Source organism: Leopardus geoffroyi, chromosome X (assembly GCF_018350155.1).
Source record: "Leopardus geoffroyi isolate Oge1 chromosome X, O.geoffroyi_Oge1_pat1.0, whole genome shotgun sequence".
Taxonomy (NCBI): Eukaryota; Metazoa; Chordata; class Mammalia; order Carnivora; family Felidae; genus Leopardus; species Leopardus geoffroyi.
This window is the reverse complement of record NC_059343.1, coordinates 19,866,692-19,938,531: the sequence shown is the minus strand read 5'-3', so window position 1 is coordinate 19,938,531 and position 71,840 is coordinate 19,866,692. Positions and strand designations below refer to the sequence as shown.

Here is a 71,840-nt window from a genome sequence, read left to right as displayed (position 1 = left end):
AGATAATTCAGAGTATGTCCCACGTTTCATTGTGAAAATTTATTTAAGAATGACTCATTCTGGGTGCACCTGGGTGGCTCGGGTAAGCTGCCAGCTTTGGTTCAGATCATGATCTTGTGGTTGAGTTTGAGCTCTGCCTTGGGCTCCGTGCTGACAGTGCAGAGCCTGCGTGGAATTCTCTCTTTCTCTCTCTGTCTCTCTCTCTCAAAAAAAAAAAAAAAAAAAGAATGACTCATTCTGGTGAGCACAGCATAACGTATAAACTTGTTGAATCACTGTGTTGTACACCTGAAACTAATGTGACATTGTCAACTATGCTCAAATAAAAAAAATAAGGAAAAAAAAAGAATGACTTCTTCAGTTACGCCAGAGTATTTAGTAGGCTCATTATTCAGATAGACTTTTTCTCTTCTGGAATTATGAAGTACTTCACCTTTTGGAAAAAGTGTAAAGCTTGTTCTGCAGTAACTAAAGTTTTTGTCAAAATAGTTAAGTAGTTTTTTATTTGGGGCTCTCTGTAAGCAGTTGGATTCTTTAAGTTCCATGTTGTCATAGCTGACAGTAATACTGTTGTTAGAACAAAACACAGTAAGCATGATGGGGATGCTGCTATGATTAGTCCACACTGTTTTTTTTTTTAAGTTTATTTGTTTTGAGGGACGGAGAGGGGCAGAGAGGAGGAGGAGGAAGAGGAGGAGGAAGAGGAGGAGGAAGAGGAGGCGGAGGGAGATGGAGGGAGGGAGAGAGAGAATGAGAATGAATATCTCAAGCAGGCTCCATGCCCAGTAAGGAGCACAACTCGGGGCTTGATGCAACCACCCTGGGATCATGACCTGAGCCGAAGTCAAGAGTCGGACATTTAACCGACTGGGTTGCCCAGGCGGCCCTTGTCTGCATTTTTTAATCTTCATGGTTGATTCCTAGACTGCTCAGATTCCTGCCATAGGAATCAAGGTAATTTGAATCTGGGCCAAATAGGTTGAAAAGAGTTACAGGAGTTATTGTGGGGAGACGGCCAATGAAAATCACTGTCAGACAAGTACAAACTTCTGTTTTAAGTTTGTATTTCTCATTGACCATTTTGACTAGTAACTCAAGACTTGAGTGATCCTTTCTATTCCAGATAGGAAGCTTGACGGTAGGTGCTTTGCCTCTGGTTTAGGTACATGTAGGTTCAAATTCCAACTCTGCTGCTTATTAGCCATGTGAATGTGGGTAAATTACTTACCTTCTCTGAGTTTGCATTTTCTCAAGTGTAACGTGGAAACAGTAATAGTACTATGTTTTATTGTGTGGTAAGCATGAAATGAAAAAACAACCTAACCATAGGAATTAGTTGGTACATTGCCTGTCACACAGTAACCACTAATCAAATGTTGACAATAATGTTCATTTATTATCATTACTATGGAGGTGGTCCCAAATATTTTCTGGGCTTGACCTTCAGACTCATCTTTCTGCACGCCTGTTTTATCTCTCCTCCTACACGTGCTCTTGCTACCTTAAATCAGGTGTGTGACAAACTGAGTACCTCAGCTTCCTTCCCAATCCTGATCCTCCTCCATTTCCCCCTTTGCTGCCCTGGGTCCAAACCTTTGTCATATCTTTAATTTCGTCCTTTCCTATACAGCCTTTTGCCAAGTCTTGCAAATTCATCACCCATAGCAACCCACCAGAGAGTTCTTTCTTCCCTTTCCTCTCGGCCTCTGTGTTTCATTCAAGGCCTCACTGCCTCCTTTGTGAGTACCTTAACTGTCTTTTAATAGTCTACCTGCCTCTAGTCTTTGCTCTCTCTGTTAATTGTACAGATTTTTATGAGTTAGATCTTATAAAGGCAATCTTAAATCACATTGCTTTCCTTCTCCAAACCCTTCAGTGACCATTATCTGTGGATTAAAGTCTGAACTCTTTTGACTAGTTAGGATCTAAGGTGCTCCACAAACTAGCTCCCACCTGCCTTTACAACTGTAGTCCCTCTGACTTATTCCTATACCTTCTTAGAGCTTGCTGCTGGACATTTTGAGCATTCAAAGAATAGGGAGTTACTCATTTTTGCATTCTTTTTTTAATGTTTGTTTATTTTTGAGAGACAGAGAGAGAGAGAGTGAGCGAGGGGGAGGGACAGAAAGAGAGGGAGGCCAGAATCTGAAGCAGGCTCCAGGCTCTGAGCTGTCAGCACAGAGCCCGATGTGGGGCTCAAAAGCACAAACTGAGAGTTCATGACCTGCCCTGAAGTTGGATGCTTAACCGACTGAGCCACCCAGGGGCCCCTCAATTTTGCATTCTTGATGCTTGACACTAGTAGGTGTTCATTATAATAAACCATAATGTAAACAGTGAGTGAGTAGGATGAGTATCATTGCTTATTCTTTTTTCTTGCCTGAAATCCTCATGTTCTGGCTCCACACATTCGTATTCTACCTCTGCTTCCAGGCCACCTTATGCTCAATCCTTCCCTGATCCTTCCAGCTCATAGCGCCTGTTCCTTCCCCATGACTTCTGATTCTTTCTCCTGGTACCTGCTCTTCTCCTCCGCAGAGCAGCATATGAACACATCTTTTCTCTTCGACTACACCGTAGGCTCCTTGACATAAGCAGCATCTGGGTGTGAGTCACCTAGCCCACTTCCTCGTGTCCATTCATTTAACATTCACTTAGCAGTTTATCGAATGCGTGTTCTGTGCTCAGTGTATAGCAGTGAGCTAAACAACGTTTCATTCTCTTACAGTTTACATTCTAGTAGTGCTTGATAATTTTCTGCCTCAACTCATATACATCATCAATCATTGATTATCTTCTATTTGCCAGTCTTTGTGCTAAGTGCTAGGCATACAAATGTGAGTAAAAATGGTCTTTGTCCTCAAGGAAAGTGTGCTGCAATTGGTGATTATGATATACAGATGGTCCCTGACTTAGGGTGGTTTGACTTCTTATTTTTTGGCTTTATGATGGTGTGAAAGAGTGTTCAGTAGAAAGTGTACTTTAAAGTTTGAATTTTGATCTTTTTCTGGGCTGGTGATATGTGGTGCTGGGCAGTGGCAGTGAGTTGCAGTTCCTGGTCAGCCACGCCATCAGGAGGGTAGAGGACTGACGCACTTGCAACCCGCCTGTCCCCATATGGCTTTTCTGTTTTATACTCTCTGAACGGTATTAAATAAGTTCCCTGACATATTCAACACATTGTTATTAACGAGGCTTTATGTTAGATGCTTTTGCCCAATTGCAGGCTAATATAAGTGTTCTGAGCGTGTTTAAGGTAGGCTAGGTAAGCTGTGATGTTCTGTAGTTTATGTATATTAAATGCATTCTTGACTTAAGATATTTTCAATTTATGATGGATTTGTGGGGATGTGACCTCGCTGTAAGTCGAGGAGGATCTGTAGTATATTAAGTATCATGCAGCTTTTCTCAACAGAGGCACTACTGGCATTGGATGTAGGAAAAATTCTTAGTTATGCAGGACAGTCCCCCGCACTGTGAGGTGTTTAGCTCCTTGGTTACCCCTGCCCGGCTAGTGATGTCCCTCAAGCTGTGTGACAACCAAAACCAGTTCTGCACATTTCCAAGTGTTCCCCGTGGGAGTAGTATCCATCTCTGTTACATTGAGTACCACTTTCAGGGAGGACTTTGTTTCCACTCTGGTGGCAAACCAAGGAAGGGATGATGACCTTTGCCTGGGGAGGGGGCAGGGGTGGGGAGAAGTGTCTTGAGGAAGGTGGCTGTGAGGAAGGCCCAGGCTCAGGCATGGATGGGAGGAGTTCAACAGCACGGTACATTCCAGACCTCCAAGTTGTCAGGTGTGCTTAGGGAAAGGTTGCAGGTGTGAGGGGCGTGTTTGGTGAGCAGAGAGGAATCTGGACTCTGTCGTGGAGAGCTTTATATATATTGCCAGCAAGCTTAGAGCAGATGTGGGAAGAAGGTTGAGGGGGAAGGTGATGTGGGCCTGAACAGACAGCAGCGAGGAGGACTAGTGAGGAGGTTTGTTGAAGAGTGAGCCTAGTATGCCCTCAGCTTATGATAGGACTTTATGATATAACTTCCCTGGAAGTACGGATTCCTAGAGGATGAAGAAATACCTCAAAGCCTCAAAGGCTTGTACATTGTAACTATTTCACTCATTACGTGGAATGACCAGTGATCCTTACCCCTTCTTGGGAGCCCCCTACGCTCAGCTAAGGGGGCACAAACGTGTGCTGGTAGCTGGCATACTGAAGTTACCTGAATATTCTAATGTCCATGAGAGCGGTGGGCACTTCACCTGGCTTTGTGTGCCATTGTGAGGACAGGTAGGCCTCAAGAAAGCCAGAACTTTGCATAATGCAGGACAGTTAAGTGACGGTGATGCAGAGGGTCCCTCTGTGACCCTTGCCCTTGAGTCTCAGTCACGCACACTTCCAAAGCCCGTAGGTCATGTCCATCCCAGCCCTTCTTGCATGGTGTACTGTTTGAATTTTGGGATGTCTTTCTCCTTTTCCAAGACCACAGCCTTCTTGGTCTTGCTCCATTCCCACCCAGAGCTTAGTTCTGTGTCTGGCAACTCAGCAGATGGTGGTTAATGATGCACTTTTCTTTTTCTTTTCTTTTCTTTTTTTTTAATTTTTAAATGTTTATTTATTTTTGAGACAGAGGGAGACAGAACATGAGTTGGGGAGGGGCATAGAGAGAGGGAGACACAGAATCTGAAACAGGCTCCGGGCTCTGAGCTGTCAGCACAGAGCCCGATGCGGGGCTCGAACCCACGAACCGTGAGATCATGACCCGAGCTGAAGTCGGACGCTTAACCTGCTGAGCCACCCAGGTGCCCCAGCACTTTTCTTTTTCTAATTGCAGCCCTTTCCAAAGCATGCGTGACATCTATTAGAATTGTCATAGGTCCTCTTGTTAAATGTATTTCTTATGTCTGTATTTTCTTTCCACTGTTCTTTAGTTACACGGCAATGAATTTTGTCCTGTTTTGGATGCAACCTTTGTAATGGTGGCTCGTGATTCTGAAAATCAAGGGTAATTGCTGTTTTTTCCTAATTCTTTATTTTGGAAGACTTCAAAGAAACACAAAACTGGAGAGAAGACTATAATGAAATTTCCATATACTCATCACCTAGACTTAGAAGTTTTAACACTTTTGCCGTATTTGCTTCATCTCTTTATTAAAAGTGTATTATTTTCTTTATTATGTTTTATTTTTTTAAATGTTTATTTTTTTTTGAGAGAGAGAGAGAGAGAGCGAGAGACAGAGTGAGCAGGGGAGGGGCAGAGAGAGAGGGAGACACAGAATGTGAAGCAGGCTCCAGGCTCCGAACTGTCAGCACAGAGCCTGATGCGGGGCTTAAACTCACAGACCGTGAGATCATGACCTGAGCCAAAGTCGGACACTTAACTGACTGAGCCCCCCCCCCCCCACCAGGCGCCCCAATGAATTCATGGATTTTAATAGTAAATGTATTTCAGTAAATTGCAGCCATTGTTCTTGATGCTCAGAGCGTACTGTGTTTGGGCAGTGGGAGCTCCTTTAAGCCGGCTCCTGGAGTAAACTTGTTTCACATTTCCGCACCAGTCTTCCTGTTCTCTGGTACGGTGGGATAGCTTGGGCTCACTTTACACATTTTCTTCCTCAGGCCCAGAATCAGCCATTTCTCTGAGGAGTCTTGGGGTTCCTCTTAGTGAGTACTGGTATTTAGAGACCAGAATCTGGGCATTAGAACTATATTTTCTACTCATTTGTCATTATTTCTAAGCCTTTTCAGTGGACAGAGTTAGGATGTATATTAAAAAGCAACAAATATCGGACCTTGTGAGTTAATGTACCATCAATTCCAAGTCAGATTGAACTTTACAGATTTTAACTTATTTGGCTTCATACTTTTTTCCCCTTAAGTTGAATTCTTGGTTCCTAACAGCAGTCACCCGGAAGGCATTCGAACGGGGGGAAAAAACTGTTGAACTGTGGGGGGTGGGTGCTGGGCTGGGAGGAAATAGTACAGGATTGCTATTGGTATAGGACAGAGTCTGGGGGCCTGTGGGAATCTAATTTGTATTAGAAACTTGAGGTAGGGGTCCTCATTGAGAAATCTTTGCTGCCTCATGAAAAACTGCCTTGGAAGAGTGAGTTAAGGTCAAACAGATGTGAATGTAGAATGCTACTCTTCACTTTCCCACTGGGCTGGGCAGGCCTGCGGGTCCTAGGGGCTGGCCCTGGGTGGGGGACTCCTTTCCGGCCCTGTGGAATTATTTAAAATTTCTCTCCCATTGTTTCCATTGTTGTTTCATCAAATCTTTGGATTCTACCACAGTGAAAGCACCCCCCCCCTTTATCTGTTTTCTCTTTTGAGAAATTTGCCACCTTCAGAAAAGTAGAATGATGCAGTGAGCACCCAGAGAGCCCTCACCTTCAATTCACCATTTGATATTTTGTCTTACCCTCTCTCTATAAATACACACATGTACACACTCTTTCCCTGAATCATTTGAAAGTAAGTTTGAGACTACTTCACCCCTGGATAGTCCAGCATCTGTCTCCTAATGATAAGGTTATTCTGTTACACAGCCTCGATGCCTTTATTATATCCAAGAAATTTAAGTGAGACAGTTATATTATCTAATATACAATCCATATTCAAACTTTGCCATTTTTCCCTAAAATATCTTTTATAGCTCTTTCCCCTGGGTCAGGATCTGATTGAAGATCATGTATGGCATGTAGTTATTATGTTGTTTTTTTTTTAAAGCGTCCCCCTGCCATTTTCTATCTCTGAAGACGTTGACATTTTTGGAAGGGTCCAGGCCAGTTGTCCTGTAGAATATTCTACAGCGTATTTTTGACTGTTTCCTCATTATGACAATCAGGGGAAACTTTTTGGTGAGAGGCAGTGTTCTTTTTATAATGGGAACTTTCTAGTATACAGCTTACTCTGTAACTAGAGGGCTCCTTACTTGTTCCTGGGTTATTATATGAAACAGTGAGTAAGCATTACCTAAAACAAACAGCAGAGACTTGGAAACCAGTGGGTAAGTTTTTCACCTTCTACCTTTCCTGGGGAAAACTGTATTTATAAGCCTCTTAAACTGTATTCTTTTCTTTTCTTCTCTTTAGGCCGGCATTTGTAAATCCACTCATCCTTGAAAGCCCAGAGGAAGAAGAACTCTTTAGACAAGGAGAATGTATATTAATTTGTTTATAATAAGATACAGTTCTGCAAAGCACACTAGCTGTACTGCAGAAGAGGTTATTTAAGAGCATGTATATGGACTGTTCATACCAGTCAAGTAGTCTTACTCATGCTGAGAATTTATTGAAATTAAAAATACCTTATTTTTGGTTCCAGAATCCATAGTTTAACAGTTTTCCTGATTAGACAATATTTGTTAAGTGCAAAAATTTGTTTTCTCATTTTTAGTAAAATGGGAAATGTATCTTAGTGAAATAACTGCTGGTCAGGGCTCTGGCTCAGGATGGTCTTTTTAAAAACTTTTTTAAATGTTTATTTTATTTTAGAGAGAGAGAGGCAGAGAGAGAGGGAGACAGAGGATCTGAAGTGGGCTCCACACTGACAGCGCAGAGCCCAATGGGGGACTCAAACTCATGGACCCTGAGATCACGACCTGAGCTGAAGTTGGACGTTTAACCAGCCGAGCCACTCAGGCGCCCTGGATGGTCTAAGTGTGGTCTTTAAGTGGTCTCACACTGAACCAGTGTAATTTCTGTGTGAAAGCAGGGAGTCGCTGGACACTTTATGTAGCCTCAGCAGCCTTCTTTGGGATATATGTACAATTTCCAGTGGGCTTTTTGAAGTCAGGAGATACTGCCTTTGTAGGATCCGAGGCAGCCAAGGTCAGGAACCGCAGTGCTGCAGTGGGACCTTCCTGATCGTAGCTCCTTGTCGTCCTGTGTTCTAGTGAACAAGGGGAGAAGGGTTGCCTTCAGCTCCACGTCATTACTGAAAATGGCTCCCAGTGCCGAGGAGAGGACAACCATACATGAGATGTTTCTTAGCACGCTCGATCCAAAGTAAGTTAGGATAGTGAGATTCCAGGTTGGGAAAGCATTTAAACCTTGGCCTTCTCCAGAGCCATGTGGGCCTCAACATTTTGGGAGTTGTTTGCATATATTTTACCTTTCATCAGTAAAAGCATGGCATTAAGAGGGTTTCCTGAATCTCCTTTTGTACAGGACTATAAGTTTTCAAAGTCGAGTTTTACCCCCTCATGCTGTGTGGATGGAGGATTCAAAACTGAAGAGCTTGGAAATTTGCCACCCTCAGGTATTGTAAGCCATGAAAAATCTTCTAAAGAGGATAACTTGCTTTGGTGATTCTCATCTAAAATTTGATCCGCCTTCAAACTGACCTCTGTTCTGTGGCATTGTTAATTCCTTTGTTCTGTATATGAGGGTGGTCATGAGCTTGTATTTGTTAATAATTATTTTATGCCCTATAGGAGCGGAACATTTTCAATCGGATCTTTGGTGGTTTCCTTATGAGGAAAGCGTATGAACTTGGATGGGCTACTGCTTGTAACTTTGGGTGAGTTTGGCAGTGTGGCGCCAGTAAAAGTATTCAACTTCTGAGAGACAGTTTGCAGTACCCCGTTGAAATTTTAGGCCAGTCTGGATGTGTTGGGGTATGTGCTTTGTTTTTCAATCAATTTCACACTGATACCACCTCCACTTGGTCTTTATTTTCAAAGGCTGTTGCTCTGACTTTGTCAGTTAGTGCATTAAAGACCTACTGAGAAAAGGTGATGACAATGCAGAAAGGAAAAGATAGAGTGGTGATCTTGTCACATTGGCATCCCTTACCATTTCTCACCGGTATGATTATTTGCCCCTTCCCTAGGTTTATTCTCTTATCATTCACATTTTGCTTCAGCTGATTGTTAGGGGAGAAATAGACATCATCTGAATTTTGTGGTTGACCCAAATTCTGCCTTTGTCTGTTAGTGGTTCCCGACCGTTTGTAGTAGCAGTGGATGATATCATGTTTCAGAAACCCGTTGAGGTTGGATCACTGCTGTTTCTTTCTTCGCAGGTAGGTGTGCGATGAGGGATGAAATAAATTTTTTATCACTTGGGCCCAGAAGAGGTTTTTTTTTTTTTTTTTAATTCTAAAGCCACGGTTTCTCTTATGACTGGCTTTTCTCCCCTTCCTAATGCACTTGACTAACTATCAGGTCTAAATCTCTTAGGTTTGCTTTACTCGGGACAATTACATTCAAGTCAGAGTGCACAGTGAGGTGGCCTCTCTTGCGAATAAAGAGCATATGACCACCAATGTCTTCCATTTCACGTTCATGTCAGAAAAAGAAGTGCCCTTGGTTTTCCCCAGAACCTACGGAGGTAAGCAGCAATGTCTGTCCTTAGTGAATGGAAGAACGTATAAAGAAATTTTTCTTCTTTTAAATTGTTGTAGGAAGCATAGAGATGCCTCTTAGCTCCAAGAACGTATCTCTAGGAGATAGCGCTTTCGAGGGTCTGCAGCCCTGACGGCCAGGATGCCTCATGGCCTGCAGGCTGCCGTTGCTGCTCTGCCTGACCTGGCTACCGTCTGAAGGGTCAGTCCAGCTGTAAGTGGCCACTGGTGGTCAGAGACTGGTGCAGCCACAGGAAAGGGGCACGAGTCGAGGCTCACCCCTCAGGATCCTTGCACACCCCCAGCCCGACAGGGCCTGCCTAGAGCTATTTTTGCACGCTCCTTGTTGCCCTCGTGTTCCCAAGTAGCCTAGCTGTCCGTACAATGATTTTGTAAGGTGCCATGGGCTTCTCCATGGTTCTCTCTTTTGTGTTTTTCAGAGTCCATGTTGTATTTAGATGGGCAGCGGCATTTCAACTCCATGAGTGTACCGGCGAACTTGAGAAAGGACTACCTTGTGGAGCCCTAGGAAAACCATGCTTGTTTAAGAGCAGCCCTCCACGGTGGCATAGTGCCCGGTGAAAGCCCGATCAAGTGTTTTGGTTTCAGTCTTTATTCTCATCCTCTGTTGAGAAGAAGAATGTATTCAACCTTTAGGATGATCAGCAAAGCAGAACAAGAGAGTGGCTGGGTGGGGCGGAGGAAGAGGGAGTTATTAAACAATAAACACTCTCAAGACAATTTAAATTAGAAACCTACCATGTCACCTCCTGTGTGGTAAAGAAATGAGGGCAGAATGCCTTTATATGCAGTTGGAAACGTTTCTTTTCTTAAGCTTATCACAAGCTATCCGTATGTGCAGTTTCCTGCCAAGGTTATTTGGAGGGCATTCCTTAAGCCTGACGCTGCAGTTCCCCTGTATTGTCTAAATCCCATCAACCCTACATGAGTCTTCTGTGTTTTGCCTGCCTCTCCTTCCCAGCTTTGGTTGTTGGCAGGAGGCAGATGAAAAGTCGGGGTGAAGGGAGCGAACAAAAGGTAAGGCATTTGGAAGGATTTGTGGGAAGCTGTAAGCCTAAAGCCATACCAAAAGGAGGTGTTCAGAGATGATCTGTATGAGGACACACAGGACCATGTGTTCATTCTTTCGTTCACCAGATAGCTTTTCACACTCTACTCGGAGCTGGACAGGATATATCTGATTCAAAAACAGGAACAGTGACAATAATGGCTGCTTATGCTTGCTGAACACTTGCCATGTGCTAAGGCACTGTCCTGAGCACTTGACGTGTATTAGCTCATGTATTTCTTCCACCACCACTAGAGGTAGGTTCTCTAACCCTCTCAGGTTAGGTCACTCAAGCACAGACAGGTTAAGTGACCTGCTCATGGTCTCACAGCTAGTAAGTGGTGGTGCTGGCATTCAGAGGCAGGCAGTGTGGCACCAGGGCACGCTTGACCAGTACATGGGACTGCTTTCTGTGTCCAGGATCACAGTGTCACCTAGGAACCCAAAGGGAGGTATTCTCATGAGTCTAGCCAAGACAAAGTTCCTTTCTTGATGGGATGGGAGGTCGATTGAGTCCGGGAGAGACCAAAACCAGGCTTTAGGGAAGAAGAGAGTCCTCTCTGGCAAGGTGTTTCCCCACACTGTACTTGCACCATTCTGAGCTTCTCTGGGCCCTTCAGTACAGCATTTTGCAGATTTACCTGTGACTCGGTGGGGACTCTGGGAGTTGTGTGAATGTATTAAGGGCAGTTCAATGAAGAGACCTACTGTCTGCTGTCGTACAGATTATATGTTATACATTTAAACATTTTTTGCTTATTCACTGAGATTCTTTCTAGAACTTTTCTTGCTATTCTAAGCATGGTTCCAGTAAATATCCTAAATAGCTAAAGTATTTAACCTTTAAATGATTTCCTTAGGAAAATTGCAGAGAAGTGATACCTAGGTCAGAATAGTGTGCACACATTGAAGGCTTTGAATATGCATTTCACATAACCTTCTAGAACAGTTGGAGACCTTCATTTACTCATCGATTTCCCTGAAGTTTGCCAAGTTTTATTCTTTTTAAACATCTTTGCCCTTTTTGATAGGTGAAAAAGGATATTTGTTAATGGGCTGTCTTTGAATTTTGCCGAGATTGAACTTTAAAAAATTGCTTATTGTGTTTTTAGTTAAATTACTAGTTCAGGTATGGATATCAGAATCTTAACTCAGAACCTGTTCCCTCCCATTAAAGGTTTTCATATGATAAGAACAACAGGTTTTGATTTTTATTAAAACAATTTTTTTAGGGTTTCATTTTTAATACAGGACTTGGAGAAGATGAGATGAAGCGAAGTATGAAGGACATACAGTAGGCTCTAGATATTTAGTGTTCTGTCCCTCTTTAAAGATAGTGTTTGGTCCTAGCACCATTACGTGTTGAGCATGGAATTTCCTAATGTGGGTTGGACATGGTTTTGTACTGAGTTGTCCATCCCGAGACATCCTAATTTTACTTCAGGCATTTATTACCAAGTTCTTTGTTTTTTGCTTAGACATTTCTTCAGTTGGTCTTTGAGGATGGTGTCTTTAACACTGGTTTTTTAGAAGAATTGACACTGATATGCTGTGCACTATGTTGTGCGTGCCCTTGTGATGCCGTGGATCCATTTCTTGTGGAACCTGAATACTCTGCACATTCCCTTTGCTACTCGCGTTCTCTGTGACGATCTGCTTTCTCTCATCTCTTAGAGCCCAGAGCTTGATGGCTGAAGAATGGAAGTCTCCCCTCCCACCCCACACCCGTCACCCCAGGGAATTCAACATTTTAGTTTTCTTTTTGATAAGCTTGTGCAGAAAGAAAGACCCTTTATCTTCCTAAAGGCATATTTGAGTCTGTGGGATGGCCAGGCCCACCCGGGGAGTTCTTGTCCCTGGGGCCTTGGCTGCAGTCACCTAGGCAGCTGTAGGCAGCTGTGTGCAGCCGGGGGCGTGTCTGGGGCCGGAACATCTGGCACCTCAGCTGGGGTGGCTGGAATCGGGTGGGGGTTGGCCAGACCTCTTAACAGGCTGGTTGGATTTTTTAAATGGCGTCTTGAGGGCTCCAAGAGCAGCCAGCCAGAGTTTTAGATCCTAACTACACCATCCTCCTGCCTCTCAAAGCCATTTTCGTGCCGGGAACAATCAGTGATGTCCTGGAAGTTGACAAAGAAGGTACCTTGGATACTAGTGCTAATGAAATAGTCTTGTATAAACATTTATTAACAAGTAACACTGGGAAACACTACATAGGATACCCCTCCTCTGGTAGTTTTTAAAGCATATTAGGTTACAAAAGACTCTGAAAAGTAGGTCCGTAAGAACACCTGTTTAACTTTGTTTAATCAGCTTTTGTGAAACTTACTTGGCCATGGTCCTTTTTTCTTATTAATACCTATTAATAAATTGCACACATGAGAAGAGGGAGGCAAAAGGAAGTGCATTAGAGGATGGTGAAGGGTAGTTTATATTTGCTTCCATTTTGATACGGAGAAGACAAGTTTGTTACCAATTTCTGTTTCTCGCCAGAGCCTCAAGCTCAAATTCAGTGTTTTATGCTTTACAACAAAAACATTTGAGAGGAGTTAGGGATTCTTTATTTGGTTCCAGAACCCCATGACAACTTGTATGTTGGTGAAGTGCTGCAATAATCAGTGAGAAGGTGTAATCATCATAAAAAAGGAACTTTTATGTATGACTAACATATTGGAGTCTCAGTATGTGTCAGGCAATATGCTAATGACATTCAGATGTATTTGCTCATTTAATCCTTACAGCCACCTTTGGAGGTCAATAGCATTGTTACATTTTGCAGAGAGAGAGGTGAGGCTGCAAAAGGGACAGGGACTATATATGTGTTCTCAGGATACAGTTAGGTCTCTAACCGTGGGAGATGATGGTGAAATAGTTTTGGGATTTTAGTTCCCTTATAGAATAGATTTTCACTGCATTTGTGATTGACTCTCTGAATCGACTTGTGAATGGTCCCCCCTCCTTTCCTGGGCTACAAATAATGCATTACTGTAAAATAGGTAACCAGAAAGAGGAATTAAAAAGGATTGAGCAAGTTCAAAGATGGATTTAACGGTCTTGACTCATCATGTTGCTTTTAGATGAGACTCCCGTGTCATAAAACTTTTAACCTAAGGGGATCAATCTGAGGTGGATTTGGGGGTCCTTTCACCCAGAGGGCGGGTTTCTGGAAGGCAGTGTGCAGTGATGTGAAGTAGTGTTGGCATGAATGTCCATACCTGGGAGGTCTTGCCTAGGGCTCTCTGCCAATGGCTAGGTCTGGGAGTGGGCTAAGGGCTTCATCTCTTCAAGTTGTTTTCCATCCCATAAAAGGAGGGGCATCTTCTTCATTCCATAGTCCCCTGATTTAGGCCTATATTGTTTCGCTTGATTCGGCCGTTTGGTTAGTGAAATATTTTAATGAATATACTACATATCATCTTAAAAATTAAGTCCTATTTAAGATATAAAAAAAAAGCCCTTCTGAAGACCATTCAGTAATCTAGAGGCATTGAGAAATTAGTATCTCAGAGAAAGGATTAAAATAACCAAAAAAAGGGTAAGATATTTTGGTTTGTGTCACAGAAATTGTGCATCTTTAGTAGAGGGAATAGGATGGCTAAAACAAATGAACAAAACCCTAATGGAAGTAAAATGAAAATTACACATGACAAGGTATTGATACAGCAGGTGTTTATTTCATCCTGATTACATATATACATACCTACATCTTATATACATTTATAAGAAGACTGTATAACACATCATGCCTAGTAGTGGTAAGTATTATGTGAAACTTGTTAGACATGTGCATGGTGCATACATTTACGTGTACTAGGTCACAGTGTAAAATGTACTAATTGGGTCACGGTCATTGATGGAAGGAGTACACTCAATACAAATAAAGATGTGTACTTTAGCTGTACTTAGGTTGATCAGAATTTTGAAGTTTTACCTTTAGGTTGTAAAAAACCCCCAAACAACAATAACAAAGCCATTTGAGAGTTGTTGCTCTTTTAGTTCAGCCTGATAGGGTCTTAGGACACAGCAAGTCGCTGTGCCATTTCCGTGTGGCTGGCGCCACCTGGTGGCCTTTGGGTTACAGTGCAGCATACTACCTTTAATAGAAAACTCGTAGATCCAGTTTCTGATGTCCTGACTGAGCTGTACAAATGGCCATAGCTTGAAATTAATGAGTTTCACTTCTTACCTTCATCTGACCTTGGCCACACGCCTTTAACCCTAACCAATCACCTGTAAAGTGCATGCCATCTCCCGAAGGATTATCATAGAGGAAAACCAGTTAGTGCTTCATCTCTTGAGACAGAGTCCCAAGTACTGTCTTTTTATAAAAGGACAGTACACTTGGAGGTGAAATGGCCTTCGGTGAAGTAGTAGGAAATGCGAACTCCTTGCCTGTGGGAAACCTTCCCTCATCCCTGTATTGTAGCTTCTCATGCTCCCCTTAGGGCCTCCACCATTGGTAGGTATTTTTTGGATTTATTGCACTTTGATGCTCTTTTCATATGCTTTCATTTGGGACACTCTGGGCTCCTTGAGGGAAGGGATTGTTTCATATCTTTTTATCCACATTGCCAGCAAAGTACCTTGCACACGTGTAGGTAATATTTCCTGTTTGAACAAGTGCATGGCTTAGGTGAATTTGGGTTTGGACTTGTCTTTTGATTTTGTTAATGAAGAATTTTTTTGTTCATATTTGAGAGAGTGTGTGAGCACGAGTAGGGGGAGGGGCACAGAGAGAGGGAGAGAGAGAATCCTAAGCAGGCTCTGTGCTGTTAGTGTTGAGCCTGTTGTGGGGCTGGATTTCCCCAGCTGTGAGATCATGACCTGAACTGAAATCAAGAGTTGGATGCTTAACCAACTTGAACCACCCAGGCGCCCCTTGATTTTTTTTAATTTAAAAAATTGTAAGCTTAAGCCTCAGGAAGGTGGATCTTTAGAAATATTTTTTTAGGGGCACCTGGGTGGCTCAGTCGGTTAAGCGTCCGACTTTGGCTCAGGTGTTGATTTCATGGTTTGTGAGTTTGAGCCCCACATGGAACCTACTTCGGATTTTGTATCTCCCTCTCTCTCTGCCCTTCCCTGCTCACGCTCTCCCAAAAGTACATTAACATTAAAATAATATATATGTTTAGGATTTTACGTAAGTGTATATAACATTATGCCAAAATTGCATTACCTAAATAATGGAACTGGTAACAGTTGCTTTGCTACTGTTGCATACATAGTAGTTATGATAAACATTTTCTTCCTTCTAAAAGCTAGGTACAAATTATAGAAGTGTGTATGTATGTGTGTATCTATAGATTTATGTGTGTATGTATATTTGTATATCTCCTTTCACATGGAGACCTTTGTAGAGCTATTTATCTGAAATACACATTTCATCACATTCATATAGTAGCAACTCTCTTCAAAGACCTTTCATTGACATAGTGTTGTCAGAAAGTTCTTGTAAGAAATACAAGGATGCATTCCATGATGCCAGATGGGGGGGTGGGGCACAAAAATCTCATTAAATAATAAAACAGTGGTTAATGTATTTAAGAATAAAATATACAACCTGGAAGTCTACTGACAGATGGAAAACTTAGGATGTAGCATTAGATATGTCCTTGGACAGAGAAGAAATGATGGGAGTGGGGAATGATTGCATGAGATTCTGGGGACTAAGACTCCTGAAAGAGCAGTCTGCCACAATCATTGTAAAGTTCTGAACGCTGCTAAGGCTTAGCTGGGGAATATTCGACACAAGATTACATATTTGAGGCAGAAGCGGGGAATTATAGATGTCATCTATGTATTAGTGGTCTGAAAAGACATTGCCCAGTGTATTTCACAGAAACTTGAAGCCACCTCTTGACCTATTATTTTGGATAAGCCCCTATGTGTTAGGGCACGTTCTCTTCTGCACAGGCAGCTACTAAACTACACTGGTCTCCTTTCTTTAATCAGTTGGCAGCTGTCTCTAGAGAAGAGTCTCTTTACCTTACTATTGACATCTCAGGCCACATAATTCTTTGCTCTGGGGGCTGTCCTATGCATTGTAGGATGTTTAGTAGTACTCCTGGCGTCTACCCACCAGATGCCAGTGGCACTCCCACAGTTGTAACAACCAAAAACATTTGTGGACATTACCATGTCCCCTGGAGGCAGTTGAGAACAGCTGCATGTTCCGGGAACAGGTGCCCTGTAGCTACATCCCAGTCAGGCCCGGGGCCCATCCTTTCTAGTAGGACAAGGGGACTCTCCTTTCTGAACAGTTTTTCTTGTCTTCTGTAAATGGTCACATGAGATCATCTTTAAGGATAGAATTTTGGATCTGTGGACTTTCAGAAGTCAGCTGTTTGAAGGGATAGTTTATAGAAGGCATTGAAGAGGAGTGCATATTTATTGCTATGTTTGTCAGGCTATTTACATTACCCAGTTAACATGAAAGTGCCGAGTCAGGATGTATTTTCACTTGTGAAATGGCTACACTTTCAGCACCTGCCTAATCAAATGCTAAGCTCCTTGAGGGCAGAAACTTGTCTTTGGTTACTTGGTAAGTGCCAAGTATATAGAGTAGATGATCAAAAGTTGCTGAATGAAACACTTAATAGCTGGCTTTTTGGAATGTATCTAAATTGTCTTCCTCGTAAGCATACCTAAAATGAATACGTAGCTAGAAAACTATTAATGGAATGGAAATTAGTAATCAAGAAGATACAGCTGTATTCCAGGAGTAAAAATTTCTAATTTTCTAATTGGAAAGAGGAAATATCAAGAATTCCAGGGGAGCCTGAGTGGCTGGGTTGAGCACTTGACTCTTGATTTCAGTTCAGGTCATTATCCCAGGGTCGTGGAATCAAGCCCCGCATCGGGCTCTGTGCTGAGCATGGAGCCTGCTGAAGATTGTCTCTCCCTTTGCCCCCTTCCCCCACTCACGCTTTCTCGCTCTGAAAAGAGGTTGGATTCCAACTGTATTGAAAGTGGATTGACAAGACTATCATAAACCTGTCTAGACACCAAAGTACAAGCAGTCTTCAACTTTACTAATAGGTCGGCTTCTAAAATTTCAACGGTAAACTAGCATTTAGAACATACTTAGCAAAGGGTTATAACTGGCAGTTGGGTTTCCATGTCCAAGTCCAAATACCCGTCACTAGTCACCTGCCATTTATGACAGAACTCCGGAGTTTCAGCCAGGAGGCTGGTAATACCTTCAATTTTAGTGATGGCCTACCTCGGGGAGTGAGGGGCTTTTGTGTGTCGAGAGGGGATTAGCATGGAAGCCAGATGAGGCAGTCTCTTTGGTACCAGCTCCCGTAACTATACAGCACATATACAGATAATTACACTACAGTCTTTACCATAGTGGGGTGGTAAGTGGGATGATGGAAGTAGCACTGGAGTTCAGCTTTATATATGGTTGTTTCCGAAGAGCCAGCTACATACATTTAGGGATTCAATTTTTGTTAAACTATATAAGCATATTGTTACACTATATAAGCATATTGTTACGTGTAGGTTTGGTACACATTGAAAACGTGAATTTAGAGGAAGTAAGGGATGAAGGGGCTGTTCTAAAGGGCTTCGTGTCGTACAGAACAGTGAGTTCTGGGGTCAACTCTCCCTACCCAGATGCTATGGAAGGTGAGTGTACATCACAACTTGCTTTTTCCTGCCACCCTCAAAGGTAGAAAGAAGTGAGCCACAATAGAGTGTTAAGACCCCAGAAACTAGAATTAGCCTGTTTGGGTTCAAAATCTGATTCTACCTATGCGTTCAAAATCTGATTCTACCTATGCTAGCTAGTGGCGTGACTTTGGGCAATCAATTTATCTGAACTTCACTTTCCTCAACTATAAAAATAACTCAGAGAATTGCCCTGGGGATTAATGAGATGATGCAGCTAATCTACCTAACAGGATGCTTGACACATGGCACTTGTTACATAAATATTAGTTACTATTGTTACTAGCTGGACTCAATCTGACGTTTTTTACTTCTGAGAGATAGGGAATAAATGTGTACCTTGTGGCATCAGTGTTTTAACTTTGGACCTGACATGAATTAAAAAAAAATTTTTTTAATGTTTATTTCTTTTTGAGAGAGAGAGCGAGCATGAGCGGGGAAGGGGCGCAGAGAGAGAGAGAGAGACACACACACAGAATCTGAAGCAGGCTCCAGGCTCTGAGCTGTCAGCACAGAGCCTGACTTGGGCTCAAACCCACAGACTGCGAGATCATGACGCAAGCCGAAGTCAGACACTTAACTGACTGAACCACCCAGGCACCCCATGACCTGACATGAAGTTTTATATTCTCCAAGAAATTACTGGCGTAACACAGTATGGTAGTAAAACGGTGAGCTTTACTGAGAATTGTCGAGCATGGTAACGTGAGGAAGTATTTTTCAGTTGACTTTATCAAAATACTTCAGTTTTCCAGCTGGATCTGGAATTATCTGTTAAAAGAAAAGCAAATTATTCATTTTAAAAATGTTATTTTTTGTTGAAGTATAATTGATATAAAGTATCCTGTTATTTTCAGGTATATAACATAGGGATTTGATATTTTTATACATTATGAAATGATCCCCACAAGAGGTCTAGTTGCCATCTGTCATCACACAAAATTATTACGTTATAGACTATATTCCTTGTGCTGTACTTTTCATGTCTGTGATTTATGTATTGTATAACTGGAAGTTTGTACCACTTAATCCCCTTCATCTATTTTGCCCATCCCCCAACACAGCTCCCCTCCGGCAACTGCCAGTTTGGTCTCTATTTTTAATAGTCTGGGGTTTTGTTTGTTCATTTGTTTTGCTTTTTAAAGAGTCCACATAGAAGTGAAACCATACGGTATTGGTCTTTCTCTGACTTATTTCACTAGCATAATACCCCCTAGGACCATTTATGTTGTTGTAAATGTAAAGACTTCATTCTTTTTTATGGCTGAGTATATTCCATTGTCTTTATACACACCACATCTTCCTTATACATTCATTTCTTGATGGATACTTAAGTTGCTTTCATTTCATGGCTATTATAAATAATGCTGCAGTGAACACAGGGGTACATACATCTCTTAAAATTGGTATTTGCAAATTACTCATTTTAAAAGCCAAAGTACATCATTAGTAGTCTGGCATGAGTTGCCCATCTCTTCACTAAAAAAGATAAACTATGATTTTTGTGTCCCAGATTATATCATGTATAAGGAAAAACTGGATTGGTCCTAACTACTAATCTCAGCTATCCAAAAAGGCAAATAATTTGTTAATAAATTAACATCTGTACTCAAGCATCCCCCAATTTACTTACAGATCTTCTCTTGGCCACCAGGCTTTCATGACATCTTCAGGTTTGATCTAATTAAGTCAAACACATTAAGGGAGCATGGCTACAGATGTTAATGTATTTTTTTAAATTTATTTTTCATGTTTTATTTTTTGTCTTTTTTGAGAGACAAAGAGAGACAGAGTGCAAGCAGGGGAGGGGAAGAGAGAGAGGGAGACACAGAATCTGAAGCAGGCTCCAGAGCTGTCTGCACAGAGCCTGATGCAGGACTTGAACCCATGAATGTGAGATCATGACCTGAGCTGAAGTCAGACACTAAACCAAATGAGCTACCCAAGTGCCCAGATGTTAATGTATTTTTAAAGTCATCTGCTGATGAAATGTGAGTATGCCACAACCTGAAAGGCAGCAGTGTGTTCAAATGGATTTTTAATTTTTCATTTTCTTAAAAATAATTTACATACAAGAGTATGTGTATTAAATTATTAGTGTATTAAGTTAGTGTATTAGTTTCACGTGTATATCATAGTGATTCAGTATATACATTATGAAATGTCACCACAAGTCTAGTTACCATCTGTCCCCATACACAGTTGTTACAATATTACTGACATATTCCCTATGCTGTATTTTTCATCCCCATGACTTATTTTATAACTTAAAGACTACTTCTTAATCCCCCTCATGTATTTTGTCCATCCTCCTACTGCTGTCCTCTCTGGCAGTCATTAGTTCTCTGTATCTATGAGTTTCTGTTTTTTTGTTTTTTGTTTTTGTTTTGTTTTTTTTTAGATTTTACACACACACACACACACACACACACACACACACACACACACAGACACACATATCTCACGGTATTTGTCCTCCTCTGACTTATTTCACTAGCATAATACCCTCTAGGTCCATCCATGTTCTTGCAGATGGTAAGATTTCATTCTTATTATGACTAATGTTCCATTGTATATATACTACACATTTTGTATCTGTCAAATGGATTTCCTGGAGGTTTGGAATTGCAACCTTTGAATCTCAAACTGCAAAGTAAAAAAAAAAAATACTCAAATACGACATGAAGTATTACCTTCAATAACTATTCAGTGAATGTACAAACACTCTGAAAGAAAAAAAATGTTCCCTCTTTAAAAGCATCACAGCCTTAGAAGATTAGATTTTTTTTGAAATTTCCAATATAATTTGACCTCACATTAACTATATTATTTGATAGTTACAGGTCAAGTACATCTATCTCTGTACAAAAAGTAACCTATTGTAATCAGTTTACTGTAGTTTTACATGCATTTTCTTCAGAATTTTTCTTCAGCATATAATAAATATTACCTAATTTTTCAGGCATCATTTCAAGTATTCTGTGTTTGCCAATATATAACGTGTCTGCATTTAAATTCAATCTGTAAGTACTTGTAGAATAACTACTCTGTGCCAGTAGTGTGCTGGGCAGTGGGGTGTACAAGGATAAGGACATTAAAGTTCCCGCCTTTGAGGCTTGTACAACCATGTGGGGAAGATGTGCGTGTACATGACAGCTTTTACTGCAACGCACAATATGATCACGTATGACACAGGCCGTGACTGAATGGAGGCTGAGATGGCATCAAGGAAGGCGTCAGAATGAAGGTGGCATTTATGTGGGTCTTGAAAGACAAGAATAATTTGGAGAAGGGAGAAGCTATTCCAGGCTAAAGAGCTGAGCAAAGGCACACAGGTGTGAAAAAGCAGGGCTTATTTTGGGACACACTGAGTGGTGTCACACCGCGGGAGCACAGCGTGCGTGCGTGCGTGCACCGTAGGGAAGAGGGCCTGTGACAGGCTGCTAGATAAGAACAATGCCAAGTATGTGAAGTTGGGCCCAAAGTCCTGGAGGGCTGCTAAAAGAGTCTGCTTTAGAGAGCGACATGCTCTAGGGGGAAGAGAACCTGAGGTCAGGGCAACCCATCAGGAGGCCTGTGCGATACACAGACGGGGCGAGAACTGACGGGGACACAGGAAAAATTCACCTCTTTTCGAACTACCCCAAACTAGCTGCCACCCTCACCACAGTCACCAAAGAGGACACATTTGTCACTTACTTCACTGTGTTCCAATTCTCCATGGCACGTGACACCGGTGTCCCTATTTCCTTCCTTGCAGCCCACCCAATTCCTGCCACACAGGCCCTCTTTATGCTTCCTGAACATGCTAAGCTGGTTCCTGGCCTCAGGGACTTGCCCTTGCTTTTCTTTCTGCACTGCTCTATGCTTCACTCACTCTGTCTGTTCACTCACGTTTCAACTTAAATGTCATCTTTGAAGTCTTTCCTGACCACTTAATCCCCCAGGCCAGACACTACCCCATCAACTCTCATCATCGTGTTTCTCAAAGCATTTGCCATAATCTAAAATTAGTGTTAGAATGTAACTCCAAGGGTGGACTTTGGCTATGGTATTCACTAATAAATACCATCTGCCCATTGTAATAGTTTGAATAGTTGCCATACAGCAGGTGCTCCAGAAATGTCTGTTCAAAGAACGCTCGTAGAATCAGAGTAGAATTGTGGTTGTTGGGCTGGGGGTGGGGGAAATGGGGGGATGCCAGCCGAAAGGTACAAGCATTCAGTTTTAAGATAAGTTCTAAAAATGTAATATGCAACACAGTGACTATAGTTAGTAATACTGTTTTGTGTACTTGAAATTTGCTAAGAGGGTAGACCTTAAGCGTTTTCACCACACACGAAAGAAGGTTATCTTGTGAGGTGATGGATTTGGTAATTAAGCAGACTGTGGTAATAATTTCACAATGTATGCATATATCAAATCATCACTCATACAGTTTAAATATATATAATTCTATTCGTCAAATATGTCTCAATAAAGCTGAGAATAAAAAAAGAATGCCCGAACACAGTATGTGATAACATAACTCATGGTTTTTATCACATTCTCAGAGGGTTTGTGGACCCTCTAAAACTTGATCAAGTGGATAGTCAGTATGTTTTCTGAAATGTAAAATACTCATCCTCTAATACCCTTCGTAGTTAATTTGTACTTCTTGGAAGTTCTTGCTGAGCTCAGTACACGCCTGTGATTGACGGTGATGTTATTCATCACTCACTGTTGGTTTTGCTACAGGTCCAGGGGAACATGCCCCCTACTTTGAGAATCCATCCAGAAATGCTTTCTAAGGCTTCTCAGGTGACACCTGCAGCTTCTGATTCATATTTCTATCTGTAAGCCTCACAATCAATAACTGTAAACTAACCTGATGACTAAAGTACCTAGTGCTCAAAGTACCTTTAATGCCTAATTTCATATCTATCTTTGAGATCCATCAGATCTGTGTAAATAAATTGTACTGTAAATAAATTTGTACTATAACATTAACTCTGATCCCCAAAGGCAATGCTGTTTTGCAAACCCATCAAAAACAGGTTCAAAATCAGTGAAATGTTACTTTACTCAATCTGAGTTAGGTTATAGAGTGAATTTCTACCTCTCATTGTCTAGGATGAATAGTACTTTTTTGTTGGTGTGCTAAAGAAGGAAGTTTTACGGATCTGTATTTTTCTTTTATCCTAAGATAATGATTTCTTCCTCCAATGCTCTAGTATTTGTCAGTTTCCTAACTATAGTTTGTATAAAACTGTTGATCTTTAGTAGATAAACATGTTATTTTAAAAAAGTTCAGACTTTTTAAAATGTGTCCAAATTTTATTTTGGCCAGAGACTACTTCAGCGATTGTCTATAAATTATATAGCCTCCCTAAATGTAAGGATATACCTGTTTCGATCTTCCTTCAAATGATAAGGAGAGAAGCATTAGCTTCAATGTTATTTAAGCCAGATTTTCTCAAAAGTTTTTACTATAGACAGAAAGGTTTTGCTTGTGACTATTTTCTTTGCCCATAATGTGTAGGAAGAAATTCCATTTATGATCTCTAAGACCTCTGAATTTATTCTACCAGGTCTCCACCGTTCCCTTTTTTAGATGGTGTATTTCTCTGGATACTTGGCTTTAAAATTCATAGCATTAAATCACATATTCTGCTTTCTCCAGTTTCAGCCACTCTCTCTATAGTCCAAAGAATGCCTGTACTCTTATGGTTTCTGTCTATTAATATTTACTTCATTTACAAAATCAAGATAGTTCTATTACAAGGAGAGATTACCGTAAGGTTGGCATTTTTTTTTCCCCACCTATCCCCTTAACAGAAAAATGTTTGACTTACTGTGTCACTACCTGGTTTCCAACCAGCAGGACAGACTGAAAGGAACAAAAATTGGCAAAAAGGTTAAAAACAGATTTCACTTCTCTTCACAACTCTTGGCTTTTGTTTTTCCAAAATGAAACTGAAAATGGAGCCTATAATAATGAGAACATTTCTAGGCCACTGAACACCTGACTACTGTTAGCTTACCTGTTTGCACCAAGGAATTTCAGTCACGGAGTTTATAAGCAGGTAGCTCATCTATTTCCATTTTTGCCAATTTTGTCTAGTTACATGTACACTATAAGAAACCAAGTTGAGCATTCCTCTAATAAAGTTGGAAGGTTTGGGAATCTGGTGAACTGAAAGGTTGGGGCATGGCAAAAATTTCTCTGAATTTACCGAAACTTCCAATATAAGCTTCTCTTCTGTTTTCTGCAGTATTTTGTAGTGATGTCATAATTTGCTGTTTGCCAAATGAGAGTTTAAAATTACTAGGAAAGTGGGATTTCCCCTTTCTGTGAAATGTACCCTTATCCAGGCACTGAGTTACACTTTGGAAAGGAATGTGTAACATATGTTCCCCTTTAGCAAAATCTGACCTTTTCTATTTAGCTACTGCAAACACGTGCAGTGAAAGGATAAACTTCTAGATTACTGGTGTGATACCGAATAGCTGAGGAAAAAAGCTAAATCAAATCATGTAAACATGAAAATAAAACCTGTATTACTAAATACTGCCAGACAGGCACATTTTAAAGTTTACAGAAACCTAATTTGAAAAATTGCAGTAGCAGAAACTTTTCTCTTTGAGCCCATCCAAAAGGACTGTGCAAATAATGAATATTTTTGCATTTTACCCTGTAAGTAGAATATATTAGTGATATTTTGCTAAAAGCACTTTAAATGATAAATGGATCTGCTCAAAATATCAGGTAATAATTTGAAAACAATCAGAAGACTTTGGAACCATCCACATTACTGTTTGAGTAAGAAACAAAATTAATCATGCCATAATCTCTCAAATGAAAAAATCAAAAGGCTAAGATGTTTAGAAGGAAAGGGTACCTTCTCCATGTTTGTCAGTGTACTGGAATGCTTGAACCAAACGCAGTGTCTCATCCACTGATCTTCCCACAGGAAGGTCATTCAGAGTAATTTGTCTTAGGATCCCTTTGTCATCAATAATGAAAAGGCCTCTGTAAGACACAAGGGTGGTACAGGTGAGGTCATTTTTTTTTTTTAATTTTTTTTTTCAACGTTTATTTATTTTTGGGACAGAGAGAGACAGAGCATGAACGGGGGAGGGGCAGAGAGAGAGGGAGACACAGAATCGGAAACAGGCTCCAGGCTCTGAGCCATCAGCCCAGAGCCTGACGCGGGGCTCGAACTCACGGACCGCGAGATCGTGACCTGGCTGAAGTCGGACGCTTAACGACTGCGCCACCCAGGCGCCCCGGGGTGAGGTCATTTTAATCTCAATTAAGACAAGTATTAGTTCATGTAAATCCCTGTGCCATCCACACAGAAAGAAGTTATACAGAACCAATAACATGCTACCTATCTTCCTGACTGGTACAAAAAACACAGACAAATACAGCACCCCCCTGCCCCCCACACTTACCTACTGTATAATTTGGGATTATCATTGTTAAATGGTAGCTTTAGAAATTTGTTTTTGTCTTTGAAATGGACTGTTGTATTTCCAGTCAAATCTTCACAAGTACTAGGTTTGGGATTTTACTGCACTGTAAGTGAGATTATGAAATTACATAGCAAAGTCTTCCTCTGGGTGAAGCTGTGATCCATCTTTCTTATCTCTGACTCTTCAGAACGTCTTTGTATTTCCTTTTTCAATGGTGGAAAAAGACAAAGTCACCAAAGTTACCTTTCCCTCTAAATCCCTATATGTGTGACTCACTTTAGTGGCCTAGGGAATAATTGAGTAGTTTAACCTAAAAGACCTGCCGAAATGGAGTGGTGTTGTAAGAGTTAAAGCAGACTAGAGAAAAACCAAAATTTCCAAAGGACTATTGTCTTTATTTCAGTCAATATGGATTACAACCCAATACTTGGTTTAGAGAAAGATCTCAGGTTAGTAGGGCTAATTGTTTGTGTATGAGTATTAAAAATAATAACAACTATTTTTAATAGAAATACACAGAATTATATACCTCTTACATGAAACTTTATTTCAAAATCATATTAAACATAACTAAAATGTTCTTGCTTATCCTACGATACATTCTTTTAATGAGCATCAGGAAGTCTGAACTAACTATAGCTCCGTCTCCTTGGACTAGGTCAACTTGCCAAATGTGGGGACAAAACTATTAACTACTATTCATATGGGTGTTCCTTCGTGTAGCTACTTTTACGGTAGAAAACGGTTGTCAATGGTGATGAAGTCTATTCTGAAGTAAGTGAGCCTGAGCTGAAATTTTGAGCTTACTTCTGTAACGTACATCATACCAACACACACCACAGAGAAACAAATCTGCCCTTTCTTTGGTAGCAAATTCGAGTTCTGTTTTCTCTTTTAATTTTGCGAATTTTTATCTTTTGTAGACTTTGAGACTAAGACATTTGCCATATTTGGTATAATATATACATATGTCTCTTCCTCAGAGAACAGATAGGTCATTTTTATAAAAAAATCAGAAATTAAAATGACAATATGTATCTCAATAAGAACCTCAGAAACCAAAGGTAGCAGGGCAATGCTTTCAAATGTCTTTCAATCTAGAATTCTATACCTAGTGAAATTGTTAATCAAGCACAAGAGCAGAATAAAAACATTTTCAGGCATGGAAGTCCTCAAGTATTTTACCTTCTAATGACCTTTTTAAAAATATTTTTTAATGTTTATTTATTTTAGAGAGAGAGACAGAGACAGAGTGTGAGCGGGGGAGGGGCAGAGAGAGAGGGAGACACAGAATCCGAAAACAGGCTCCAGGCTCCGAGCTGTCAGCACACAGCTTGATGCAGGGCTCAAACCCATGAACCGTGAGATCATGAACTGAGCCAAAGTCAGATGCTTGATCAACTGAGCCACCCAGGCGCCGGTCCAATGATCTTTTATTAGGAAGCTATGAGGATGTGCTTCAGCAAAAAAAGAGGGATTAAATAAAGAAGTCAGGCATGGGAGCCTAAAAAGTGGGCATCCAACAGAGAAGAAGCGAAGCAAATTCCCAGGATGCTGGTGCGCAAAGCGCTATGACAGCAGCTGTGGAGCAGGTCTAGAGAGTGGTCAGTCTGAACTCAAACAGGAGGATGGAGGTTTCCAGGAAAAACAAATGACATGAAAAATGTAGTATTTAGAGTGGTTACAACTAGCTGGGAAGTTTAGGAAGAATTAGGGACAGGTATATAGAAAACTAAACGAATGAAACAAAAAAGTAGTAGTTTATTAGCCACAATAAAATAACAAAAAGTTTACTAGAAGGGAAATGTAAACCCTAGGACACTACACTTAAGAGCTTAGCAGTGAACAATACTTATATAAAAAAAAATAAATACTGGCTCAATCCACAATTACCACATATTACACAGAAAGATAAGTTTGGGGATGGTGTAAGAAAGTACTATTTACCATTATAAATAATGTCAAAATTGATAAATTCAGAAAAAGTACAGGAGTTGGAAGTATGGAGTAATACTAAAATGTATTAGTAAAATGTAATAGTAAAATAAAAAATGTAATAGTAAAAGCAGTAGCTAAAGAATTGAAAGCAGTTTCCTCCAGAAGCAGCACTAGGAGTAGGGAGGGGATTGTTGCTTAAGACAGTCTGACTTTTGGGGTGCTTGGGTGGTTCAGTCAGTGAGCATCTAACTTCGGCTCAGGTCATGATCTCATGATTCGTGGGTTTGAGCCTCGCATAGGGCTCTGTGCTGACAGCTCAGAGCCTGAAGCCTGCTTCAGATTCTGTGTCTCCCTCTCTCTCTGCCCTTCCCCTGCTCATGCTCTCTCTCTCTCAAAAATGAATAAACAAACAAAAAAGACAATCTTTTTTTTTAAAATTTTTTTTAACGTTTATTTTTGAGACAGAGAGAGACAGAGCATGAACAGGGGAGGGTCAGAGAGAGAGGGAGACACAGAATCCAAAACGGGCTCCAGGCTCTGAGCTATCAGCACAGAGCCCGACGCGGGGCTCGAACTCATGGACCGTGAGATCATGACCTGAGCCTAAGTCGGATGCTTAACCGACTGAGCCACCCGGGCGCCCCGACTTTTAAAAACTATGTGCATGTATTTCTTTGATGAAAATAAAAAATGTCGAAAGAAACTACAAAATAGCTAGTATTAGATAATTTTACTCGGTTAGTATTCAAAGAATTCCAAAATAAAAAAAATTATTTTGAATGTTTATTTTTGAGAGAGAGAGAGCTAGTGAGCGAGTGAGCAGGAGCCGGGGAGGGGCAGAGAGAGAGAGAGGGAGACACAGAATCTGAAGCAGGGTCCAGGCTCCGAGCTGTCAGCACAGAGCCCGACACGGGGCTCGAATTCACGAACTGTAAGATCATGACCTGAACCGAAGTCGGACACTCAACCGACTGAGCCACCCAGGCGTCCCCAAATAATTCCAAACTTTAAAACAGCTTCAATCTTTTTAGTGGCATTTTACTTTCTGTGAATTAACTTAGTAATAAACTATGAAAGGAGAAAATATTAAAGACTTGGCGAGTAGAAAAAAAGAAACTATTGGTAGTGACACATGATATAATATGAAGGAACCTTGGAAACATTGTGCTAAGTGAAAGACGATAGTCATAAAAAAGCACACAGTGTAGGATTCCATTTATATGAAATGTCCAGAATAGGCAACCGCAGAGACATGAAGTAGGTAAGTGGTTGGCTGCCCAGGGCCAGGGTGGGGAGACTGGGGAAAGGGAGAATAACTGCTAAGGGGTGTGGGGTTTCTTTTTAGAGTAATGAAAATGTTCTAAAATTGACTGTAGTGATGGCTGCACAACTCTCTGGGTATACTACAAACCCGGGAATAGTATGCTTTAAATGGGTGAGTTGTGTGTGAATTAGATCTCCATAAAGCTGTTATAAAAAACAGAGGATTATAAAATACTGACATCTTCGCATAAACATTTTAAAAAAGAAACTATTCTCACTGCAACGCAAATTGACACTATAATTATAACAAAATCACAGCTGTTCTAAAGTTGCCCTTTTTTCAAAGACTTACAGTGGTGTTTTCCTAATTTTTCCCACTCCTCAAGGCACAAGTCTGCTAAATACTATGATACTTGTATTTGGAAAAACCATTACTGGCGTCATTTTAGAAATAGAAAAGAGGAGAAAGAAACAGATAAGGAGTTTGGGTACTGGGGTTCGAGTGTGGGCTCTGCCATTAATTATTTAACTTTGGCTAAGTTCATAGAATTCTATGAATCTGTTTATCTGTGAAATGACAGAGCTTCCAGTCTAACAGTCTATGATAACTCACAGAGTTTAAGTAGGGCACTCGCCAATTATTTTAAAACACTACAACATTTTTGCAAATAGAGCAAATAATACTTCTTGCCTTGCATCTTCTAACTCCATTTTAAGGAGGATTACAAATATATTTGGATTTGTCCTAATATAAAACCACTGAAAGGTACCTAAGAGTGTGGCCTGAGTCCTCCAGATATACGCCATAGTCCTTTGAGATTTGATGATTCAGATCTGAAAGAAGTGGAATCTTTATTGGCCCAAGTCCTCCTTGTCTTCGAGGGGTATTAATCCTGTAACAAGCAGAACATTTACCTCTCAGAGCTAAGCAAATGGCATGTATCCAAACAGCACTCTTTCTCTGCAGACACATACAAATGAATGAACGCACAACACACACATTCTTTCTCTAATGAAAACAGGCTAATATACATTCTATTTTTTGCCTTTACTCCCCAGTTAATATATTCATTTCTTTTAAACACTAAATATGGAGATACATATCACATTTTTAATGTGTTGACACAGTGTTTTTTATTTATCTATATTGGTAGACATTTAAACTGTTTCAGTTTTTCTTTTGCTTTTATAAACACTGCCGGAAACATTTCTGTATTCTCAGCTTTGTACACCTGTCTGATTAATTCCTAGAAGAGGAACTGATGGATCAAAGGATATACACTGTCCTAAGTATAACCTTAGAATTGTGATCACAAGACAAAACCTTGAGAAGAACAATAAAACTAGATAATATTTTAATATTCTTAGACACAAAGAAATGCAAAGTCCATTTGAAGCAGCAAAGTAAGTTAGTTACAAAGTCAGACACATCAACCTTCAGATTTAGGTATTCTTTTTTTTTTAAGTATTCTTTTGAAACCAGGGAAAGTCGGCTGGTGTCCCAATGGGAAGGCACTGACATAGCAGCTGGAAAACAGGGAAATACTGCTTCAGATGTCTGCAGCCGCAGTTCCGATACCCAAGTAGAAATTTCTGGTTGATATGAATCCTATCCAGCTGAGACTGCATCCCCCCAAATTCCTTGAGAAACCAATGCCAAATTATTTGGGATGACGTAAGTTTTTCCTTAGTGGATTTGTGTTGGAACCTACAAAGATTTAGAATTACTACAGAAGTGACAAAGCAAATTAAACCCATGGTTTTCGCTTTGTGATTCCTATTGAAAATGTGTAATGTGAAATTTTATTCAGTTTATAAATTGTAAAAAGAAACATTTAAAATATTTTTTTCAATGCTTGTTTATTTTTGAGAGAGAGAGAGAGAGCAAGAAGGGGTGGGGCAGAGAGAGAGGGAGACACAGAATCTGAAGCAGGCTCCAGGCTCTAAGCTGTCAGCACAGAGCCTGACATGGGGCTCGAACTCATGGACCGTGAGATCATGACCTGAGCTGAAGTAGGACACTTAACCGACTGAGTCACCCAGGTGCCCCAAGAAACATTTTAAGTAGTAAAAAATAGTAAAGAAACATTTTAAAAGGATTTAAAATATATTTGCAAGAATTATTACTTAAGTTTTGGAAGTTTTATCTCAAAGTTGAGATAAAGGAAATAAAATATATTAAATATGTAACTGCATTTAAAAATACTTGAGATAATTACTTAAGAAAATATAAATTGTAGCTCCTGCACCAATTAATATTTTAGTTATATATGTGTATATATAATTATAAATACAGAAAAAGATGTTTTGAATTTTTCACTTTAATGAATTGAATATTAACTTTTAAAACCAAAAATATTTCTGTACCATCTTTATTGTGCATAAAATTTTGTGCACAGAATTTTGGACATGCAAAATTCACATAAACACACACATTTCACCTTGTAAAACATACTGCCTAATTGCTCTCCAGAAATGCTAAACCTACTGTGTGTGTGGGAAAAGAATGACACCTTTGTCATCACTGGATGAAATTTTTCAATATTTGAAATCTTGGCCAATCAGGGAAAAAAATGGCATCTCTTGTCATTTTAATTTACAATTCTTTGCAATTAATTAGGTGAAACACCTTTTCACATTTAATGAATTAAAAAATTATTTACAAAATCAAGAAAATCATTGCTTCTGGAAAAATAATTATAAAAACTATTTTGAGTTTGACTTAGTATTAGACAACTATATAAGAGAAAAATGGAATTATAAAGAATTTTTTTTCTTCCAGTTTAAGGCTACCCAGTTTGTCATAATAAAGTAATCATACATTTCAGTGGTTTCTGCTGAAACCATTGGATATCTGCTGAAACCATATGGATATTATGTCTTTTGCACTGAACTTTTTTATTTAAAGAAAAAATTTTTTTAGTGTTTATTTATTTTTCAGAGAGAGAGAGAGCGTGAGTGGAGGAGGGGAAGAGAGAGACGGGGAGACACAGAATCTGAAGCAGGCTCCAAGCTCTGTGCTGTCAGCACAGAGCCCGACGCAGGGCTCCAAGTCACAAACTATGAGATCATGACCCGAGTGGAAGTTGGACGCTTAACCGACTGAGCCACCCAGGTGCCCCTGCAATGAACTTTTTTTTTCCACTCTGGAAATGTCCTATAAAATCCATAAGCACTTTTACCATAGCTTCATTGAACTAGCAGCTCTCAGATAATTCTACTTCCAAACTGATAACTATATTCCTGTCACATTAAGAGTTGTCTGCCCATAATTTAAAAGTAAATCCATTCCTTTTCCTACAAATCTAAGTGTAAGATACTGACCAGGCCAAATGGGTAAACTGTGAATCGACAGAGCATGCTACGACTTCAGCGTTGATAGATCTGAATTCTTCAATTCTGTCACCAAAGGCGATGATTTCAGTTGGACACACAAAAGTGCTGAAAGTTAAAAAAAATATATATCGGTATTCTTAAAATACGCATGTACCTAAAGTTTCAAATGACTTAGTTGTTATAAACACCTTTAGCATATAAAAACACATATTAAGAACAACTTCAGGGGTGCTTGGCTGGCTCTGTTGGTAGAGCACGCGACTCTGAATGTCACAGTTGTGAGTTCGAACCCCACAATGGGTGGAGAGATTACTTAAAAAAATAAAATCTTACAAAAACCAATTTTTATATATGAACACTGTCAAGATGCAGCTGTCTAAAAGACTGTCATTTGATCACATATCATTTAATTAAGAAAAGTATATTGCAGAGTTCCCAATTACATCTCAATGAACTGTATTTTTATAACCTAATGGATCGGTGGTCAACCAATATCCCCTTCTACCTTACGGCAGCACCTCCTCTCCCTTCATTTGCTTTTATTTAACAATGATTTATATAGTGCCTTATAGCTTTCAAAGATGTATACAAATTTTACATCATTCCCTTTTTTAAATATTTCTATACCACCCCTATGAGCTAGATGCATGATGTTTATTTTAGAGATGAGGAAATCTCTTCCATCCCCCTCCCTTTCTTGATAAGGTCCTCTTCTACCCTGTCTCCCCATCCTGTTGTCAGAAGGGCATGTTTAGAGAATATTACCTCAGGGTATTATTTTCCAAACCATGGTAGGGAATACTGAAGCCAATTTACTGAGTTCTAACTAACATTTAAAAAAAGTGGAATAGAAAATACGAGAATACATTATATACAGTAAGGGTGTTATGAAACCTATGTATGTACAAGTGCATATATATGTGTGTTCAGGAGTGATATTAAAAATATTTAATAACCCTTAACTCAAAGTTGGCTTTAGCTCTGGAGGTTTCTTGAAGGGACCAGGTGGGAGGGGACTGGGAAAGTGGCTATTTACCATCTGGTACGGAAGTGTTTCAGTACTGTAATGAGCATGGCTGTACTGGTGCTTACAGACTGAATGTTACCCTGTATGTACATGGAGTGTATTGGGCGGCAATGAAAACTGTATTTCATACTGTGTGTCGTGGTCAAGAAAGTTAGAAGAACACAGACTTAGGGGACAAATTCCTACCACAGCCCAAAACAGGCTTTTCAAATGTTTCAGTTGTTCAAATGTAGAACTGCCACATGCAAAGCAGACAGTTCTAATGTAGATGATATCTCTGGAAACCTAGGCTAAGATATATATATATTTTAAATTTTTTATTTTTGAGGGAGAGAAGCACAAGTGGGGGAGGGGCAGAGAGAGAGGGAGACACAGAATCCGAAGTAGGCTCTCTGACAGCTCAGAGCCTGACGTGGAGCTTGAACCCACAAACCGTGAGATCACGACCTGAGCTAAAGTCAGATGATTAACTGACTGAGCCACCCAGGCACCCTGATATGTATTGTTTTGTAAGTATTTATTTATTTAGAGACAGGAGACAGCACGAGCAGGGAAGGGGCAGAGAGAGGGAGAGAGAGAATCCCAAGCAGGCTCTGCACTGTGCAGAGCCTGACGGAGGGCTCGAACCCATGAACTATGAGATCATGACCTGAGCCGAAACCAAGAGTTGGTCAACTGACTGAGCCACCCAGGCGCTCCTATGACATGTATTTTTAACATACTCAAAAAGGTAGGTACGGTCAGCCCCTGCTTTCCTTCCTATTATTCAAAGAAATGCTATGTAGAGACACATTTATTCAACTTCTTAGTTGAAAAAGTTCTGACTGAAAACTGAAAGGTTACGTATATGACTTCTGTGCTTGCAGATTGTGGCAAATGCCCGAGAATTCTTCCTTTCTAACCAGGCCCAATCTGGCATTACATAGAAACAGAAAAAAGTGATCTTAGCTCTTTGCCCCAGAAGGCCATTGGTAACATCATGTTCTATATGTCTTATTCATTATGGGGTTTTAAGTAACACTGGCAGAAACAGAGGATATTTGCTATGTTAGACTAATTTCAAAATTCATGTGTAGCGTCATATATATTCAACAGATGTGTTAACTTATTCATTTTAGAACATGAATTTAGTAGGCCTATCATTTTTATATATTAAAATTTCTACTTCTGGCTTCTATTAGAAATTAAGTTACATCATACATTGTAGCTAGTCAGGCCACAATACAAATTGATTAGAAAGAAGCAAGTTCTTACTAATTTAAAAGATTATGTATTATCCAGATTTATGACTTGTTTTATTCTCAATGTACTAATTTTCCTGAGAATTTTTCCTATTTGGATTACAGAAGGGGTCAGCAAACTTCAGTCAACAGGCCAAATCCAGCTTATCTTATTTTTTTGTAAATAAACTTTCAATAGAAGACAATATTCATTCATTTATATGTAGTCAATGGCTGTTTTTTGTGCTACAATGACAAAGCTGAGTAGTTGCAATAGAGATCACAAGACTAAAATATTTTCTACGTGGCCCAGTATAGAAAAAGTTTGCCGACCTGTGGCCTAGCGACCACCTATAGAGATGAGCTGAAATACATCCTCCCTGTAAGGTTAAGGTTTTATTTATATAGCTCTAGATTAGTCCTAATGGAAAAAATACCTTAATATACAGTGGCAAAGACAGAAGAAACTTCTACTTTTTGTAACCAAAAAATATATTCAAACAGGAAAAAGATAAACTCAGGACAACTCTCTTTTTGGTATCTTCACTTTCATGGAATTTGAAAAACACTCCAGATAAAATTATATCATTGATAACACTATAGCTATAAAGAGTATTTGAGTCAACTTTCTATCTAAAAAGTACTGAATGTCAGAGTTAAAGAGAAAATTCCCCCCAATAACCATAATTTATATTAGTAGGCATTATTCCTCAGGCATATGCAGTATTTTCAGGAAAATATTCAAATCACAGGAAAGCAGTATACACAGCAAAGAATAAATATTATAAAATCATAGTTAAATGGCATCATCATTGTAAAGGGCTAATTTTCTAGTTAACAGAGATACATTAAACAGACTTGTGGCATAAGTCTAGCTATTAATTGCTTTCTAAAATACTCATTTTCTTGCCTTAGTAGGTATAACTTAATGAATATAATTGAAGCTTTCCTTTCTTTAATGATTACGTTACGATAACACAATCATGTAGATTTAAGTATAATGTATTGGGGTCAGTGGGTTATGGGTCTGAAATACATGGCAGATGTTACCTTCTTGAAAAAAATTCATTTTGGCTTGCCTTTTAAGAACCAAAAGCTAAATTAAATAATTTCTATTTGATGTTCTCGAATAATGATTGATAATGACTGACGTTTTACTACTTGTACCTGTATTACTTACAAATCAAGGGGGTAGAAGAAAAAAACCAGGTATTTCCCATGATAGTCAGTTAACTTGAGCTCCTTGAACTCTCCATTTATCACAGCTGTTCCTTCCCAATAAGGCGCTGGCTTGGAAACTAAGAAAGAAAAATATATGAAGTTCTAGAACAATGAGAAAATTGGTGAGAGGACAGAAAGACATCTTCAGGAAATTACTAAAAATCAAGGATTCTAAACCTTTGGACCTCTTTAGCAGTCTGGTGAAGCTTATGGACTTTTTCTAAGAACAGTGTTATTGAATGCATAAAACAAAATATATAGAATTACAAAGGAAACTAATTACATTGAAATGTAATGATGAAAATAATAAAAAGCAAATTGGTGATATAGTAATGCATGTACCCTTTTATTAACACTTTAAAACTGCAAGATCTAGCAGTGGTCTCATAACTGTCCAAGATAATGATGAGCGTAAATTTTGTTTCAGGATACCTGCAATGATGTGGCAGAAGAACATCTGTGATTCTCTTGGCAACAGGTATAAGCAAGTACTGCTAAAGCTAATATGATTTGTTGCTGATGTTTATAATGGAAGGAAATGCTAAATTTCAGTTGGAGGTTAGTGAAACTAAAGACTTTGTTTTTCTTTTTTTTAATCTTTATTTTTGAGAGAGAGAGAGGGAGAGAGGGAGGGAGAGGGAGGGAGGGAGGGAGAGAGGGGGAGAGAGAGAAAGAGAGAGACAGAGAGAGAGAGAGAGAGAGAGAGAGAGAGAGAGAGAGAATGAACAAACGGTGGAGGGGCAGAGAGGGCCAGAGAGAATCCCAAGCAGGCTCTGTGCTGGAGCCTGACATGGGGCTCCTTCTCACTAACTGTGAGACCACGACCTGAGCCGAAATCAGGAGTCATATGCCTAAGTGACTGAGCCACAAGACTTTGTCTTTCTATTTATGCTCACAGACCCCATATATTCCATCCCTGCACTAAACCCTACTGGATGCTTCACTATATAGCCCCTCCAAGTTTATAATTAGATTATCCTTTTTCTAATGGTAGTCTTTTAGATGTACTCATGTAAATGTTTGTCCAGTTTCTCACATACACACAGAAGACCTGCTGCCACACTCTGCAAATATATCAGGTGCGAAGTGTAAAATCCCAGACCATGGGATTATTTTCCCAGGGGGCTCTGAAACAGGAGACACCCCTTAACAGTTTCAACTGACCTGACAGAAACTGAACAGTCTGTGCTGCTCTCTTGTAAGGGCATGCTGTAATTCTAGCCAACATGACGTGCCTTCATCTTCTGTTAACACGTTCACAGGGCACTTAAACTTTCATAACCATTACACACACTGAAGTCAATACTTGCTTCCAAGTTTGACTATAAGGTTCCTAGAAAGTAAGGCTTAACAATAGTCAGCACTTTTGATCACTCTGAAAATAGAGACAAACTTAAGATGAATTTCTCTGCAAAGTTAATATATAACACATGATTATTTATCTTGAGCCAGCAGCCTACCTCATATAGATATCCTGATCTAATTCGGTAAAGGCCAGAAGGGAGACGTGGATAGGAGAAGGAAAAGTGGATAGGAGAAGGAGAAGGATAGGGAAAACCAAATTTGAAAAATAATATTTTTCTGAAAATTCTGATCTTGGAAATTTTGGGGTTTTGACTCAAGAACTGCAGTGTTCTAATAGTTTTTTTTGATGGCATCTTTAGGGTTTTGTATATGTAGTATCATGCCATCTCCAAATAGGGAAAGTACTGTTCAAAAGAAAAAAACTCATCAATTCTAGGGCAAAAAGACTGCAATTACTTTATTAAGATCTATAAATGGAATTCCCAAAGCAACCCCTTGTATTTGTTAAAAAAAAAAAACTGTCCAGAATATAAACAGCAGAGTTAACAAAGAATCTGGCAAGTGCAGAGCAGTAAAGAAGAACGTTTAAATTCCTTCTTCCCATATCCCCCATCAATTTAACTACTGTTAACATTTTGATGTGTTTTTTTCCATTCTTTTTTAAACACACAAATTTGGATCATGTTGCACCTGATTTTAAAAAGGGACCAGCAATGAGAACTGAGTAATATATGGAAAGTGTTGAATCACGGTATTGTACACCGAAAACATATAACTCTGTATGTTAACTACACTGGAATTAAAATTAAAAAGGGAGGGAATAGTAAGTCACGAAAGGCTTTTCATGTTACTGAAATTAATTCAAAATTATTTAAAATTTAATGGCTCTATAATATTCTTTTATGAGTAAAAGTCCTCATAGCTTTAATTCTAGATAAGCCTACATGTGACACGGAAATGTGGCAAACATCTAAACTTTGAAAAAGTAAATCTATTTAAAGGGAAAGAGAAATCTATTATTACCATTTATTTGCTTCTATGAGCAGACCTTGATGGGATTTGTTTCTTATGGGAAATTTATGTAATGCCAGTAAATACTTAACTGACTGACATATTTCAAAATATCTTCCCAAACCAAGTAAAAGCAACAGGACTTGTAAATACTTTGATTTTTAAAAGTGCAAGACTGGCCTTTTAAAAATAAAAATCTAAAAGTACCCTTGTTAACTTTCAGTAGGAAAGAACTGCAAATGTGTAAGAAGGCAAAATAGTTTTTCTCACTTCTCACTCCCACTCCATCCTAAGTCAAAACAACATCCCGTTTTACACTGGGGATTCGTAATCGTGAAGCTTTACTTTTGTCACTGAATACAGGCATGAAACAGACTGTAATGGAACCAAATATACATCTACAGAATTGCCAAGTGATCCATAGTAAAAACTGGTTATTTAAAAGCAAGCCATAGTCTTTATCCTTTAACTCCTGGCCACTTCTTTTTGGCCAGTCTTAACATCCAGATGCAGCAGGCCACAACTTTCTCAGTATCTATTTAGTCTGACGTGTCCTTCCTGAAAGTGGTCATTAGTTGTGTACACTGGACAGAAATACAAATAATCAAAAGCCAAACTGGCAGGACACAAATTTGCCACGTGGTTTATCATCAACCCAAATGCATTACTTCCAACCTCGGTTTTTCCGTTTTCCTACAAAGAGCCTCCAAAGTACACCCTGTAACAAGCTCTTCATTTCTGAGAAACAAAGAATACCCATTAACTATACAGGTTTTGGGGACGGTGGGTTTTAATATCCTTTATAAGATGCAATAACAGAAGAAGAAAGAAAAAGGAAAGTTTTGCCCTCCTGAGCATTTTGGTTAGTCACTTTTCTGTTTAAACTTTCTGCGAACCATTATTCAAGTTCTCAATATATTCTTCCCTGAAATAGTGCTTGAAAATAGACACGATGTGCTGCTGGCACTTTTCGATGTTTGAGGAAGCGTTTCAGTTTGCACAACATCCTGATGCCTACAAACTCGGCACCCCTCCTTCCCTTATCTGCGGCTTTGGGGTAACCACCACTTCTTCCAAAATCTGATTCGGGGAACCCCTCTCCGTCCTCCCTCCCCCAGGGAGGCAGGCCCGCCGGGGGACCTAAGGCCACCTAGAGGGTGCCGCCCAAGCCAGGCCCCCAGGTGGCAACCGAAACACGGGTGCACGTGTCTCCAGGCCCTCTCCACCTCCCGCTTTCCTGTGCCACCCGTTAGCCTCCCCCTTGGCGGGGCACCACCTACTCTTGGCTTTGCTGAGGTGCAGGGAGTGATCAGCGGCCGAAACCCGGGACGTCTCCCCTGGGTACACTTGTCCACCCGCGTAGAAGTGACACTCTTCTTCGCGGGTTCGGGGCCTCTCCTCTGCCTCCCAGGCCCGCAGAGCTCCGGCTGGCAGCAAGAAGAACAGCAGGGGCAGCATGAGCAGTCTTCGGCTCCGGCCAGAGGCCGGAGTGGTCGTGGCTAGCGGCGGCGGCAGCGCCTCCATGACCACGCGAGCGCAAACACTCGTCCCTAGGCGCGAGCGCGACTTATCCCGCCGCCAGGCGGCTACAATCCGCGCCGGACGCCCGCGTGAGTCGGGGCGCGGCCTCGCGAGACCTGCTCCGCCCCTCCCGCCCCCCTGCACCCGCCCTATTCCCCGCTCCCCCACCCCCCGCCCCCCGCCACGTGGGCTCCAGCCCCGCCTGCTCGCCCCCAGCCGGCGTTTGCGCCTGCGCCCCAGGGCGGGCCGGGGCCGAGAGCTTGCTTAGCCCAACTCTGTGAACCAAGGCCGCTCGGAGGCGTCGTGCGTGAGGGTCCTGAAGCGCCACTGCCCCCCTCCCCCGCGGTACAGTTTTCTATATCCTTCCACGCCCATCTCTTTCACAGAGCCTCACCGTCACACACCACCCTAAAGTGAAACTAACCTATCTGCCTTTGAATGGCTCGCATTTTATACTTCGAACAGTTACTTGGTTTTCCCTTGAAGTGATGGGTTTGTGAAAAGTGCCATGACTATCCACTCTAGCTGCAGCACTTTTAAGTCCCCAGAAAACTTGGAGAAGAGAGATCTAGCCTTTTACTCTTCTCAAGCAGGAAAGGGCAAACCGGAGGTTTGGTGACTTAAACTTGTCTCAAAGGTGTTTTGTTTTGTTTTTAAATTAAGACTTGAAAAGTTCCCAGAAAAGCAGACTTTTCTCCCAGCACAGTGTTGTTCCGTCTTCTGATAATTACCCCATCATATTACAGGAGGATCCCGTCTATTTTCCTGCGAGCTCTTGGCGTCTTTCTGAAACCCGCAGAAGTCACCGTGTTTTGCCTCTGTTAGACTGTCAAGCTCCCTGGAGTTGAAATCGATGTTTAATTCATCTTTTGTTTCCCAAGGCACCTGGCACTCTGGGACCATTTGCTATTGTAAGCGCTTGATTTTCTAAATGACCCCTAATGTTCCCAACAGTCTTAGTTTTCAGATGCTTTGGCATATTATAGCTGCTACTTGTGACAGTCCTTTGAGGCAGATAGGAAACCTAATTTTTCCAAACTCAAGCCTTACCCCCGGTCCAGCCTATTATATATCTCGGAAGAGTTTGAGTTTGATGGGAATAGGGCTAAAGGTTCCTGGCATCCTACTCCCTCCGCTGCTCCTTCAGGCCCCCAGTCCCTTCCCCTGCCCCTGTCCGCCCCTCCCCTTCTCCCGCCCCCCCCTCCCGCACTCCCGCGGGTGTTTGCGCTTGTGCTCTGGGGCAGGCCTCGGCTGCCACGTGGTGCCCAACTCCTGGAAGACTGCTTTGTGGCGTCCATGGTGAGTGGTCTCCCCGTCTTCCTGCCCTCCTTCCCGCCTGCCTTCAGCATTGCTCATCCATGCAGGCCCAGGTCTTCGGAAAGCTTCGCTGGAGATGGTCTCCCACCATTGGTGAGCTGGTGACTGGCCTTCTGCAGTCAGCGCTGTTTTAGATCCTCATCCTTTGGCACCCACCTAACCCACAAAGCTTCGCTACCGCGCGCCATCCTGTCTCCTCACCAAAAGCTGAAATGAACCATTCTGCTTTGGAATGGCTTGCATTTTATACCTTTAACAGACATTTACTTTCCTTTTCCTTGCAGTGAGCTGGGTGAATAGTGATCACTCCCCTCTCCTGTTGTATCCCTTTTAAATCCTGGGAAAACTTGAAGAAAGGTCTAACCTGAAAAGCAGTATCTCGAGACTATTTATTCTTTTCCAGTGGGAAAGGCACTCTTTCAGCAGGAAGGGCACAGAGGTGACTTAAGCTTGTCTCAAGGTGTGCATAATTTTTAAAAATTAAGACTTGGTAAGTTCCCAGAGAACCCTTTCTCCCAGCACAGCGTTGTTCCATCCTCTGACAACCCCATCACTCACCCATTTGCTAGGATGGTAAGTGAGAACTGGGGGGAGGAGACATGAGGTATACCAGAAAGACAGGGGCCACTGGCAGCCCTTATGCCCCCTGTGAGTCCTGTCTTCCTGTGAACTCTTGTCATCCTTCTGAATCTCACAGAAGCCATCCTAACAGTTTGTCTTTCCTCTCCTAGACTGTCAGCTCCCTGGAGTTGAAATTGATGACGAATTCATCTGTTTCCCAAGGCACCTGGCACTCTTGTGAGCACTTGACTTACTAGTATGTGTGCTGCCAAAGTGAGCACAGCACTTGATTTTCTAAATGACACCTACTATTCCTAACTGCCTTGGTTTCCAGTTACTTTCACATATTATATCTTTGCTCCTCGTGACAACCCTTTGAGGCAGATAGGAAACCTTCCCTTTCAGACTCTTCTCTCACCCCAGTCCTGCCCGTTGTATGCTTTGGTTTTTGTTTCCCAACACCCCTTTCCTGTGGGCAAAGGAGGAAAATATGAAGCCACCTCCCTTTTCTGAGGTGGGGGTCTGGGGAAGCTTGTCCTTACCCATGACGTTGTCTGGCAAGTCTTGACTTTCGGACGGCCCGTGGGCAGGAGTCCTTTGACGAGGTTGCTCTCGTTGTTCCCATTCTCCTTCCCTGACCTCCTGTTCCACGTGGAAGGGGAGTGGGGCCCGAGGGGTTCGGGACTGATTCCCAGGGATTCGGCTCAGGCCCATGCCCCGAGGTCGGCTTCCGTGATCCCTGTTGACTGCTAATCAGCCAACAAGCCTTAGAGAATTCTAGGCCCTAAGTTGGGCCTCTTAGTTTGAGAACTGGGAGAGGAAACTTGAGTGTTATGCCCTGGCACCTCTGCTCTGGGCTAAGCTGAGGCGCCCCAGTTGACAGCAGGGGATGCCCACCAAGTGGGCCCCAGCGAACCTCCTGCCCACTGGAGAGAGTGGCCAGGTCGGCCAGCTCTCAGGCACCAGCTGTGCTCCTCTTAGTTTCACTGGAATCCCTTGGCAACTGGCGTTCTGGGTGTCACTTGCCCTGTCCAATGATGTTTCCTGCCTGCCTGCCTCTTGTAGGCAGACACTATGCTGTCACAGTGGCAGTCACAAAGGAGCTGGAGGTGGGGGCCTTGCCCCCAAGGCACTGACCATCCAGCTGGAGTCAACTGTCCAGATTAATAAGACAAAACCCATCAGGCACAGAGGGGGTGGTTCTCTATATAGAATGCATCTCAGAAACACCTGGGGAGCTTAAAAACATTCAAGTGTACTGACCAAGCCCTAGAAATGTTTATTTAAGAGGTCCTTTGTGTGTGGGGGGTCCAAGTCATCTAGGGTTTCACAGGTGGTGTGTCTGGTTAAGAACCACCATTGATGGAGGGCAAGGGCACAGATTGTGGAGTCAGCCGAGTCTAGGTTCCTGTCGGAACTCTGCCACCTATTGGCCTTGTGGCCTTGGGAAATGTATGTAACCTCTCTGAGCCTGAGTTTCATCTGCAGATGGGAGGCATTAATACCTTTCCCATGTTGTGAAACTGCTATGCTATGAGTTTTATGATATAAATGTAAAACCTGATTAGGAATGTGGGCTAGACTTAGGACTCACTTCTTATGGATATGACAGGAGGAATGCTTTGTGATTTCTTAGGCTCAGTCATAAAGAGGATAGTTTCAGTCCTGTGCTTAGATTGCTCATTCTAGTGGAAGACTTTTTGTCCAAATTATTTTTGAGGTAAAATTCATAAAACATGTAATTTATCATTTTAAAATGTGTAATTCAGTGGTTGTTAGTATAGCCATCATGTTGTGCTCTGTGCTCACCACTATTTCCCATTAGATGCTCTTTCTTGCTTTGTCAATGATTAATTGGCCATACATTTGTGGGTCCAGTTCTGGGGCCTCTATTCTATTCCATTGGTCTATGTGTCTGTTTTTGTGCCAATACCATACTTCTTTAAAAAATTTTTTTTAATGTTTGTTTATTTTTGACAGAGAGAGAGAGAGAGAGACACAGAGCATGAGTGGGGGAGGGGCAGAGAGTGAGGGAGACACAGAATCCAAAGCAGGCTCCAGTCTCTGAGCTGTCAGCACAGAGCCCGACGCGGGGCTTGAACTCACAGACCGCGAGATCATGACCTGAGCCGAAGTCGGATGCTCAACTTACTGAGCCACCCGGGCACCCCGTACTGTCTTGATGATTACAGCTTTGTAGTAGGGCTCACCACTATTTAATTCCAGAACATTTCCATCACCCCCCAAAAGAAACTTTAAGCTCTTAGCAGTCAATTACTCCCTTCCCTCTAGCCCCTGGTGATGACTAATCTGCTTCTGCTCTTTACAGATTTGCTTGTTCTGGACATTTCTTATTCATATAAATAGAATCTTACAATATGTGTCCCTTTGCTTCTGGCTTCTTTCACTTAAGTATAATGCTTTCAAGGTTCATCTGTGTTGTAGCATATATTGGTACCTCATTCCTTTTTTCTTGTGGTAAAATATACATAACAATACCATTTTAACCATTTTTTAGTGTATAGTTCAGTGACAGTAAGTACATTCACATTGTTATGCATTCGTCAGTAGCCTTCAGATTTTTTTCATCTTCCCAAATTGAAACTATACCGATTAAACAAGAAGTCTCCATTCTCTCCTCCCTTCAGGCCCTGGAAACCACCAGTCTACTTTTGGTCTCTGAATTTGACTATTCCAGGTGCCTCATATAAGTAGAATCACATATTATTTATCTTTTTGTGTGTGGCTTCTTAAGCTTTGTGGGGAAATAGGTTCTACTTACATAAACAGTTTAGAAAAAAAGCTTAGGGCGGAAACCCGCCACCACTGGGCGAAAGTGCCTGAGGTTAGCTAGTGAGATATTGTAATGGGATCACGAGTACTTTCCATATGATGCCAATATACTATTGCACTTTGATCACAAACTCCACTTGCGCCCCCAGACCCTTTGCTTCTTACACACGCAAGTAAATGATTATTGTTGGTTCTTTTCTCCACGTTCACGTGTGTAAGATCTTGTTTTCTTCACAGTCGCCCGTGGGTGATATCTTGTGAGCTCAATAAACATGGAGATGAAACCCCTGCTCGGGGCTCTTGTCTCCCCCTGGACATTAGCTTCTCTCATATTCAGTGCTGTGTCCGCTCTCTTGCTAGACAAGAGAGAACTCCAGACTCATGGTTTGCGACAAAGTTTAATGGTTTCTGTGTTGTAGCGTGCATTGATACTTCATTCCTTTTAATGGCTGAACAATATTCCATTGTATGGATGTACTTATTTTGTTTCCCCATTCATAAATTGTTGGGTTTTTAGGTTGTTTATACTTTCATTCATTCATTCATTCATTCATTCATTCATTCATTCATTCGTTTATTTACTTAAATCTCTACACCCAACATGGGGCATGAAGTACCTGAGGTCAAGAGTCGCATGCTCTACTCACTGAGCCAGCCAGGCACCCTGGTTGTTCATACTTTTAGACTATTAGGGATGATGGTGCTGTGAACATTCTTGTACAAGTTTTTGTGTGAACATATGTTTTCCCTTATCTTGGATATACGTTTAAGACTGGATTGCTGGGCTATATGGGAACTCTATGTTGAACTTTTTGAGGACCTGTCAAGGTGTTATCTAAAGCAGCTATACCATTTTACATTTATACCAGCAATGTGTGAGGGATCTGGTTTCTCCACATCCTACTCAACAGCTGGTATTGTACATTGTTTTGGTTATAGTCCTCCTATTGTGTGTGAAGCAGTATCTCATGGTGGTTTTGATTGGCACTGACCAAATGACTAATGATGTTCAGTACCCTTTCAGGTGCTTATTGGGGATTTGTGCATAGTCTTTGGAGAAATGTCTATTGAAATCCCTTGCTCATTTTGTAATTGGGTGGTTTTTCTTTCTGCTGTTGAGTTATACGTGTTTATATATTCTGGATGATAAACCCTTTTCAGACATTAGCAAATATTTTCTTCCATTCTGTGGGTTGTCTTTCTACTTTCTTGACAATAACCTTTGATGCAAAAGGTTTTAATTTTGATGAAGTCCAATTTATCTATCTTTTTTACACCTATGTTTCCTTCTAAGAGATTTATAGGTGGTATTTGATTATTTTTGAGTTATTTTGTATATTTTTGAGGTAGGGCTCAAAAATATTTTTTGAGCACCTACTATGTACCATACACTGTCATTGGGAGACAGCAGTAACAAAACAGATGTGTCCCTGCTATCATCGAGCTAAAATTCCAATGGTACTCACAGACCTGAGTCCATGGTCACGTGAGTGCCCTGAACGCATATATGACCACACACTATTTCTGATCTGTCACTGGGGCCCAGAGAGTATGAGGACTGTGGGAGAAAGGCATGCCTTTGCATGGTTGGCAAAGTTGTGATATGGGCTGGAGCTCCGTGATGTTGGAGGAAATCCCTGTCTGACACCATCGGATGGTTGCAGGTTCCTTGAGGGACCTCACAGTGCAAGCCCTGCCACACTGAGTGTCTTTCCTCTGCATAGCCACTTAGACACCCCCTCGGTTTCTAGGTCTTTTGTGACCCACCCCTGTGTTGGGTAGCCTCTTGGCTGCTTTTCCTTTTAAGACATTATCAGGCCGCTGTCTTTTGTGGAGTCCACATCTGTTCCCTAGAAACATAGGTTTTTCTGCATTTTCTGCCAGTTCAGTTTACATCTAAGGTTGTCATTTTATTGTCCCATCTGCTAAGGACAGTCCAGCCACAGCCTCTGGACTTTACTTGTGTGAGTCAGACACTAGTTCCTCTCATCTTCAACCTACAGGAGACACAAGATTTCTGAAACCTTTTGTCATTTGCTTGAGGTAGCAACATTTGTCCCTCTTTCATTCTAGGAGAAGTCATGCACCAAGTCATGAGGACACTCAAGCAGCCTGTGGAGAAGCCTATGGGAAGAAACTGGGCCTCCCACGAACTTCTGGCACCACCATGCCAGCCTTGTCACTGCACCGCCTTGGAACCAAATCTTCCACCTCCAGTCGATTCTGATGACTGCAACCCTGGTGACATCTTGACCGTAGCCTTGTGCTGTGCCCTGGGCCAGAAGCACTCAGCTCAGCAGTGCCTGAATTTGTGACCTGCACAAACAGTGAGTTTGATGAATCTTCATTGCTGTTTAATTTTGCCGTTTTTTGAAATACAGCTCACATCCATACAGTGATTTTTAGTATATTCATTGTTACACAACTGTTTCCGCTATCTTATTCTAGAACATTTCTGTTACCTCAAAGTGCTACCCCATACCTTTTAACAATCACTCTTAGTTCCCTCACTCTAGTGCATCACCTGACAACAACTAATCTATTATCTGACTCTAAGGATTTCCCTGTTGTGGGCATTTGCTATAAATAGAATCTTATGATGTGCAATCTTTTGTGAATGACTTCTTTCGCATATATATCATAAAGTTTCCAAGGTTGATCCATGTTGCAGCACGAGTCAATCATTCATTCCTTTTTTTGTTAATGCTTATTTATTTTTGATAGAGAGGGAGAGCGTGAACAGGGGAGGGCAGAGGGAGATACAGAATCCGAAGCAGGCTCCAGGCTCTGAGCTGTCCGCATGGAGCCCGACGTGCGGCTTGAACTCACGAACTGTGAGATCATGACCTGAGCTAAGTCGGATACTCAACCTACTGAGCCGCCCAGCTGCCCCCATTCATTCCTTTTTTAAAAAGGACTTTTTGTTAGAGTAGTTCTAGGTTTAATATGAAATTGAGAGGAAGGTACAGAGATTGCCCATATGCCCCCTGTCCCCACACATGCGTAGTCTCCCTCATTATCAATGTTGCTCACCAGAATGGTACATTTTTTGGTGAGGATGAACCTGTATCGACTCGTCGTTAATCACCCAAAGTCCATAGTTCACCTTAGGGTACATGCTTGGTGTTGTACAATCTGTGGGTTTGGGCAAATGAATGACATATATCTATCGTTATAATATCGTACAGAGTACTTTTGGTACTCTAAAAATCCTCTTTGCTCTGCCTTCACTCCTTTTTATAGGTGAATAATATTCCATAGTAAAGCTAATTTGTTTATCCATTCTTCAGCTGATGGACATTTGGGTTGTTTCCACTTTTGGCCTATTGTGAATAATGCTGCTATGAACATTTGAGGATAAGTTTTTGTGTGGACATATTTTTCAGTTGTCTTGGTGTGTGTCTATACTGGAATTGCTGGACCGTATGGTAACTCTGTTTGGCTTTTTTTTTTTTTTTTTTTAAATTTTTTTTTTAACGTTTTATTTATTTTTGAGACAGAGCATGAACGGGGGAGGGGCAGAGAGAGAGGGAGACACAGAATCGGAAACAGGCTCCAGGCTCTGAGCCATCAGCCCAGAGCCCAACGCGGGGCTCGAACTCACGGACCGCGAGATCGTGACCTGGCTGAAGTCGGACGCTTAACCGACTGCGCCACCCAGGCGCCCCTCTGTTTGGCTTTTTTAAGGACCCATTACAGTGCTTTCCGCAGCAGCATCCCCATCACATGCTAGTAATGTACAAGGATTCTGATTTCCCCAAATCCTTGCCAACACTTGTTATTGTCCGTGTGCATGATTATAGCCATCCTGTTGTGTGTGAAGTGGTATCTCATTGTGGTTTTGATTTGCATTTGCCTAATGACTTAATGAGGTCAAGCATCTTTTCATGTGCATTTTGGCCATTTGTGTATCTTTTTTGGAGAAATGCCCATTGTTTATTTGGGTTGTCTTTTGTTCATAGACTTTTAAGAGTTCTTTGTTTATTCTAGGTACTACAACATTATCAGATACAATTTACAAATAGTTTTTCTTATTTTGTGGTTTGTCTTCCCTTTTTGATACTGTTATTGGACATAAAATTTTAAAAATTTTGATAATTTCCGGTTCAATTACTTTTACTTTGGTTGCTTATGCTGTCAGTGTCATACTGAAGAAACTGACGTGAACGCAAGGTTGCAGTATGGCAGAGAAGGAGAGAAAAGTGGGGGCACAGAGGGTAGTGGGAAGTCATGTTGGGGTAAAGTGAGGGAAGGCAGTATCCCTTTGTCCCATCCTTGTAGGAGTTTTCAGGGTGCATGGAGACCCCTCACATATGTGACTGCCTTCATATATCTCTCAGCGAAAACGTCCATATCGGAATATCCCCGTTGTGACGTTGTCTCTGCACTTTCAAGCCTCGGTGTTTAGCCTTTTGGGTTCTCTCAGGGGGACTGTTTTCTAAATTTAAAGGCCCATTAAAAAGTCTCAGTATTTTCTGGTTGTTGAGTTCACCGCAGCTTCAGGGATCTACTCATCTGTCTGGCCATTGTAGGCAGTGCTTTGTTTTGGTGAGCACTAGCTTCTCACCTTTATGTTCCTTTTGCAGTCTGTATAGCATCACGTCAGTCCTGCAGGCTCTGTGGGTTCCTCGCCAGGCCAGGAAGCCTGAGCCCAAGTTTGGGCACATGGCAGTGAAGGTGCCTTGAAGTGACCTGTCTTCATGTGGGCCCCTGGCCCAAGCTCTTGAGTTTTCAGAAGCTTTTGACAGATTGATCCCACAGGATTTTTAATTCCTTCCACTTGGAGGCTAAGGCCATAATATGCTGTTGGGAAAATATAGGTGATGTCCTGTAGGCCGAAATGGGATGCTCTTATTTGAGCAACATAGTTGTGAAGTTCCTTTTTCTCAGATGAGGTGACTTTTTCTAAGGGTATCTATTCAAATTTGCACAGAGCTTTCCAAGTGTTTCTTTTTTGAGATACTTTTTTGATATTGTTGTCCTACAGTTGTTGGAGGGAAAGCAGAAACTTTTCTAAAACACGGGCTTTCTTTTAGAATAGGTCTTTGTCAAAAGTTTGTTGAGTATCGTTTGACAAGTGTAAAGAGAAAGTAACTTTTTTCTCTCCTACTTATGCATGAAAAGTCCCTTGGGATATGTTCTTCCCTAGTCTGGGAGGAAATTTCCAGAAGGTCCGATAGCCAACTGTTAACTCTTAAATAAGCAACCATCCTGTGGTCACTTCCAAGCAGCTAGAAGCACAGTGTACTATAACAGTCAAAATGCTATGTTCCTGAATACTGGGAATTTCTGTCTAAACCAACTGGAGCCTTCATGGATTTTGTCATCCTGCCGATGATGTGTGCATATGTGTTAATAGGATAGATATAGTACTTCTTGTTGCCTTTCCTCTCTTCATCTGCTCCCTCTACTCCTTGATCACCATTCCGGATGTGATCTCCAGGGAGAGAGGTGTGTGGAGAAGTCCGCATCTTGGCCTGGTCTGTAAAGTTGTAATGTGGTTTGGGGGCTGTGAACAGTGAAGTCCTGAGCTGACACCGTCGTGGACACATTTCGAGCTTCCTAAAGGGACCTGAGACTGCTGGCTCCTGCCTCATCAGGTGCCTTTCCTCTAACTGGCCACGAAATAACCCACATTTCCATTGGAGTCACTACTTCTCTGGCTTCTCTACCTTGGTGCCTTCCCTTTAAGACAACCTGGTATACTCACTTTTATAGGGTTCTCATGTTGACCTTGGAAGTCACAGTCCTGTGAATGTGGATGAACTGTAGTTTGCATTCAGTCCAGCCCTCTTATATCTTCTAGCCAGACATCTCCAGCCCTTGACTCCTGACCTGCTTGCATGAGTCGGACATTAGTTCTGGTATCTGGCTAACTGAAGAAGACACGAGTCCAGCTTTCTCAAGCTTGCTTTTATTTGCTTTTATTTGATTAAGGTCAGGAGGAAGTGATCTTTGTTTGGTCCTTATGAGAGTGGAGAAAATGCTTACTATTATCGCTTTCTCAGGGTACACGTACTGACTTCGGAAAACCACAGGCTTTTCCTCCGCAGGTCTTCCTTCCCTGTGTGAGTTAGATACTAGTGCCTTGGGTCCCGTTATCTAAAGGGCCCAGGGATGTGGCTTCTCTCTGGACGTTACACCCCCCTGCACAGCCAGGCTTCATTAGGCCTCTCTTGTATCGGGGTTTTCCGTCTGTCCAGGTGCCCATCTTTGGTGTTTCACTTTTGAGATTCCCTTTCGCAGAGTATGTGTGTGGACCATAGAAAACACAGCTGTTCTTACAGCAGCTGTTAGAAGTGCCGTCTGCTCTAAGCCTGTCCTCTCTTGTATCTTCCGACCCAGTTGGTCCCTGCCTCAGGTTCTCAAGTTAATTTCTGTGTCACACACTTGTCCCACTGTCCCCCTAACTCCAGGGACATACATCCAGCTTTCTGAAACTGTTATTTGCTTGAGGCACGGGAGACGTAATCTCGGTTCCCCCTTCATGAGGGTGGAGAAAATGCCCGCTATTGTTCCTTTTTCACGGTCTACAGGTGAACTCTGGAAAATACATGTCTTTCTTCTGCAGCTGGCAGATGTGCAGTCCTCTCCAACGTCAGCCTCTTTCTTTCTGTATCGGCAGGAGCAGTTCTAGCTCCTGCTGTTCTTCCTATGGGAGTCCAGGCACCATGAGGGAAGCTTTCTGAAAGGTTGCACTTGAGTCCTCTCTTCCAGCCGTCCTCCTCATGAGGTGCTTCCTCATCCTCTCAGGGTCTGTTGAGATACGGGGCTTTCTGCCCTGCCCCCATCGGAGCATGGAGCTGCAGGTTGAACAAGCACTTAGCTGCAGCCTCGAAGAGGTTCTCCACAAGTGGGGAGCAACATGCACTGAGGTCGTTAAGTCCCCTTTTGTTACCCCGTCTTCATTTTGATGTGTGGAGTGAGAATCACGGGAAGCTGGCACATTTGCCTCATTCTTCACTTTTACTCTTTTTTAAAGTATTCAAGGGTCAAAATGTTAAATTTTTTCATGTGTTTAGTGGAATGAGAATTTGGGCTCTGGCCTTGGCTTCATATATCTCTGTGCGTGAGATGACAGGTTTCGTCTAGAATGTGTGGCCCCCGAAGTTATGATGCCCTTTTATTATGACGGCCACTCTGGCCAGGTTTGTGCCTAAGAGCGATTCCTTAGGATCTGGTAGAGCATCCTGTAATCTAGGTGGCTGAGAGGGTCAGTAGGGTTCCCCCACCGGAGGACTGTGCTTTCCATGTCAGAGTGGATAGGGTGCCAGGGATCCATGGCACCTGGGTTGACCCCGGTTGAATCAGTGGACGAGACTCCCCTGATCTGTCTGGCGGCACAGCAAGGGCAGATCAGGGGAGATGAAGCCTACCTGGATCAGTAGAGCAGTGCAGGCCAGGTCATGAGTAGCGTGGCTCCCTAGGATCTGCTCGCACATTCCTTATCTACATGGTGTGTGAGGGGGCGCGTAAGGGTCCTCCCACCATGCATCCTCTTCTAGGCTGTGTGGGCCTGTTTAGGAGTAAGATAGATTTTCTGGGATGCCGTTGTGTATGCTACCTGTTGAAATAGTTTGGAGGGTTAGGCAGGTAGAGGTAGGATAGGACTTAAATCACCTGTCCGATTGACGCCCAATTGTTTTTAAAAGTACATTTTTTGGTGGGCTGGAGAATGGCTGGAAGAATGTGCAAGTCAGTGCTTACTAGTGCCTGTTGCTCCCACCGCATAGCCCCTCCTATTCACATCCTGGGCCTCCAGCTGAGGTTAGTAGATGATCTCCAGGAAGCTGGCGGTGTGCTGTCTGTGGAAAAATATTCCCGGTCTCTGTTTCTGCAGAAGGTGTCTGAAAGCAGGAGAGAGAACTTGTAGTGAAAAGATCAAAAGCTAAAAATGATTTTATCATCGAGAGACCTGTGAATCCAGCGATTCATCATCTACTCTGTGTACTAATATGTAACTGGTATTTTAATGTGTGCTGTGTTGAACTGTGCATGTTCACATGGTATCAGAAAAATTTCTCTGATGTTCAACACTTTTCATGGTATTCTGGTATCTTGTCGACTTGAACGTTGAAGGTGTTATTATCTATGGCCTTGGATGCCCACCAGCAAGGAGATTTGCAATCTTCAACAAAATTCAGGGCTTACTGGCCAGTTTTGATGCATAAAACCATGTAGATGGTCTTACACACTATATCTCTTGTAGCCAAGGAACAATTTGCCATCTTTTCAAAACTGTTCTATGTTCCTGAGAGAAAAGTTGTTGCTGCTACAAAATGGCCACAAAAGTTGACCAGTTTGTCTTAATGTAAAAGAGGGAAAGTTACATCAGGCTTTGTCCCACATGCTTTTGGCAGATTGCCTCCACAGGGTTTGAAACTCCCTTTTCCTGGATGCTGATCAGGTAGGTCACAGTGCCCTTTTGGAAAAATACGGTTAAGTATAGAACAGGACGCAGGGGCAGTAGCTGAGCTCATTGATAAAGTATTTGGGGCAGTAGGTTATGCAGAATGTACTGAGGTCCATAAATACAGTGAGTGGGAAAATGACATGAAGATTGTATTTGGGAAAATGTATTTGGGAAGGTTGTATATTGGGAAAATGATATGAAGGTTGTAGTTAGCTGTGCACATAGCTCCTTGGCCCTGCCAGCTGTCCTGGAGGACAAGGAGTGGAGGTCACCTGGTTATCTATGCCCGACCCCATGTTTCAAGCCTGTCTGGCCACATCTGTATTGGTAATGACAGGAAGAGGATCAAGAGACTTAGACCCCCTTGGTGAGATCCTTCTTCTTGCTGTTTGTCTAGCACCTTCAGCATCACTGTTCTACCCAGCTGTTTCTCTTTTTAATTAGTTTGGCCTCTAAATGTAGCATTTTCCAGGGCGCCTGGGTGGCTCAGTTGGTTAAGTGTCTGACTTCAGCTCAGGTAATAATTTCACAGTCTGTGAGTTCGAGCTCAGCATCAGGCTCTGCACTGACAGCTCAGAGCCTGGAGCCTGCTTCAGATTCTGTGTCTCACTCTCTGCCCCTCCCCTGCTTGCACTCTGTCTCTCTCTCAAAAATAAAATAAAAACATAAAAAAAAAACAAATGTTGGGGCGCCTGGGTGGCGCAGTCGGTTAAGCGTCCGACTTCAGCCAGGTCACGATCTCGCAGTCCGTGAGTTCGAGCCCCGCGTCGGGCTCTGGGATGATGACTCAGAGCCTGGAGCCTGTTTCCGATTCTGTGTCTCCCTCTCTCTCTGCCCCTCCCCCATTCATGCTCTGTCTCTCTCTGTCCCCAAAATAAATAAACCTTGAAAAAAAAAATTAAAAAAAAAAATAAATGTTGCATTTTCTCAGAAGGTGTCTCCCAGATGTTTGGTTATGAGATTGGGGGAAGTGGGAGGAGGCCCAGATTCAGGACAGTGAAGACAGCGCTTACCACGCTGGTAACTGCGTCCAAAGTTTCTTTCCCCCTTCTTTCACTTCCACTTGGTGGGCTAATGCTAGCAGACCTAGTTTTTGTCAGGTTTTATCCCGTTAGCAGAGTACCTCACCTTAGAATATGCAGTTCTAGGCATTTATTGCTTGGGTCTCAGTAGTCTCGGCCAATGCTTACTATCAGAGGACGAGTTGCTTTCAATATCCAGTTCAAGACAGACTTTCAGCAATATGTCTGACCTATAGCCTTTTCCTTCATTGTACCCTTAATTGTAGGTACTGTGGGCACATTTCCTTACCCACTTTATGTATTTCAAAAGTGGTGGTAAGCCAGTGTTCCTTCATCTTGTCATTCTATGAGACCCTGCTACATCCTGACCTCCTTCTGCTCTGTCTGGTTGTTGTCAGAGAGAATGTGTATATTGGATTATCTCCTTTCCATTAATGTTCAGGTAGGGTATTTAGATGAGTGTGTATTCTCTGAGAGCCTCTTTTATATTTTTCAGCTCCTCTGAGAAGATTGGTCTTTGTTGGATTTGGGTTCACTATAGCTTCTGGTGTCCAGCCAATCCATGAATTGTCCTGGAATTTTGCAAAAACTGTTTTCTCCTATTTGTACTGCCTTTTGAGTCATGGCACTTTACATGTCCAGTTGCCAGGTAGAAAGTGTGACCTCACATTTGCAATGAAATGGTGGTGGCATCTCAGATGGCCCTGTCTCCGTGTTGGGCCCTGGTGTCGGCACCTGTGTGGAGTGGGAATTCAAGGTGTCTGCTACTTTTGACAAATTTACTTGGTGAAGTTTTAGCCTCTTAATTCCAGAGGCTGTTAAGGTCAGAGTGTAGTTTTTGAAAAATATAATTGATCCCGCCGGCTAAAATGGGATGAGTTGATAGTGAAAAGTATAGGAGGAGAACCTGGATGTATTCCATGGTCATTCAAGGGCAGACCTAATTTAGGAAACCACATGTACAGAAGATGAGTATGTGGAAATAGATTCCATTAGGATTTTCCTAGCCTAGCCACTGTTAGAAAAGTGTCCTGGAATGATTGGAATCCAGTTGTCATTCTGAGAACCGCTGTGTTTTTTGTAGATATCACTCAGCATAGTGAATGAGAATCTTGAGAGGCATGGGGAAAATAGACAATGAGCAACAAGGGGTAAAGACAGGAGAAAAGGGGGTTGAACTGAAAGAAACTCAGGAAGACAAAGTGGGTGTAATATGCATGTAACCCAGTGTCTCTTCATCCCATCCTTCACTGGATAATCAGCTTGCATGCACACCCTCCACATATGTGAATGCATTGAGCTCTTCTTTGGGTTAGTAACCCCTTTTAATTCTTGGAGGATCATCTCCAGTGTGAATATTTCCTCCCCATGTCAAGCAGGGGAATTTGTACCAATGGATTTTCTCAGGAGGCCTCTTTATTTTTCATATTTTCAATGTCTAATTAAAAAATACTACAACAGGGGGGCATACCTGGGTGGCTCGGTTGGTTAAGCATCTGAGTTCAGCTCAGGACAGGATCTCAGGGTTTGTGAGTTCGAGCCCTATGTCTGCCTCTGTGTTGACAGCTCGGAGCCTGGAGCCTATTTCAGATTCTGTGTCCCCCTCTCTCTCTGCACCTCCCCTGCTCATGCTCTTGTCTCTCTCTCTCAAAAATAAGTAAACATTAAAAAAAATACTAGAACAGGGGCTCCTGGGTGGCTCAGTGGGTTAAGCATCTGACTCTTGATTTTGGCTCTGGTCATGATCTTATGGTTTGTGAGATTGAGCCCTTCTTCGGGCTCTGTGCTGATAGCTCAGAGCCTGCTTGGGATTCTCTCTCTCTCTCTCTCTCTCTCTCTCTCTCTCTCTTTCTCTCTCTCTCTCTCTCTCTCAAAATAAATAAAAAAATTACTAAAATAGATATGTTCATAGCTGAGAAGTCATCATATATAATAATCTCTTGCCTTGGACTTTCAAATAGTCCAGGATGGAGTCCTTTTCCTACAGTCCTCACTGTGATGACCTGGCTGTCCAGTTCATTTGGAGTGTATTCTGATGTTGTGTTATTGTTGAGCTTGCCTTCACGGGCACACAAAAAAAGTAACTTTTTCCTTCTCTTTATAAACGAAAACTGGCTTCGGGCTGTGTTCTTCCTATGTATGGGAAGAAATTCCAGTAGTTATTTGCTTACTTTTAAATAACTTATCCTATGGTCACATCCTTAGAAACTCAATCTAAAATAATAACCATAACCCCTCCCTGTTCCTGAATATTGAAAAATTTCTTTCTGTTCCTAGTTGACACCTGCTGTTTAGTGGCCCTGTGCCAGTGGGAGAGGTATTTAATCTCCCTGAGCCTCAGTTTCCTCTAGTGTAGGTGGGAGATTTTTTTGACCCTCACTATGTGTAAAACCGAAAAGAAATGGTAAATAAGAAGCCTTAGTACATCTCCTGATACTAAATATTACAGGCCACTTGTAGCTTTGGAGTCCTGACCCAGGTCAGAGAACCGCTGCATACTTTATAGATACAACTAGACAGAATGAGTGAAAATAGGAGAGGAGGAGTGAAAAATAGAGAAAAGAGAATTTTGGGGTCAAGTGAAGTACAGAGGAGACCAAGAGAATTATTAGAAAGTCATGATCAGGTAAAGTGGGAGAAAAACCAGTATACTTTTTCTCATCCTTGCAGGACTTGTCGGGGAGAATGCAGACCTTTCACATATGTGACTTCCTTCATTTTTCTCCAGGCCTGAGTCCTTCCAGTTGTTCTTAGAATTTATATATTGGAATATCCCTAGTGTGATGTTGTCCTTATACTTTCAAGCCTGGGTGTTTAGCCTTGCGGATTTTCTGAAAAAGCCCGTTTCACATATTAAAGTTCTCTTAAAAAGACTTGCTATTTGTTGACTGTTAATTTCACCATAGCTTCAGGTACCTAGTCAAACCAGGCCCACCATTGTGGGGAGCCCTTTATTCTGTCATAAACCAATTTCCACATTTGTACTCTGTTTTCCTATTGTAGAAAGACATGTTGGGGTTCCAGGTGGGTTTTTTTTGTCATTTCAAAGACCCTGAGAAAGTCATAGAAAAATATATTTGTGGAGAGCTGACAAGTCACGATGTGTCATTTTCCATATTGTATTATCATATATTAGAGTGGGTGACTTTATGGCTCTCCTGCAGTCCTTACTATGATTTCTGGAATGTCATGTAGCTTTGGAGCATTATCAAATTGGAATTTGATCAGCTTTTCTTCATTCTGGTTTCTGTTGGTCTGATATAAGCGGAGTCTAAAAGAAAGCAACGTGATTCTTTATCTTTTCCCTATGGGAACTCTGTTGGGGACCTCTTCTTCCCTGGTCTGGGAGAAAAACCCAGATAGTCTCATAGCTTTTCTAGTTACTCTTACATAGCTAAATGTTTCTTTTTTAATTTTAATTTTATTAAAAGTTATTTTAAAGTTTTTATTTTATTCTAGTTGGTTAACATATAGTGTTATATTAGTTTCGGGTATGCAATATAGTCATTCAACACTTCCATACAATACCTTGTTCTCATCACAAGTGCACTTCTTAATCCCCATTCCCTATTTCCGCCCCCCCCCCCCCCCCCCGCCATCTGCATCCCCTCTGGTAACCATCAGTTTGTTCTCTACAGTTAAGAGTCTGTTTCTTGGTTTCTCTCTCTCTCTCTCTTTTATTTTTCCCCTTTGCTTGTTTGTTTTGTTTCATAAATTCTATATATGAGTGAAATCATATGGTGTTTGTCTTTGTCTGACTTATTTCGCTTAGCATGATACTCTCTAGCTCCATCCATGTCATCAATGGCAAGATTTCATTCCTTTTTATGGCCAAGTAATATTCCATTGTATCTATATACCACGTCTTGTTGCTCTGTTCATCCACTGATGGACAGTTGGGCTGTTTCCATAATTTGCCTACTGTAGATAGTGCTGCTATAAACAGCAGGGTGCATGTATCCCTTTGAATTAGTATTTTTGTATTCTTCGGATAAGTATCTCCTAGTGCAATTTCTGGATCATAGAGTAGTTCTATTTTTAACTTTTTGAGGAAACTCCATACTGTTTTCCAGAGTGGCTATGCCAGTTTGCATTCCCACCAACAGTGCAAGAGGGTTCCCCTTTCTCCCCATCCTTGCCAACCCCTGTTGTTTCTTGTGTAGTTGATTTTAGCCATTCTGACAGGTGGGTACAAAATCATTGTAGTTTTGATTTGCATTTCCCTGATGATCATTGATGTTGAACAACTTTTCATGTGTCTGTTGGCCATCTGCATGACTTCTTTGAAAAATAACTATTCATGTCTTCTGCCCATGTGTTAATTGGATTATACATTTTTTTGAGTGTTGAGTTTTATAAATTCTTTATATATTTTGGATATTAACCCTTGATCAGATATGTCATTTGCAAATATCTTTTCCTACTCCATAGGTTGCCGTTGAATTTTGTTGATTATTTCCTTTGATGTGTGGAAGCTTTTTATTTTATTTTATTAAAATTTTTTTAATGTTTATTTAATTTTAAAGATTTTATTTATTTATTCAGTTAATTTTTTAACATTTACTTATTTTTGAGAGACAGAGAGACAGAGAGAGAGAGAGACAGAACATGAGCAGGGGAGGAGCAGAGAGAGAGAGGGAGACACAGGATCTGAAGCAGGCTCCAGGCTCTGAGCTGTCAGCACAGAGTCCAACCTGGGGCTAGAACTCATGAACAGTGAGATCGTGATCTGAGCCGAAGTTGGATGTTCAACCGACTGAGCCACCCAGGTGCCCCAATGTTTATTTTTGAAAGAGAGAAAGACAGAGTCTGAGTAGGGGAAGGGGGGCAGAGAGAGAGAGAGAGAGAGAGAGAGAGAGAGAGAGAGACAGAATCAGAAGCAGGCTCCAGGCTCTGAGCTGTCAGGACAAAACCCATGTGGGGCTTGAACTCACAGACTGTGAGATTGTGACCTGAACTGAAGTTAGATGCTTAACCAACTGAGCCACACAGGTGCCCCAAGAAGCTTTTTATTTTGATGTAGTCACAGCAGTTTATTTTTGCTTTGTTTCCTTTGCCTCCAGAGACATATCTAGAGAGAAGTTACTATGGCTGATGTCAAAGATGTTGCTGCCTATGTTCTCTTCTAGGATTTTTATGGTTTCAGGTCTCACATTTAGGTCTTTCATCCATTTTGAATTTATTTTTGTGTATGGTATAGTCAAGTGGTCCAGTTTCATTCTTTTGTGTGTAGTTGTCCAGTTTTCCCAACACTATTTGTTGAAGAGACATTTTTTTCCCGATTGGATATTCTTTCCTGCAGTGTGGAAGGTTAATTGACCATATAGTAGTTGTGAGTTCCTTTCTGGGTCTTCTGTTCTGTTGATCTCTGTGTCTGTTTTTGTGCCAGTACCATACTGTTTTGATTACTGTAGCTTTGTAATATAGCTTGAAGTCTGGAATTGTGATACTTCCAGCTTTGCTTTTCTTTTTCAGGGTTGTTTTGGATATTTGAAATCTTTTGTGTCTCCATACAAATTTTAAGATTATTTATTTTAGCTCTGTAAAAAAATGCTGTTGTTATTTTTGACAGGGATTGCATTAAATGTGTAGATTGCTTTGAGTAGTATAGACATTTAAATAATATTTGTTCTTCTAGTCCATGAACATGAAATATTTTACCATTTCTTTGTGTCATCTTCAATTTCTTTCATCAGTGTTTTATAGTTTTCAGAGTACAGGTCTTTTACTTCTTTGGTTAGGTTTTTGTATTCCTAGGTATCCTATTGTTTTTGGTGCAATTGTAAATGGAATTGTTTTCTTAATTTCTATTTCTGCTGCTTCATTATTGCTCTATGGAATTGCAACACATTTCTGCACATTGTTTTTTTTTTTTTTTTGGTGGAGTCTTTTGCGTTTTCTATATAGAGTATCATGTCATCTGCAAATAATGAAAATTTTACTTTTTCCTGATTGATTTGGATGTGTTTTATTTTCTTTTTGTTGTCTGATTGCTGTGGCTATGGCTTCCAGTACTGTGTTGAATAGAAGTGGTAAGAATGGACATCTCTGTCTTGTTCCTGCTCTCAGTTTTTCCCCATTGACGATGATGTTAGCTGTGGGTTTTTCATATATGGCCTTTATTACGTTGATATATGTTCCCTTTAAATCTACTTTGTTGAAGGTTTTTGTTAGGAATGAATGTTGTACTTAGATGCTTTTTCTGCAACTATATAAACGATCCTATAGTTCTTATCATTTCTTTCATTAATGTGATGTATCACATTGAGTGATTTGTGAATACTGAACCACCCTTGCAACCCAGGAATAAATCCCACTTGATTATGACGAATGATTTTTTTTTTAAAGTATTGTTGGATTCAGTTTGCTAGTATTTTGTTGAGGATTCCTGCATCCATGTTCATCAGGAATATTGGCCGGTTGTACTCTTTTTTATTAGTGGATTTATCTGGTTTTGGTATCAGGGTAATCTGGCCTCATACAATGAATTTGGAATTTTTCCTTCCTTTTCTCTTTTTTTTTGGAATAGTTTGAGAAGAATAGGTATTGATACTTTAAATGTTTGGTAAAATTTGCATGTGAAGCCATCTGGTCCTGGACTTTTGTTTGTTGGGAGTTTTTTGATTACTGATTCAATTTCTTTGCTGGTTACCAGTCGGTTCAAATTTTCTATTTCTTCATTTTTCAGTTTTGGTAGTTTATATGTTTCTAGGAATTTATCCATTTCTTCTAGGTGGTCCAATTTGTTGGCATATAATTTTTAATAATATTTTCTTATAGTCATTTGCATTTTTGTGGTGTTGGTTGTGATTTCTCCTCTCTCATCTGTGATTTTATTTATTTGGGTTCTTTCTCTTTTCTTTTTAATAAGTCTGGATAGAGGTTTATCAACTTTGTTAATTTTTTTTGAAGACCCAGCTCCTGGTTTCATTGATCGTTTCTATTTTTTTTTTTTTTTTTAGTTTCTGTATCATTCATTTATGCTCTAATTATTATCATTTCCTTCCTTCTTCTGGCTTCATGCTTTGCTTGTTGTTCTTTTTCTAGCTGCTTTTGGTGTAAGGTTAGGTTGTTTGAGATTTTTCTTGCTTCTTGAGGTGGGCCTGTATTGCTGTGAACTTCCCTCTTAGAATAGTTTTTGCTGAATCCCAAAGGTTTTGGGCCATTGTGTTTTCATTTTAATTTGCTTCCATATTTTTATTAGAAAAAATTTTAATATTTGTTCATTTTTGAGAGAGAGAGAGACAGAATGCAAGTGGGGGAAGGGAAGAGTGAGGGAGGCACAAAATCTGAAGCAGGCTCCAGGCTCTGAGCTGTCAACACAGAACCTGACGTGGGGTTTGAACCCATGAACTGTGAGATCATGACCTGAACCAAAGTTGGATTCTTAACTGGCTGGGCCACCCAGGTGCCCCTGTATTTTTTTAAATTTTTTATTTTATTTCCTGGTTGACCCATTCATTGGTTAGTAGCATGTTATTTAACCTCCATGCATTTATGGTTTTTACAGATTTTTTTCTTGTGGTTGACTTCTAGTTTCATAGTGTTGTAGACAGAAAAGGTGCGTGGTATGACTTTGATCTTGAATGCGTTGAGGCCTGTTTGGTGGCCTAAGATGTTATCTATTGTGAAGAATGTTCTATGTGCACTTTTCATCACTTTCATTTTAATGCACTCTCAGGCCTCTCAACCATTGTACAGTTCTGATGTGGACACGAAAAACACAGTCTTTTCTTTCTTCTGCATGTAATGGAAGTGCGTTTCACTTCCAAGACAGCATTCTTATTATGCCTTCAAGGTGCAGCTTTAGTCTCAGGTTCTTGACTCGATTGTGTGAGCCAAATATTAATTCTTTTGTTTTTCACAAACTCCACAGGATGTAAGACAAACTTTCTGAAGCTCTTTGTCATTTGATTGAAGCAAGTGAGAAATAATCTTTGTTCCTCATCCTTCAGGGTGGAGAAGTTTACTATATTTTCTTTCTTTCTTTTTTTAAATAAAAATTAAAAAAAATGATTGTTTATTTTTGAGAGAGAGAGAGAGAGAGAGAGAGAGAGAGAAGAGGGGCAGAGAGAGAGGGAGACACAGAATCTGAAGCAGGCTCCAGGCTCTGAGCTGTCAGCACAGAGCCTGACGTGGGTCTCGGACTCATGAACTGTGAGATCATGACCTGAGCTGAAGTCAGATCCTTAACCGACTGAGCCACCCAGGCAACCCGTACTGTATTTTCTTTCTAAGGGTCTGTCTGTCCACATGGAGAACACAAAACTTAATTCTGCAGTAGGTGGAGGCGTAATTCATTTCCCAGCCAGATCCTGAAACTCAGCTGATCAATACACGCACATATTATTGTAACTGATACTCTGACTGTATTGTGGGAAGAATTGTGTGAAGTATGTGTAATTCTTCTCTTGATTGTAAGGGATGTTCCCAATCGGAAATGCAACAGTAGAATTGTGGTAGTGGGACGAATGGACAATTGGGAGCCCACTAGACTTCCCCAGCCCAGCCATGAGGTATCAGTACAGCAGTGTAGGATTCTGGTTTGAGGGATGTATAACAGGAAGACTCTACATTGGTCAAGGAACTAAAGAAGGTAGATGTGCTTAAAGAGACTATGTCCAGTAGCCCTAGGCAGCCAGTGGAGAAAACAAAGGGTACTTGGGGCCTCATTATAGATTACAATAAGCTCTATTTGGCAGCAGACATTCTCATCCTGGTAGTTCTAGATATCATAACATTTTAGGAGTACATTGTGCATACTGAAGGGCCTTGTCAGTGGTGGGATATGCTAATGCTTTTTTCGGATCCCACTAAAGCCATGTGATTAAAGTCTATTTGCCTTCATGGGTCAGATTACATTATATGTTAATGTGGCAGTGCATTAAGACCCATAATTTCTCACCAGTGGATAGGTCAAGACCTAGAGAAGATGAATACATCATCTGAGGTGTCCCAATTCCATTTCATGGATGACATTATTTTGCTTGAAAGTGACAAGAGTGGTGGATGGTCTGTTTTACCTGGTCCGATTTCTTAGTAATTGGCTCTAGAAGATTAATCTGTTACATATTAAGTAACAACAGCCACCGAAGTAAGGAAATGACACAGTTTGGGGTTTTGTCTTCCCTTCTTAGTACTTAACTATTCACATTCTTACATCTGTGAATTAATGGATTATAGTCTATTAATGCCACTAGGCATTCAAAAGTATTCTGAAATTAAGTCATTAACATAATATCCAGTATTGGTAGCTCAATGTCTTTGTGTGCTTTTGTTTTGTTTTGCTTTATTTATTTATTTATTTATTTATATTGAAGTGTAGTTGACATGCAGTGTTACATTAGTGTAAGGTGTACAACATAGTGATTCTGACAAGTCTATACATTATGCTCTGCTCACCACAAATGTAGCTATGTGCTTTTGTTTTTTGTGCTTGCCTGATAGCACCACTGGGTGTATTCATTTGAGAGAGTGTTGCTGGCTTGTTTGTGAGTAATGATGGACTTGGAGAGAGCAACACATCAAAGGCGGAGGTTTTTACACTCTCACATCTCTATCAAGCGATTGGTAAGATGAGAATCCCATGAAGTGGTTATGGCCCATTGAGCCTCCATGTTTACCTGGAAGTGCTATATCAAGGAAAGAAGTTAATTGGGCATTAATGGTGTCTTACAGCTACAGGAAAATGTACCTAGTCACTCTCCATGTATGGTTGTCATAGATGCAGAGGCTTGGACATCAACTTTGGCTTCTTGGTGGCTTTGGTACACCAAATTTCTTGTGAATGCCTGGGTCTAGTTTGTGGATTTACCAACTAAATTAAATTCCAGTGGGTGATGGGGGCCACTGTAGCTGCACAACACCAACAAAAACTGTTGACAGTTGTGCCTGGAATGGGAATTCTCCTCAATCAGTGGAGTTTAGGATTGGATGCTTGTCCTGGAGAATAAGCACCCAAATGGATCTTGCTGCATTTTACTGACTCATGTGCAGCTGGTAATGTCCTGGCAGTGGGGGCTGGTGGCTGGCAGCTGAAAGGCTAGATGATCAATTTTTAGCCTTTGTTGGAATGAACATTAACCACCAGCACACTAAAAATGCACACCATCTATTTGTGCGTTATATGACCATGGATAAGGACCCTTTGAGGGAAATTCTATGGAATCACCAAGCTCATGAAACATGTCATGTCCAGGTTAGGACCAGTGCTAACTGGAGAGTGTGTGCAACAAGACATGGTGATTTATCTACAGTTTTGAACCTGACTAAAGACAAGACCCAGAGATTCCATTGCCTCAGGCCACGGACCCTCTGAAATGTGCAGAGTGCCAACTGCACGGTCAAGTAGAGAGGATCTCTCTGTCCCATAGCAGAAATACTAGAGCTGGTATTCTATTGCACTTTCAAGTGTACCATTGGTCATGGACTATATTAGATAAATTTTCTGAGTATGTTACTGCAAAACCATTTTCAGAGCAGATTGGGGAATTTTTGCAATAGACGTTGACTTTGCTTTGTGTTTGCATTCATTGACTGCTTCCAGTCAGACAGGGTTGCCTAGTTTCTAAGAAGTGCCCGGAATTTTGAGCTCTCTGGGATGTTTTCAGGGCTGTTCATGGTCAGTAGAATAGCCAGGTAGCACATACTGTTCGTTGTAGAATGGCTTCGATTCTCCTAGAAGAAACTGAAAAAGAGAAAGGGGTGACTGCTGCTCAGTTCCCAGTAGAACACATGTGAATTTGGGTTCTAACTGTGGCAGCTTCCAGAAGGGAGCCTAAAATTTATGTAGAATTATGTCTTTGAGAGTAGGGGAAGGAGATCCAGAGTCATGACCGTTGAATATATGCAGACCACAACAACTCTCATTGACGATTCTATATTCTTTCTAACTGAACATCCGGAAGGGCCGTGGGACAGTGTCAGCAGAACAAGTTTTGGTCTGTTTTGCAACATAGCCCAGCACCTCCCTTTCAAATATGGTTATACTAGGCCTTGGTTGTTTCTTTTGAGTCTTTGCCATATGTCTTAGAAGAGAAGAGGGGCTACTTTCAACATCTTGTTCAATACATATTTTGAGGGGTGAGTCTGTTTCACAGAAGCTTCACTTGCTGCATCCTTAGTTGTAGGCACAATGGGTGGTTTTCCTTTTGTACACTGCTTATTTTAAGTACAGTGGTGGTTCCTATGTACTGCTGTGTTCTCAGAGCACCTGTGAAAGGTGAGGTTTATCTGCTCGGGACATCAAATGATGCCTCCATATGGTGTGAAACCTCCTCTTCCTGTGGCTTAAGAGCATCTGCGTATGTCCTGGTGGCCTTGGGAGAGATACTAAATTTCTCTACCTCATTGCTTCATCTTTATATGGGATATAGTTCAATACCTTCTCTATGGATTGAAGCTGAAATAAATGATAAATATGAATCTTTTTTTTTAATATGAATCTTAACATAGCTTCTGAGACTCAAAAGTAAAGGATGTGTAGGTAAGGCTGGGATTCACAAATGTTTCTCCCAGACATGTGTGTTTTGGAGCCATTTGAACTCTGAAAGTAGCCTCTAGTTGAACATGGACAAGTTTTGACATCTGTCATTTGTACATGTAGCCAAGGTTGGGTGGTGTGGAAGAAAGAGAGAAGGGTAGAGGCCAAACGTGATTGTCATTTTTATTTGGGGGAAGGAGCTTGAGTAAGAGTTCCCACTTTTATGTTTTCTCTCTCTCGTGTTCCTCATTGACAAGCTAAGCGTCCAACTCTTGATTTCACTTCAGGTCTTGATCTCATGGTTCATGGCTTCAAGCTCTGCATCTGGCTCCGTGCTGACAGTGCAAAGTCTGCTTGGGATTCTGTCTCCCTCTTTCTCTGCACCTCCCCACTTGCACACATGTGCTCTCTGTCTCAAAAATAAATAAACATTAAAAAACTATAAAACGCTCTTTCTGAAATAAAAAATCCAGATGCTATTTGGGCCCATAGAAAGAATGCAGGATTTCTTCTATGGTGAGGTCAGAGTGGGTGAGTGAGTCATCAGGGAATACTTTCCGAATAATGTAATTTTGAGGCACTGATTATGTGGTTGTCACTAGGTGAAGAAATCCCTTGTGTATAGGGCAGAGTTAAGGATCAGGAATGAGCTTCCGAGAGGTCCAGAAAACAACATTATGGAAGATCTTGATGCTGGAAGGGGTAATGTGGACCCTAGGACCTGGAGAGACCCAAATAAATATGTAATATGAATTTCCCACCTTAACTGAGACATCAGGATGTTCAGCTTAGGAGAAGGGCCCTGCGGTAGAAGTGTCAGAGCCATTCTCCAAGTATGGGTCTTATGAGTCCAGGTCCTTTGCTCCTACCATTTTCTTCCTCTTTCAGCTTTCGTGGATGTCAGTCATTATTTCTGAAGTGCTTTGTCAGTGATTTTGTGGCAACTGGGAAACAGTCCTTGTCCCTCCCTCATGAGGGTGGAGAAAATTCCCAGCATGCTAACAACTCCCTCTGAAAATTCTCTTCTCCTTTCAACTAAAGAATTTTCTATACCTGGGTTGAGTGATGGGCTAATTCATTTGGATCCATTTCTTTGCAAGGTGGCCTGATACTCACTTTATTATTTATTTGTTTATTAAATTTAAAAATTTGAGTATAGTTGACACACAATGTTACATTTATTTATTTATTTATTTATTTATTTATTTATTTATTTAGTCTTGGCCTTTGGAGCCTCTGCTAGTGTCTTACCTGAGAGGATGTGTGTTCACCTTCCCATTCAATACAAGCTTTCAAAACTGTATCTGACCACAACACCTTCATTTGCCGCAACCATAATTTTGCACTGTGGGTATATATCTGTATGTTCTTTACATGTTTGAAACATTCCCCCTGGTCTGAAGTAAAATAATTGATTGTCTTTCCTAGTTGTGGAGCCTGTGTATTGCTGAAAATCAGTAGATGCTCATGGGGTTTACACCTTCATTTGTGGAGTGGATTGGTATTTGGCTGATGGAAAAGACCTCATCCACATGTAGATAGTCACTTAAGGCATGTGATTCCGTGAGCCCCAGGAAAGTCCACCCATCCCCAGTGTCTTCCCTTCTCTCTTGCCCATAGTCCCAAATTTTGTCATTATAACACTTATTTCTTTGTAATATGGTTTTTAAAAATGTTTTATTTATTTTTGAGAGAGAGAGCATAAGCAGGGGAGGGGCAGAGAGAGGGGGATAGAGGATCTGGAGTGGGCTCTGTGCTGACAGCAGCATGCCCGATGGAGAGCTCGAACCCACGAACCATGAGATCATGACCTGAGCTGAAGTTGGGTGCTCAACCTACTGAGCCAACCAGGCACCCCTTGCAATATGTTTTTATGTTTCTATGCTATGTCTCATTCATAATCAAAGAAATTAAGACATTGAAAATGCACATTATATTAACTATTTAATTTCAGGAATACTTTTTTTTTAAATTAAAAAAAATTTTTTTATTTATTTTTGAGACAGAGAGAGACAGAGCATGAGCAGGGGAGGGGCCGAGAGAGAGGGAGACACAGAATCTGAAGCAGGCTCCAGGCTCTGAGCTGTCAGCACAGATCCCGACGCAGGGCTCGAGCTCACAGACTGTAAGATCATGACCTGAGCTGAAGTCCGACGTTTAACTGACTGAGCCACCCCGGCGCTCCTCAGGAATACTTTTTTAAAAATTCATTTATTTTGGAGAGAGAGAGCACATGCATGCATGCATGCACGTGAGCAGGGAAGGGGCAGAGAGAGAATGCCAAGCAGGCTCTGTCCTGATCGACATGGGGCTTGATCTTTTTTTTTTTTTTAATTTTTTTTTTCAACGTTTATTCATTTTTGGGACAGAGAGAGACAGAGCATGAATGGGGGAGGGGCAGAGAGAGAGGGAGACACAGAATCGGAAACAGGCTCCAGGCTCTTAGCCATCAGCCCAGAGCCCGATGCGGGGCTCGAACTCACGGACCGCGAGATCGTGACCTGGCTGAAGTCGGACGCTTAACCGACTGCGCCACCCAGGCGCCCCCACGGGGCTTGATCTTACTCACAAATCGTGAGATCATGACCTGAGTGAAAAACAAGAGTTGGAGGCTTAATCGACTGAGCTACCCAGGTGCCCCTGGAATACTTTTGAGTGCCCACTATGTCTCAGGCACTATTATTTGGGAGACTGCATTAACCAAAGATGCATATTTCTGCCTTTCAGGAGCTAAAATTTTAGTTGTGTTATCGGGAATTGAGGAAATATTCATATAACTATACAACTGTGAAATGATACGTGGTCTGTATTTTCTTTTTTTCCTTTTCTTTAAAAATTTTAAAATTTTATTTATTTATTTTGAGAGAGAGAGCATGAAAAGGAGAGGGGCAGAATGAGAGGGAGAGAGAGAATCCCAAGGAGGCTCTGTGCTGTCAGTACAGAGCCTGACGTGAGGCTTGAACTCATGTACTGTGAGATCATGACTTGAGCCAAAATCGAGAGTCGGACACTTAAGTGACTGAGCCAACCAGGTGCCCCCATGGTCTGTATTTTCTACCACTGAACACAGGACTTTGCCCAGTTCAGTGTTGGGATAGATGAGAGAGTGGTCAGGAAAGGCTTTCCTGAGGGTGTGATGTTTGAGTACCAGAAAATGAGGTGGGTGTTGTTTGCTTAAGATGGAACGAAAGCTGAGCATAGTCTCTGAGAATCCCATGTCCTCCATGGAGAACACACATCTTCCTTCTGCAGGAGGTAGAATTGCTGATGGCAGGAAGAGTGCAAGAGACCTAGACCCTTAGCTGAGATTTGTGCTATTTAGTCTGTTGTTTATTTAATGTATTCTATACCATCTTTCTACCCCGAGCTTTCTTTTAAAATTAAAAAAAAAAATATGTTTATTTTTGAGACAGAGAGAAACAGGGCATGAGTGGAGGAGGGGCAGAGAGAGAAGGAGATAGAGAATCTGAAGCAGGCTCCAGGGTCTGGGCTGTCAGCACAGAGCCTAACACAGGGCTCAAACCCATGAACCGTGAGATCATGACCTGAGCCTAAGTCAGACGCTTAACCGACTGAGCCACCCAGGTACCCTGAGCTTTCTTTTAAGAACAAAGAGATCTAGGGTAGAGCTTGAGAACCATCTCTATTTTTTTGGAACAAGAGGCTTTATCCACTGGTCAAGGTGTGTTGGAGAATTGATGGCACTCAAAGTTGTCTAACTTTTTACCTGTTATGGGTCCTGGGGCAAAAGTCACCATGGTTCCTAGGAACTTGTATGGGTATGGTAGAAAACTTACCCTAGACATGGATATAACTCACAGATTGGACTGTGGACTGATGTGTGCTGAAGCGTGGGTACTTTTTAAATTTTTTTTTTATTTTTGAGAGAGACAGAGCATGGGGGGAAGGCCAGAGAGAGAGAGGGAGACAGAGATCTGAAGCAGGTTCTGCACTGACAGCAGAGAACCTGACACAGGTCTCAAACCCACGAACTGTAGGATCATGACCTGGGCTGAAGTTGGACGCTTAACCAACTGATCCACCCAGGTACCGTGAAGTGTGGTTACTTTTGAGCCAATATACATGTAAGATGTTGTTACTTATGCTGTTGAATGTATTGTGGGAATAGTTGTGTTAAGTGTAATTCTTTTGATTTTAAGGGATGTTCCCAATGGAAAATGCCACAATATAATTGTGATAGTGGGGTGAATGGGCAACTGGAAGCCCACCAGGCTTCCTCAACATGGTCATGAGTTACAAGTAGATACTGTAGGATACAGGAATATGGGGCAGGGGAGTGAAAGGAGGTCCCTCCACAGATCAAAGCATTAATAGTTGCAGAGGTGCTTAGGAAAAGCTATTCAGTGCTACAGAATAGCTTTGCGTGGCTGGTTAACAAACCCTATGCTACCTCATGTCACTGTGCTGGAGTGCAAGGTCAGTGCAGCAGTGTTACTCATCACCTCTTCACTTCCAGGTTATGGAGGTGATGGCACGTAATGAAGTTGCATGGGTGGACATGATAATCTTCTCTTTAATGATCTGCATCCATGTCATGGGAACTAACTTGCCTTCATGGAATTTATGTTGTAATATAAGGCAACCTAAACTTTTCCATGATACCTCACCACTTGATAGGCTGAGATCTATAAAATAAGAATTCTCACTAGAGAATTTATGGTACTATTATGTGATGACATTATTTTGATTGGAAGAGCTAAGGACAGTGGATTGTCCTTGTTAGACAAACTGTCCATTATCTAGGTAATCAGGCCAATAGATTAACTCTTATAAGAATCAGTGTTCAGCAACCCAGATAGGTTCTGGTGAACCATGTGGCTGATGCCCAGTTAACAGCCCCAAGCTAATTTAATAAAACTGGTGTCCTTAACCCTTCAGAAAACCAACTTTTGCACAGCATATGGTAAACTTGTTTGGTATTGGACAGACTTTGTATATCACATAGGGATCCTACCCAGACCGTTATATAAAATTATTGGAAAGGCATAGAATTCACCAACTGTCTGCCTTAGAAAATATACAAAAGCTGTACAAATCACCTTTCCATTAGGAGCAATTATCTATTCAGTGCGTTTTGACAAAAAGTGTCAGTGACCAACATTTATGCAGAGTGGGACCTATGGCGAAAAGATATGGCCATTAGGCAATAGCACCCTTGGGGTTTGTTCATGGTGCTTGCCTGGAACTACTACCCAATATACCCCATTTAAAAGGCTGTTACTGGCTTATTAGTGGGTGCTGATGGACCCAAAGAGAGTGATGAAGCAAGACCAGGGGTTGTTAAACCTTGACTTCCCTATCATGAGATGGGTTACAAATGAGAATCCCAACAATGTGGCTATTCCCCAAGGTACATGTGTTTTTAAGGGAAAGTGGTATATACAAAGGAGAAATAAAGCATTGTTAAAGATGTTTCAGAGTTACAAGAAAAAGTGTCCAGATACATCCAAATTCTTGAAGATGCCTGGATCTGATTGGGTGGATCTTGATAGGCAAATCCAGTAAATAATGGAAAAAGGAGTGTAGTGAGATACAGAAAACCCAAAGACTGTGCAAACCCGAATGAAACTAATTCTGCATAGAAAAAGATATTCTCAGTGGGTGAAGATTGAGTTTGTGGTGCTTTCACTGGAAAAATTCCCCTGGAACGTATCTTGTTATATTTTGACTGACTCCTTGGTAGATGCGTCTAGGCGGACATTGTGAACTGATGCTTGGCCCAGGCTCTGTTTAGCTAAACATTATGAGCCAGTTTCACACAGCTCCTATTTGTGCTTCATGTGAATACTCATGAGTAGGGACTCTTTTAGGGTAAAAATCTGTTGAATCAAGAAGCTCATCAATCTGAGCTGCTGGGGAAAGGGCCATGGTCAACTGGATAGACGATTGCATAGGGCATGATCTATTTTCAGTTCAGGACCTGGCCTGAAAATAAGATTTTAGCACGTGAGGCCGAGGAAGCCTGGAAAAAGTGCTTAAAGTGCCAGTTACACAGTCAAGTACAGAGGGAAATCTTGGGTCCATAAATAGATGTGCCAAACCTGGTGATATATTGTCCTCTCAAGGTTATGACTGGCACGAACTGCAGTTGATTCCTTTTCTGACTATGGCACTAGCAATTCTCTGAGCACAGCACGTGGAAAATTGTATTTAAGGACTGTTAGTTGGATTGTGTTTTGTATTTGAATCTGGTGACCACATCCAATCAGACAGTAGTGCCAACTTTACAGCAAAAAGTACTCAGCAGTGGGGAAATTAAAGAGACATTCAATGGACCATTCGTCCCCATGTCATCCTAGGAAGGCAGATGCTATTGAAAGATTGCTTAGATTCTTAAAAAAAAAAAAAAGATAATGAGCAAGGACAACCAATCAACCAATGCTCAGCTCTCAGTGGAGCCTATGCTTATCAAAGTCAGTTTCAGTTTATTTTTTTAAATTTATTTTTGAAGGAGAGAGAGGGACAAAGCATGAGTGGGGGAGGAGCAGAGAGAGAGGGAGATGCAGAATCCGAAGCAGGCTCCAGGCTCTAAGCTGTCAGCACAGAACCTGATGCGGGGCTCGAACCCACAAACTGTGAGATCATGACCTGAGCTGAAGCCGGACCCTCAACTGACTGAGCCACCCAGACGCCCCAGTTTGAGCTTTAATTGTGACATTTCCACAGCAGGTGCTTCACATTTCAGTAAAATCTTTAATTATGAGGTTAGGTAAAGGGGATGAGGCCCAACAGTGGCTACTATGGTGCTAACTCCCTCCAATGTTTTCCTCCTTCTTCCACCTGAATTTTTCATATCCCTGAGGGGGGTTGCTGCTGTTGACCTAGTTTTGTTTTGATGTTTAGCAAG

The 71,840-nt window shown here is 41.4% G+C and overlaps 2 protein-coding genes across 4 annotated transcripts in view; one reads left to right on the top strand and one right to left on the bottom strand.

The window, feature by feature from the left end:
* Positions 1–10,102, top strand: part of ACOT9 (acyl-CoA thioesterase 9) — a 25,701-nt gene extending 15,599 nt beyond the window's left edge. For all 3 annotated transcript variants that reach the window (XM_045472900.1, XM_045472901.1, XM_045472902.1), the window contains 8 exons: positions 4,928–5,001; positions 7,091–7,158; positions 7,894–8,005; positions 8,168–8,258; positions 8,434–8,519; positions 8,936–9,023; positions 9,181–9,331; positions 9,785–10,102. In XM_045472900.1, the coding sequence (XP_045328856.1) occupies positions 4,928–5,001; positions 7,091–7,158; positions 7,894–8,005; positions 8,168–8,258; positions 8,434–8,519; positions 8,936–9,023; positions 9,181–9,331; positions 9,785–9,873 (759 nt within the window). In that variant the 3' untranslated portion in view covers positions 9,874–10,102. The remainder of the gene's footprint in view (positions 1–4,927; positions 5,002–7,090; positions 7,159–7,893; positions 8,006–8,167; positions 8,259–8,433; positions 8,520–8,935; positions 9,024–9,180; positions 9,332–9,784) is intronic.
* An 8,640-nt stretch (positions 10,103–18,742) lies between these two features.
* PRDX4 (peroxiredoxin 4) lies at positions 18,743–39,486 on the bottom strand. Its single transcript, XM_045472899.1, has 7 exons — positions 39,144–39,486; positions 35,507–35,624; positions 32,068–32,184; positions 29,514–29,636; positions 24,966–25,096; positions 23,919–23,953; positions 18,743–18,855 (listed from the first exon to the last, which is right to left on the bottom strand). The coding sequence occupies exons 1-7, from the start codon at positions 39,385–39,387 to the stop codon at positions 18,805–18,807; spliced, it is 819 nt and encodes a 272-aa protein (XP_045328855.1). The 5' UTR covers positions 39,388–39,486; the 3' UTR covers positions 18,743–18,804.
* Between the last annotated feature and the right edge of the window lie 32,354 nt (positions 39,487–71,840).

What these genes read in the sequence shown, in the direction of transcription:
- PRDX4 (XM_045472899.1), bottom strand. Translation starts at nt 39,387, where the DNA reads ATGGAGGCGCTGCCGCCGCCGCTAGCCACGACCACTCCGGCCTCTGGC. An exon ending in CAGTTTACCCATTTGGCCTG is followed by an intron (nt 29,637 to 32,067) that starts GTCAGTATCTTA and finishes TGCTTGTTACAG; the next exon opens with GATTAATACCCCTCGAAGAC. An exon ending in CACTGACAAACATGGAGAAG is followed by an intron (nt 23,954 to 24,965) that starts GTACCCTTTCCT and finishes TGTTCCTTTCAG; the next exon opens with TCTGTCCTGCTGGTTGGAAA.